Source organism: Pogoniulus pusillus, chromosome 2, assembly GCF_015220805.1.
Source record: "Pogoniulus pusillus isolate bPogPus1 chromosome 2, bPogPus1.pri, whole genome shotgun sequence".
Lineage (NCBI taxonomy): Eukaryota > Metazoa > Chordata > Aves > Piciformes > Lybiidae > Pogoniulus > Pogoniulus pusillus.
In genome coordinates this window covers 10,328,607-10,400,695 of record NC_087265.1, presented here as the reverse complement: position 1 = coordinate 10,400,695, position 72,089 = coordinate 10,328,607, and the positions used below count along the sequence as shown (strand labels likewise).

At 42.3% G+C, this 72,089-nt stretch overlaps 1 protein-coding gene across 2 annotated transcripts; it reads right to left on the bottom strand.

Annotated features, from left to right (window-relative positions):
- Positions 1–40,210: 40,210 nt before the first annotated feature.
- ACTR3 (actin related protein 3) lies at positions 40,211–71,883 on the bottom strand. Of its 2 annotated transcripts, none has more exons than XM_064156250.1 (12): positions 71,717–71,883; positions 54,462–54,517; positions 50,225–50,349; positions 49,643–49,753; positions 48,065–48,160; positions 47,476–47,583; positions 45,537–45,680; positions 44,681–44,854; positions 44,013–44,105; positions 43,443–43,568; positions 41,528–41,611; positions 40,211–41,135 (listed from the first exon to the last, which is right to left on the bottom strand). In XM_064156250.1, exons 1-12 carry the CDS (start codon positions 71,866–71,868, stop codon positions 41,040–41,042), a joined length of 1,365 nt encoding a protein of 454 aa, XP_064012320.1. In that variant the 5' UTR covers positions 71,869–71,883; the 3' UTR covers positions 40,211–41,039. The 2 variants fall into 2 exon arrangements, with proteins under 2 accessions (XP_064012320.1, XP_064012329.1); XM_064156259.1 differs by lacking the exon at positions 71,717–71,883 and adding an exon at positions 71,310–71,534.
- Positions 71,884–72,089: the final 206 nt, after the last annotated feature.

Here is a 72,089-nt window from a genome sequence, read left to right as displayed (position 1 = left end):
GCACCACAGGCTGCAGCTCTGGCACAATTCAAAATGGAGAGGAGCCAGACCAGAGCATGGCAAACCTCTGAGGACCATGTGTCTTGTAGTGCTTCAGGGGCATGAGATGCTTCGCTTCTATCAAAACCCCCAGCAGATTTCTATGGGACTCAGTGCTGTTAAATAATGTGTTTCAGAGATCAGAAGTGAGAAACAGCTCATGCCAGGAACTGGACAAATTTAATCAAAAGCATTCATCAGAAAATAGCTACGGTGGATGGAGGCTGAAATATTTCTCTCTAAATATCTTTAGCTCAGTGGACTTTTGCCGAGTCCTTGGCCTGGCTTACAGAGCAGAGCTGATTTCTTTGCCAGGGTCCATAGATCTAGTGCAGATCTGCCACGAGGCAGATTTTCTATGAAAGGGGATGTTATCTCCAATTTCTGTCAGCCTGTGATGGTTTGGGGGTTACCCCGCCCCCCCACACTTTTTTTATTTGCCCCAGCTAACTCAGACGGACCCTGGGAATATAGATGAAGCAATTTATTTACAGCTAGCAGAATTTACAAGCAGCTATTTACAATATATACAGTTATATACAATTATATACAGAAATATACAAAGGATAAACAATACAAAAGCACAACTCCCCTCCCAGAAACCTGAGTCCCCAGGAGGGGCTCTCAAACCACCCCAACACCTCCCCCCGGCCCTCTCAACCTTACCCCAGTTCTCAGGAAGAAGAGAGGTGCAGCCAAGAGGTTAGGGAGCAAGGTTAGTAGGAGCAGGGTTAATGAGATGTGACCAGGTCTAAGGCAAAAGCAAGAGTGAGAAACAAAATGGAGAAAAAGTCTTTCTTCTTCCCAGAGTTCTCAGCGAGACTGTGAGAGAAGTTGACATCAATTGTTTTTCATTTCACTGCCCGTTATCTAGTTCTGTTACCAAAACATTCTAGCTTGCTTCAAACTAGCACAATCCACCCCTTGTCTACTTCGCTCAGAGTATCGCTGAGAATTATCCAATCTAATCTAAACCAATATTTACACCAAAACAATATATACAAGTTCAGTTCACACTTCAATCAGATGTAGGTGATTCAAAAGCTCAGAACAGGGACTCCCAGGTGATGTTGGGTTCGTGCTCACGTGCTGTAGATTCTATCGTAGATTCTCTCAGTATTGGGCGCCGATGTTACCTAGAACAGAAAACTCCTAACAACTTGAATTTAAACTCTCTCAGCTAAGGTTAAATTTCTCTGTGGAATACACTGGATTTCACCATTCTCCTGCATTACCCAGTAGGTATGACCAGGACCTTCAGCAGAAACCACCCCTCGGACAGGTTTCCCTTCGCCCAAAGGAGAAAATACCCAAACAGTTTTCCCTAACAGATTCTTTTCACGTACAACAGGAACTTTATCACCGTCTACTGTTTGGACCAAATCTGATTGTGCAGGTCCTGCTCTGTTTACTGAACCTCTACTATTTACCAACCAGGTAGCTTCTGCTAAATGTTTGTCCCAGTTTTTTAGAGTTCCACCCCCCATGGCTTTGAGGGTGGTTTTCAGCAAACCATTGTAGCGTTCAATCTTCCCTGAAGCTGGTGCATAGTAGGGTATGTGATAGATCCATTCAATACCATGCTCTTTGGCCCAGTTTTTTACAAGATTATTCTTGAAATGAGTGCCATTGTCTGACTCAATTCTTTCTGGAGTTCCATGTCTCCACAAGATCTGTCTCTCCAAACCAACAATGGTGTTACGTGCAGTAGCATGTGGAACTGGATAGGTTTCCAACCATCCAGTGCTGGCTTCTACCATCGTTAGCACATACTGCTTGCCAGAACGTGATCGAGGTAAAGTGATGTAGTCAATCTGCCAGGCTTCACCATACTTGTACTTTGACCATCTCTCACCATACCATAAGGGCTTGATTCGCTTAGCCTGCTTAATAGCAGCACAAATGTCACAGTCATAGATGACTTGGGTGATAGCGTCCATGGATAAGTCAATTGACCTATCGCGAGCCCATCGGTATGTTCCATCTCTGCCTTGATGTCCAGATGAGTCATGGGCCCACCGAGCTAAGAATAGTTCACCTCGGTGTTTCCAATCAAGGTCAATGTCAAGATCAGAGTTGGTATCAACTTGAGCAATCTTAGCAGCTTGGTCTGCCTTCTGGTTGTGTTGATGCTCCTCAGTGGCTCTGCTCTTGGGCATGTGTGCATCTACGTGCCGCACCTTCACTGGAGTTCTCTCCAGCCGTGCATCAATGTCCTGCCATAGATCAGCACACCAAATAGGCTTTCCTTTCCTCTGCCAACCATTCTTCTTCCAGTCCTTTAGCCAACCCCATAGAGCATTGGCTACCATCCACGAGTCGGTGTAGAGGTAAAGGATAGGCCAGTTTTCACGTTCAGCCACATCAAGAGCAAGTTGAACAGCTTTTACCTCAGCAAACTGACTGGATTCTCCTTCGCCATCTTTCGTTTCGGTAACTCTCCTGGTTGGACTCCAAACCGCTGACTTCCATATTCGCTTGTTCCCAACAAGACGACAGGAACCGTCTGTGAACAAAGCATAGTTCTTTTCCTGATCAGAGAGATCACCATAGGGAGGAGCTTCCTCAGCACGAGTTATTTTCTCCTCTGGAGGTTTAGAACAGTCTTTGCCTTCCGGCCAGTTGGTGATCACCTCCACCAGACCAGGTCGGTCAAGATTACCCATTCGTGCTCGTTGGGTTATCAAAGCCATCCATTTAGACCAGGTTGCATCTGTGGCATGATGTGGTGATGAACCTTTGCCCTTGAACATCCAGTTAAGAACTGGCAGTCTAGGAGCTAAAAGCAATTGTGACTCAGTTCCAATCACTTCAGAAGCTGCTTTCACTCCCTCATAGGCTGCTAGAATCTCTTTCTCAGTTGCAGTGTAATTTGCCTCTGAACCTCTGTAACAACGTCCCCAGAAACCAAGAGGACGACCACGTGTCTCATTTGGAGCTCTCTGCCAAAGACTCCAAGTTGGACCATTGTCACTGGCAGCCGTGTACAGAATGTTTTTAATGTCCGGACCAGATCTCACAGGTCCCAAACCCACTGCATGGACTACTTCTCGTTTGATTTGATCAAAGGCTGCTTGTTGTTCAGGTCCCCACTCGAAATTGTTTCTCTTACGAGTCACATCATGCAGAGGTTTGACAATCTGACTGAAACCAGGAATGTGTAGTCTCCAAAATCCCACCACACCAAGAAAAGAAAGTGTGTCCTTCTTACTGGTGGGAACTGCCATGGTAGAGACTTTGTTAATCACATCCTGAGGAATGTAACGGCGACCATCCTGCCACCGCACTCCCAGAAACTGAATTTCTCTGGCAGGTCCTTTGACCTTGTCTCTCTTAATGGCAAAACCTGCTTGCAGCAGAATGTCAATGATTTTGTTACCTTTCTCGAAGACTTCCTCAGCAGTTTGGCCCCACACAATGATGTCGTCGATGTACTGGATGTGCTCTGGAGCTTTACCTTTCTCCAGTGCATTGTGGATGACTGAGTGACAGATGGTTGAGCTGTGTTTCCACCCCTGAGGCAAACGATTGAACTGATACTGGATTCCTCTCCAGGTGAATGCAAACTGAGGCCTACACTCCTTTGCTATGGGAATAGAGAAGAAAGCATTAGCAATGTCTATGGTTGCATACCACTTAGCCTCCTTCGATTCCAGCTCGTACTGGAGTTCCAGCATGTCCGGCACAGCTGCACTCATGGGTGGCGTCACCTCGTTGAGGGCACGAAAGTCAACTGTCAGTCTCCAGTCGCCCGTAGGTTTGCGCACAGGCCAGATAGGACTATTGAAAGGTGAATGAGCTTTCTCGATGACAGCCTGACTCTCCAGTTGACGAATCAGCTGATGAATGGGCAACAAAGAGTCACGGTTAGTTCTGTACTGCCTATGATGAACAGTTTGGGTTGCAATTGGCACTTCCAGGTCCTCTATGTCATGATGTCCCACAACTGCAGATTCATCAGAAAGTTCAGGTCTAACAGACAATTTCAATTTATCATCCTCAATCTCTACAGATGCTATTCCAAAAGCCCATTTATGACCCTTAGGATCTTTGAAACAACCTTGTCTCAAAAAGTCAATTCCCAAAATGCAAGGCGCATCAGGACCAGTTACAATAGTATGTGTCTTCCACTCTTTACCAGTTAAACTGATCTCAGCCTGTATCTTAGTTAACTCTTGAGATCCACCAGTGATTCCAAAGATAGAAATGGACTCTGTCCCTTTGCAATTTGATGGCAATAAAGTACACTGAGCACCTGTGTCAACTAAAGCCCTGTATTTCCGAACTCTTGAACTGCCAGGCCACCTAATGAATACATTCCAATAGATTCGGTTCTCTCCACTATCCCTTTCCTCCTCCTGGCTGGAGGCAGGGCACCCCTAATGCTGAACATGGCATGTAGGGTGTACACAGTGATTGGTGTTGTTGCGAGAGGAACTGCAACTGTTGGAACAACTGCAGTTGCTCTCGGGAGCTGAAGAAGTGACAGCTACTTTCCTGGCATTATTGCCTCTGTTTCTGCCACTCTGCAGATCCCTGACCCTCTTTGAAAGAGCTGAAGTAGGTTTACCATCCCATTTGTTCATGTTCTCACCATATGTGTCACGCAGAAGTATCCACAGTGACGCACGTGATTGCTGCTGTCTGGGTGGAATTTGTCTCCTCCTGGGCTGGAATTGCCTTGCAGGAGGTGGGCGTCTGTTCCTCACTGCAGAAACATGCACCCATTCAGATGATGCAGGAATGGTATCCTTTACCAGATTGGTAATGTTTTTGAGATCCTCCTTCAGTTCTTTCATGCCATTTCTAATACCATTCTCAATACTATCCTTCATCTCTGTAGTCATAGTCTTAATGGCACAGATTATACCAGAATGTGACAAGCTATCCTCTATCTGCCTGAGCTGATCAGTGAATTCACCAACAGTGAAAGATCTTCCATTATCACTCCTTGCTAGGAATTTGCTGGCCAAGATGTTAGCATAGGATGAAGGAGCAAGCTTAATCAGCTTCTTCATGAGACCTGTTCCCAAAGGAATATCGTCAGGCTCATGAGTGCCATGATCTCCATAAAGCACTTCCTTCACAGCAAACTCCTTCAGAAGCTTAATTCCCTGCTCAATGGTGTTCCACTTCTTGGCAGCCCATGGCAAATCATCTCGGGAAGGATATCTCATAGCCACAGCCAATAGAAGGCGTGTCCACAAGCTAACCCTACCAAGAGGACTTGCTAGGTGTTTGTCCACTCCACTCTCCTTAGTGAGTGGTCCCAGCTGCTTGGCAGACTTGTCTCCTACCTGCAGAGCATTAGCACCAATGCCACGGCATCTCACTAGCCAGCTTAAGATTGGCTCACCTGATTCCCTTGTGTATTCCTTCCTAACTTCCCTGACCTCTCTGAGTGGATCCTTGGAGCCTTGGATGTCATCTTCCTCCTCTTCTTCCTGTTGTTCTGGTGGTGCTGGGCCTAACACAATCTTCCTCATAGCATTCCTAAACTCATTGGAACCATCCTCTCTCCTGGCAGCTAACCTCCCAGTGCTCCTCTCACTTGAGTATTGTTGTCTCAGCACATCTACAAGGTCTCGCAGACTAACTGCCTCCTCCTCCTCCTCTCCTTGCTGATCACCAGAGGTCCCCTCTCTTACATCCTCCTGCGAACCACTCTTTGTCTTAGCTTTTGCCTTAGCAGGTGCCAGAAGGGCCTGAGCAGCAACAGACTTGGATGTGTCTGCTGGAGGATTTGAATCTTTAGGAGTCTGACCTGAAGGGTTTGAATTATTGGAGGTCTGACTTGGAGCTTGTGAGTTCAAATCTGCCTTGCTTTTAACAGGAGGATTTTGATTCTGGTCTGCTGGCTGGGGTTTCAAATTGGCTGAGCTGGTGTCATTAGGATTTGGACTGACTGGGCTAGCGTTACTAGCACCAGTAGTATTATTAACATTAGTGGGATTATTTGCCTGTCCTCCTGGGATGCCTGCCAACCCTGAGGTGTTTTGATTGTTGCTAGGAACATTCTGATTTTGGGTATTTGCCTGTGCTCCTGGGGCTCCTGCTAAACTCTGCGGCTTGTTTTGGTTATCCTTATCATTGTTTACGTTAGTGGCGGGAACACTGGCTGTGTTCCCAGAACCTATAGAGGAGGGTGGAGAGGCTGGCAAGGGGGAAGCCGATAACTGTGTTCCCTTGTTTTGCTGTGAAAGAGACTGCTTCTGAGACACAGAAATTTTCCTAGCTCTTACAGAAGCTGGTTTTGAATTTTTCACCAATAATGCCAAAATTAATATGAATATTAAAATCATGAGGCAAATATTAAAAATTGTGAGAAGAAAAACAGTTTTACAAGAGCATGTGCCTATGCAAACAGTTGGAATTCCTGTCTTAGGCTGAATAACTCTCATTAGTTCTTGTACCAAAACATTCCATTTTTTTTGGTTATCCTTATCATTGTTTACGTTAGTGGCGGGAACACTGGCTGTGTTCCCAGAACCTATAGAGGAGGGTGGAGAGGCTGGCAAGGGGGAAGCCGATAACTGTGTTCCCTTGTTTTGCTGTGAAAGAGACTGCTTCTGAGACACAGAAATTTTCCTAGCTCTTACAGAAGCTGGTTTTGAATTTTTCACCAATAATGCCAAAATTAATATGAATATTAAAATCATGAGGCAAATATTAAAAATTGTGAGAAGAAAAACAGTTTTACAAGAGCATGTGCCTATGCAAACAGTTGGAATTCCTGTCTTAGGCTGAATAACTCTCATTAGAGCCATATTTAAAGCAGAATTTCCATTGATTGTCACATTATTGACCAGAGCTCCTGTAATGTCCTTGGTAATATTCTCAGAGATATTAAAACCAGCATAACCAAGAATGAAATCACCCCAGCTCCAGAACATATCTGAAACCTTAGCTTTAGCCTTATTATAAGCCAGATCAATGAAATAAGCAACAATTTGACCTTTTAACCAACTAAATGCCAAGAAAACAAAACCAGACCAGAGCAATGCACCAACCAAATAGAATAGCTGCTTGATTAGCTTCATCTTAATTCCCAGAGCTAATTTTCCAATCCTTCAAAAATCTCTAGCCCCACGTTGGGCGCCAATTTAAAAATGTGATGGTTTGGGGGTTACCCCGCCCCCCCACACTTTTTTTATTTGCCCCAGCTAACTCAGACGGACCCTGGGAATATAGATGAAGCAATTTATTTACAGCTAGCAGAATTTACAAGCAGCTATTTACAATATATACAGTTATATACAATTATATACAGAAATATACAAAGGATAAACAATACAAAAGCACAACTCCCCTCCCAGAAACCTGAGTCCCCAGGAGGGGCTCTCAAACCACCCCAACACCTCCCCCCGGCCCTCTCAACCTTACCCCAGTTCTCAGGAAGAAGAGAGGTGCAGCCAAGAGGTTAGGGAGCAAGGTTAGTAGGAGCAGGGTTAATGAGATGTGACCAGGTCTAAGGCAAAAGCAAGAGTGAGAAACAAAATGGAGAAAAAGTCTTTCTTCTTCCCAGAGTTCTCAGCGAGACTGTGAGAGAAGTTGACATCAATTGTTTTTCATTTCACTGCCCGTTATCTAGTTCTGTTACCAAAACATTCTAGCTTGCTTCAAACTAGCACACAGCCTTTCCAAGACTTTTTCATTTTTGTCATATGCTTAGGAAAATAGTCTTCCAACTCTACAAGCTAGAAAGCCCCACGAGTATTGAATGGAATTGGGCTCCAACAGCTTCCAAACTCTTGCTGCAAAGGTAGGACTGAGGCTGGAATGGAGCATCCTTTACTTGAGTATCTGAGGTTTGTTGGTAGAAAATTTTGGAAGTTTTCAGGTTTTCTTCACTTGGCATGCATTGAACACACATATATCAAACACACACATGCAGAAAAAAAATCCTGGCAAATATCTCCCTAATCTGTCCTTTAAACCTCAGCGGTGGAAATCCTACAGCCTTTTTCACTGCTGCTCAAATGAAAAAGAGACTTGGAGAAAGAAGAAAATCCTTTCCCCGGATCCCTACACCAAGGGACAGTGACAAATTAACCAGTTGCAAGTCTGAGAAGCATTGATTTAGATTGTATTTTAGCACACCATGATGTATTTCAAGCATCCTGATAGAATGAGAGTGCTAAGCTACCCCAGAAGTTCAAATAACTTCCTAATACCTAAGTCCTCCTTGTTGCGTTGAAGTCCTTTACCTGTCATATCTCTGGAAAGAGATTTTTCTCTTTGCCACATTTTTCTCAGCTATATTTCAGGGCCTAGATCTTCTATCGATCCTCTCTCCTCTACAGGACACAGATGCAGCACCTCAGTTTGCTCATACATCTCACTTTCAGTAGCTCTGAACTCTCTTGGACAGATTCACTTCATATTACTAAGGGTGGCAGTAAGTACACCAGTGAGACCTTCCAGAGTGCTGTGTACAAACTACTTTAAACATTTCAAATGCCACATTTGTCCTTAAATATTGCAGTATTTGCTGTTTTGGAGGAGAGAAGGAGAGGTGCAAGAGTATGATATTTGTGATTTCCCTGACATAGCAGAACAGCTGGAGGGTAAGTCATTGTCACTCAAACACTGTATAAGCATCGTTTATCACCTGCTTTCTACTTTCTATAGCAAGTCCTTTTAAAATTTCAGGTCACTAAAAAGCTCATATTTCAACACCCTACCTCTTCCCCACAACAGGATACTTTTCTCTCAAAGCCCTTGAGGAACAACCAAGCCTCCTGGGTACCTTTTCTCTGTAAACTTGTTTCTCATGAGGAAATCTTACAATTATTGGAGGGAACCAAAGTGTACTGTCATAAATTCATCTTCTTTATTCTTGTCAAGAGTTAGGGCTGGGCTGGCCACCAGATTATTGGCACACCAGATTATTAAGAGACAGGAAGGCAATGATCAGAAGTTCAGTTTTAAGTCTCTGTAACACCTTCTTCATCAGTTATTTTGTTCATCATTTTGACTACATAGAAAACAATTTCACAAATTTTTTTTTTTTGTCATTTCCTGGTTTTACTGGAACAGAATGATCATCCAGACATGGTATGCCAGTTGTTAGCAGTTTTGAATCAGCCAGGGCAATTGACACCAGCTGGCCCACACGTGTATCCCACACCAGAAAAGTCACACTCAGTATGAAGAGGGAAATTTGCTGAGGATGGGCCTTCTCCTGCTCCTTCTTGTCCTTCTTATCCCCATCCTTGGAGTAGCTTGCTTACCATTCTGCTCCTGAGGACTTCCTTCCACTTTAATGTGACCACCATGCATTTACTGGGCCAAGTATAAGTTTGTAGACTTTATATTGGAACTGGTATCAGTTTGGTCATTTCATTAAATTAATTTTAATTTCAGTCCACGGATCTTATCTCCTTTTCCTGATGTCTCTTCCCAGATGGGAAGGAGTAACTGAGTGACAGAACAACTTCTACAGTTTAGCCCTGGATAGGGGCTCAAAGGAGACAGTAATTCAAATCTTTATGCTTCTTCTGTCATCCACTTCCAATACTGTGAACAGAGAAACTCTCCAAAGCTTGTGCCATTGCTGAATCCTTACACACAGTAATGGCTATTTACATCAAATAATGAAAAGCCAATGTCCAGTGTTGCTAATGAGGTTCTGTGTAACTGAGTCTCTCCAGGAGCCTGAGGGAGATGCTCCCCAGCTCTGCAGAGCACTTGCACACAGTCTTTCCAAACTGCTCAGCTGAGGCTGCTGCCGCATCTTGCATGGCTCATTGCAAATGAGCTTGCAAAACTTTCCTTGAAAGTTTCACAAATTACCAAGCTCTGGACAGTTTGCAGGACCAGGATGAGCACTGTAATTGCTGCAGAAGTCAGTCAGGTCCAACTGTTGAGATTGACAGCAGCTGAGAATATCAGAGGATTTTTCTCTCATCGTTCAATTGGAAATATCTCTGCGTATCGCTCAGTAACCGCAGTCATTACCTTGGGGCTTGGCAAACCATCTACATCTTGGCCTAGAACAGAGAACAGAAAGGAAACCCTGGCAAGGACTGCAGGGCAGCATCGCTGCAAGCCACATCCGTGGAGTTAATGAAGTCAAGGAGTGAAGCTCTTAAAGCAATGAAAATCCCCAAATTAATGAAATTTTTCATTTCATTAGGAAGCAAATACCCTTTCCTTTTTATTCAACATCATTGAAACCATAAAGATGGCCCCTGTGGAAAGGGGAGATTCATCTGAAAAACTGATTTCACCTTTATCCATTATCTCTCTAAAAGCAGTATCTCAGTGCCTGTGCTCTGAGAGCTCTCCAGAGAGCCAATGGGCTTTCTTAATGAACTCCGTGCCAGGCTGTGGGAGGATGGTTCTGGCATTTATTTCCTCCCATTACTTCACCCAATGTTATAAATGCTACACTGAAACTGAGGAGAGGTGGAAGTTGTCAGTTATTGCCTTGCATGTGGGAATCACTCTTTTTCAGTACATTTGGGTAGGTTTCCTGCCAGAGAACTCCACTCCAAATTTCTGTGTGATATTTAAAACATTGTTGTGTTTAATAAACCCAGAAAAAAGTGGCAAGCAATATAGCATTGAGGTACAGCCCAGATCTGTTTCCAAACCAGCTCTGGGCTAGCAGATCCAGGCAGCTCTCAAGAGGTGTGACTGAGGATGTGTCAGCAGCATGGGGTGTCACCACGAGCCATGGGACCCTGGCAGGGCTAGAGGCTGCAAGTTCAAGGGTGGCTGGGCAGCCTCTATGCCTGATTCCATCACTGCTGGTCTCAGTGCCAGCCCCCATTCCTGGAGCCCTTGCAGGAACGGGGAGTGCAGCCTGGTCCTGCTTCCCCTAGTCAGCAATACGCTTGGGGAGTGTCAGACTTCAGTGCTGGGATGTAGGAAGGTGAGTGGCTTCACATCCGATTACAGAAATCTACAGGTCCAGCCTGACCACTCATGCTTCCAGTAGTTAAATGCCACTCTTTTACCTCCCTGTTAAGCCAATTACTTTTTGTTTAACCAAAGATGTCAGCTTTGGGCTTAAGACAACTGGTTATGGTTTGAAAGCACTGAGAGACAGTGAAGCAGCTGCTTCACTTGGTAATTTGCTCCCAGTGATTAATCATCCTCACTGCTAAAAACTGTGCTGCATTTTTCTTTTTAATTTATTTGGCTTCAGTTTTCAGCTATTCATTCTTTTTATACCTTTTTTCTCCAAAGCCACTTAACTCTATAGTAACCACTACTTTCCTGTTGATTTTCACCATAATCAAGTTACCTCTCCACCTCCTTTCTCATAATCTAAACAACATAAACTTTGTAAGGCTACCACTTTCAAGTGGAGCTTAAACAATTCTGCAGCCTGAAATTCTGTGTACAGCTTTTTTTCTACATCTCCAGTAGTGTTCTTCAACATCTTTTTTTAAAGTATTCATCTCATTAAATTCATATTAAAATATGTTTTGCCCAAATAAGCCATGCCTGTCAGCTGACCTGCATGACTTTCGTAGGTTTCCCCCTCGGTGTGTTAGTTCTCACTTTGCACCAGCCACAGGTTTATAAATTCTATGTTTATACCTGCTTTGATGAAGTGCAGTAGTGCTGAGGAATGCTCCTGTTTGATGACCCCAGAGCCACTTGGGACAGGTAGCAGTTCTGCATGCCACGTGTCTTTTTCCCAGCCTGATTCTGCAAAACTGTGTCCTCTCTCTCCAGTGACAGAGAGCTGAAAGAGTGTCTGGGGGTTGTACCTCACCTTGCAAAGTACAGCCAGCTGGGCTAGGCAAGCTGCAGCCCCTGCACCCCTCTGGATCAGCTCTAGCTATCTCTGCTGCCTCACAAGAGCCATTAGGTTTGCATAATACAATGGGATTTACACTACTTTTGTCAAGGTATTTTCTATGCTGACAGTATATTAAAGCAAAGCACACAACACAGGTTTTGCTGATAGGTCTGGTATAGACAGAGGTCCAAATACCATTTAGCCTATAAGGAGATGTGAAATGAGCAATTGTAACTCTGAGACCAACTTCAGCTCTTCAACATTTTACAGACATTCTTTTTAGAAACCACTGTAAATGTTGTATTTTCTCATCTTAGGACTTCTGCAGGTACCTCAACTTCCTTTTTATTTTTTTTTCTTTTCAATGGTGTTGGTGTGTCCAGTTTATTTGAGACAAAAAGATCAGAAATAGTTCCCTGATTGATCTTTCTAGCCTAGCTAGAAGTGCTATTTGCAACACAAGAGTGATACCAAGTAAATGAAGGCTGGGAAATGACAGAGAGGTGGCAGTGAAAGAGTTTCTCTCTGCTGCTGCCCTCACTACCTTATGTTATCCTGCTGCTGCACCTGGAGTCATAGGTTTTGCATATCCAGTGCTGGCCATGGCTATAAGCCTGGCTTTCTGGACTTCAACTATGTAAAAGAGGAAGCGTGGACCTTATACCCTCGTGTCACAGGGGCTGCAGACTGTGGTTTGTGTTTATAATTCAATTGAGTTTTGTTTGTCTCTGGGGGAATTAAAGAGTATGGGGTTACTGTAAAAGATCTGTTTGTGTTTTCAGAATGTGCCTTGTGAAACCCTTCCCAAGTTGCCCCTTTTTTTTATTCCTTCAGTCACGAGTGAGTATTGTGATTCATCCTCTACATTTTATGGGATCTGCAGCTGCAGAATTAGAAACCAGAGACAAAACAAATAATAAAAATGAAACAAGTGTCAGAAAGACACTATTGCCATTCTAAGCAAAAGGCAGCTCCTGCAAATGGGAGTGCCAAGCAGAGCCTGCTATGATTCCTCAGCGAAGTAACAAGACAGCATCCTGAAATCATCTGTAAAACAACCTCTGTAGGAACCTCTCTGCAGCAACTTGTTTCTTGTGTTGTCTTAAGTTAGGTCAGCCTTTACTCAAGGACCTGCCATAGCTTGTAATTTGGCAGGTAAAGGACTGTGTGTGCACAGAAGGTGACTGGCAGAGAGGCAGGTACCAGCAAGTGTGAAAATGGACAGCAGTGCTTGTTTCTGCCCATGGACATCCTCCCTTAAGGAGCACTGGGGTCAACACTAGCAAACCCTGACTGAATATTTAGGGGTTTATGGCTAAAGATTGTACAAGAGCCTCAGCTGATCTTCTGAAAGGGAGAGAGCTCATACTTTAGGAATAATTATTTTGGAGGTAAGCTTAATAGAGAAACTTACTAAATGCCAATCTTTCTTCATTGTCTCCTTGTTGGCTGGTGTGATTGCTATGTGGCAAAGGGTTCTTTGCTCCCATTGTGTGAGGAAAGCACTGCTACAGCACTGTAGGGAGCACAATACAGCCAGCTCAGACATCGGAGCAGCAGGCAATTGTAAGGCAGATGGTCTGAAGTGCCATACAGTACTAACACATTTTAACTCTGGTTCTTTCCTACTCTCCCGCTCCAAACACACAGCTGTAATAATTTCACTGTTTGGTTTGCAAATGGAGTCAAAGCAATCGAGAGCAGCAGCTTTAAAGCTCAATGAAACACAGCTTCCTTGGAGAGCTGAGGGTGTGAAGCAGCATGGGAGCATGCTGAAAGTTAGGTCCATTGGTCTGCAAGGTGAGCTTGATGTCTATGGCTAGAAATGTGTGTGCTGACAGATAATACATATTCCTTTTCCCTATCACATTGCAATAAGAATCTACACTGTTTTAGTCTTTCTAATATCAATTAAATATATTTTCTTTACCATTTTGGAAAATTCTTTCTGGTTTTATTCTTTTTCCTGGCCAAAGACTCTTCTGTCTAGTACTTCCTGGAATTGATTTTTAATTCCAGTTACTCCACCTGTAGGCCATCCTGTTGAGAGGTGCAGCGCTTTCAATTCTGCCTTCTCAAGTTTAGAACATATCTTTCATTTTGCAAATACCAAAATTAGCTCTCTGCTAAGAACTGCACATCTTGAGCAGCAGAAAAGCAAAAAGTGCCATTAAGTGAAGCCCTGGCAGAAAGCCTGGGGAGTGCACCAGTGCCCCACTGCTGTGTTTTGGGGCAGCTCAATTATTTGTAGGTAATCAGGCCAAAACTCAGGGAGCTCCCTGGGATGTGGGAAGATGGTTGTAGTGAGGAGAAAACAGGTCTGTAAAAGTGCAGCCACATTGCAGAGACACCAATTTGCTGTGATTTCCCTTTGGATGCAGTATTCAGATCTGTATTTAGATACGTTTGGACAGGTAATTCTACTTCATTTTAATTTATAAGTTTTTTAATCCAGTTCAAGTTTTCCATGAAATTCTGATTTGCATTTGAGATGGAAATTTCCATTTTCCATCAGTTCTGCTGAACTGATAAACTCGGAGTTTCTCCTTTTTCTTTTCTGAATGTGGCCAGAGCACGGCCTCTCCCTGCATGCATTCTCCTTTGTAGCTCCTATTTATTCTACTTCTGTGCATTTTGGTCACTGTTCACAACTGGGAAACTGCTTTAGATGCAAATAAACCTATTTGTGGCTCCACATTGAGGATTTTAAAAGTTACTAGAAAATTCGAAGTGACATATGACAGATCTGAGCTTTTGCTGCTGATTCACATAATTGGTTTTAGGAGGTTTGATTTTCCCATTTTCTTCTTTTATTAACAGGTGCTCTCTTCCATTTTAAAGGGCCTCAAAATGTTAATTGTTTACAATACTGAGCCTGATCACTCTTATCCTCTCTCTGGTTTTCTGCATTTTCTTTCAGCAAGATCACCAATCAGTACACAGCACATTTAATTCACTCTGTAGATCTCAGTAACAGATTAGTAGACTGATTCCTTTTACACAGCATGCTGAGATTTAGAGAAACAGAAGTAAGTGGAAAACATTGGGCTTTAGGGATTCAGACTCAAAACCAAGTTACCCTGGCTTGGAAAGTTTACAAGGAGCAGCTGGGCTGCAGGAACTGTCTATGTCCATGCTTTTAGTGTGAGTCACACAGGAAAATATTGATTTAGTTTTGTCTGTAGCAGAGAAGGCTGATCAAAATCTTATCTTTCCAGTGGGCTTAGACTAGGCACAGCTCAAGCTTCCTCATTTAAGGTGATGCTTTGCTGCCTTTGGGCCCTACATTGCCATTGACTCAGATGGACCATTTTGGATGAGCTGGAGGGCACAAATCCTTAATTGTGCTTCATCATTTGGGCTTCTTGTAGGTTTCTATGCAGGGTAGTCACTTCCAAGATGAAGCCAAATGAGGAGCCCTGAATTTTCACTTGGAGAGTTCTGGCTCCAAAATGTACCTCCAACCACAAGCCCCAGAGCTCTGGAGCGTGGTCTGCCTTGGAGCCATGGACAAGTACTTGTGCCTGAAAGGGTAAATACCTTCCTCTTCCCTCCTCAGCTATGCTTCCCAAACCCGTTCACAAGAGACAGAGCCAGCAGAGAGGCTCCAGAGTGGCAGTTATACAGATATCAGTTTCTTCCTACCTAAAGGTGCTTCTTTAAGCATTCAGAGCATGAAGAAATGCTTTTGGTTGTTGAAAACTGGTGAAGGTGGCCCAGTGAGTAGGCAGCAGCAATGATGATTTGCCCTTGTGTTTCAACACTGCTGCCTTCCCTGCTTCTCAGACAAATCTGTCACTGAAAGCTGGAAAAAATGAAGAGGATTTCCTCACACCCTAGGTATGTTTGTGAGTCTCAAATCAAGGTTTTTCAAGGCTTCCATGGAGAACCCTAGAGAAATTCCACATTCTGTCAGTGCTGGAGCACAGGCTGACTGAGGAGGTGATGCACAGCCCTGGGGCTGCCTCAGGGAAGGGTTTCTTGTGCCCTCATTCCCATCTCTAACCATGTTGTGTCTCCAGCAGAGAGCCCTGGGATAGACATGACTTGGTCCTTTAATAATGCACAGCTTACATCAAGCAAGACAGCAACCTTGTGTGCTGTTTCCATTTCAAACAGAGCTTCTGCTCAATTTTCTTCTTTGAGGTGAGGGGCAGAAGCAGTTTTAACTCTTCCCTGGCTAATAGCAGGAGCAGGGCCAAGCACAAAGGCTTAGCACCCAGTTCTGGGGACAGCCAGAGTGACATCAGAGAGCATTCAGGAAAGTGACACAGACAGTCTTGGACCTACTTTCTTCAGTTCTGCCAGTAATTCACCACTCTTCTTTCACTACAAACAGATTCAGCACACAATGCACTGACATCTTGTCATGTTAGCAGGCTACTCTGTGCAGCAATGATATGAAAGGCCTCTGTCATCTCAGGGGTGATTCAAGGGCATCTGAAATATCTGTAAGTCAGATGTGGCACAGGACCCACAGATACCCACCTAGCTGAAGATGGAGGAGGTTGATGCATTGAGCATCTCAAATGGCACCAGACACCTGTGTTGAAGCAGCTCATCCAAGCAGGCACCTTGTAGACCTGTTGCCCCATTGGACTGTAACACAGGGGCGCAGTTCTCACAAAAGCGCATTTGGTGTCTGAGCAACACTGAAGAAGAGGCTCTCTGGGATATAAATTACAGGCCCAAGTGACAGCCTTGCCTGTCACTATTCCCAGGTAAGATCTTTCAGCTGGGCCAATTAAAGCCTGGTGTGGTTGCTACCTGCAAGTCATTTCTTTTATGCTTTCAGCAACGGGCCTGGCTGCAAAGCGACATTTCTGATCACTGTTTTGTAAGCCGAGGCATGCTCTGATGATCCAACCCACCCTGTGAAGCCATGAGCAGTGATCTCTTCAAAGACACAGCCCTCCTTTTCTCTTGTATGTCATTGCTACTACAACATGATGCATAATTTACTGCTGTTAGTTTTTCTGACACATTATTTAAATAGATTCTTATTCTATCTCTTGAAGATTTTTATTAGCTGGGACCATTTTCACATTTAAGAAAAACTACCTCCTGAATTGTAGGGGTTTCCCCATTCCTGTACTTAGCAGCTAATTTTCACCTGTTCTAGCTCCTTTCCTTTCAAAGTTCAGCTTCTGATTCAACAAGTCTGTTATCTTCTCTTTCCCAAGGATGAGATCAGCTTCATTGAACAAATTCTTCTAACTGTCTTTCACAAACTGTAGACAGGAAACTTTTTCTTGTATCAGGGCTTGCTTCTTTTTGATTTGGAATAGGTGTTTCTATCTGTCTGGAAATAATGGCAGGGTGTGATGGGTATGAATTTCTTTGGTATAAATGTCTGTTGGGGGAAGTATAGGCTGGATGTTAGGAAGAAGTTCTTCACAGAGAGAGTGATTTGCCGTTGGAATGGGCTGCCCAGGGAGGTGGTGGAGTCACCATCCCTGGAGGTGTTCAAGAGAAAACTAGATGAGGCACTTAGTGCCATGGTCTAGTTGAATGGATAGGGCTGGGTGCTACGTTGGACTGGATGCTCTTGGAGGTCTCTTCCAACCTGGTTGATTCTATGATTCTAAATGCATGTCTCTGTTAAATTTTCTGATATCCATTTGCTCTGTATAAATACATGGCACAGATGTCCTGTTGGTTGTTTCCTTTGCTATGCAATACATGCAGCTTCTCTATAATATGAACCACCTCACTTCTTCTGAAATGGTGAAGAGGTATCTGTAGAGGATATGTCTTGAATGACTAAAAACCAAAAGCCTTCACTAGCTGTCTGTAATCATTAGCATTGCACTTGGTCAGTGTAGAGCTGGCAAAGAGGCAAATAATAAAGTGTCCAGAGAAGGGCCACTGGGATGATCAGAGGGATGGAGCACCTCTTCTATGAGGACAGACTGAGGGAGTTCGGACTGTTCAGTCTGGGCAAGAGGAGGCTCTGAGGTGACCTTCTTGCGGCCTTCCAGTATCTGAAGGGGGCCTACAAAAAAGCTGGGGAGGGACTTTTTAGGATATTAGGGAGTGACAGGAGGTGGGGGGAATGGAGCAAAGCTGGAGGTGGGGAGGTTCAGACTGGATGTGAGGAGGAAGTTGTTCAGCATGAGAGTGGTGAGAACCTGGAATGGGTTGCCCAGGGAGGTGGTTGAGGCCCCATGGCTGGAGGTGTTTAAGGCCAGGCTGGCTGAGGCTGTGGACAGCCTGCTCTAGGGTAGGGTGTTCCTGCTCATGGCAGGGAGGATTGGAACCCGATGATCTTTGTGGTCTTTTCCAACCCTGGCTGATTCTATGATTCTATGGTTAAAAAAGGATTTAATCAAGATACGTGGCCCCAGCTGAGGTCATCCTTGAGCAAAGATTTGCCTTTGTGTGTGGCTTTCCAGATCACCTTTCCAAGTAAATGGGAAAAGCCAATGGAAACACCTTTTAAAAACACCCTGGAGGCAGAATAGGAGTTATTAAAAGTGTCACACACATTGCTTATACCTGCACTTGAGCCAGCCCATGCCATGGGCAGTGGTCTCAAATGTTGCAATTACTTCTTGGGATTTTCTGGATGTTGTTGCAGATGGCTGTAGAAAAGGAAGTTCAGAAACAACTTTTCCAAATGCTGGAGATGGCCAAGTGTGAAGTTTGAGTCTGTTTCACCACTGGGAGAGGGTAGAACAATATACAGCTTTCCATATCACCCTGCATAATGTATTTTTTTCTGTCTCATTTTGTCAGCTACAGCATCTCTCTTCATCAGCACTGCAGCACAGCAAATTCTCACTTCAAATCTTTTCCTATCACTCTTCTTTATCTTGTCTACATCAACCTACATGCTGTTGTCTCTTTCAGTTTGCTAGGCAGGACTTCATCATGCCTTACATGGTCCTACACATCTCCTCTCATACTACCCTCTCACTCCATTTCATATCAAGAGGAGGCTCAGGGGTGACCTTATTGCTGTCTACAACTGCCTGAGGGGTGGTTGTGGCCAGGGGGAGGTTGCTCTCTTCTCTCAGGTGGCCAGCTCCAGAACGAGAGGACACAGCCTCAGGCTGTGCCAGGGGAAATTTCGGCTTGAGGTGAGGAGAAAGTTCTTCACTGAGAGAGTCATTGGGCACTGGAATGGGCTGCCCGGGGAGGTGGTGGAGTCGTCGTCCCTGGGGCAGTTCAAGGCAAGGTTGGATGTGGCACTTGGTGCCATGGTCTAGCCTTGGGCACTGTGGTAAAGGGTTGGACTTGATGATCTGTGAGGTCTCTTCCAACCTTGGTGATACTGTGATACTGTGATATCAATTATTTTCTGTCTCCAGACAGTTGTCTGCTAGCCTTGTTGTTTTACATTGTCCTTGGCTGTATTATCGTCCTACCAATTAGTTTTCACCTTCTGCTTTCCTCAGTTGTTATATTTCTCAGCATTTTAATTTATTTTGCTGGCAAAGCTTTGGTGTCAATTCACCAAGTAAATCTTGCTGTCACTGCCTGCTATTAGCATGGGTTAGATGACCTCATATCATTGAGAACCTGAGTCTCAACTTCCATGGGTTTCAAGAGCAACCAAGTATCTTAGGGCTGCTCAGCCAGTTTGAAAGCCCTGATGTCTTCAAATGGTGTCTGGACTGGACTGGCTAGAAGAGGTCTGTAGTATCTTGACTGAGAGAAAGAATGAAAAGAGCAAACGTACCGTGTTTATTACACCACTAACAATATCACAGTCAGTCTGTGTTGCCTCACTCCAGATTTATAGCTGGTATCTGTGAATGCCCCAGGGCTCAGCAGGCAATCCCAAAGACACTCAATTTGCATGTAGTCTACATTCTATAAATAAAAAATGGAAGTGCCAGAGATGCATTTTAAAACACTCTGTTATTAAGCAGTTACCAGCAGATCTTGTGCTTTTCGGTCATTAGTCTCCTACATGCTCTCCCTGTATGTTGTCACAAGCTGTAGACATCCTATCTTTGGTGCCAGACTGAAAATCAAAGCAAAAAGAAAAGGGGAGGGAGGGAAGGATGGAGAAAAAGTTATCTTTACATATGTGTTTCTTAAGATAAAACTTGTCTGCAAACCATCTCAGCTTGGCAGAAGGAGTGATGGCTAAGCCCTGATTTTCTTCTGTGAACAGCCACTTCACTGACAACTTTCAGACATGCAGCCCTATGCACCAAGGGACACATAGTGCATGAAATTTGAGCTTGTATCAATGATACATTTAATTTCCCATCTGTTGCTTCAGTTTCAGATAGACATCATTCATATAGGATGGGTTTTGTAGTGAGCAAAGAGAAAAGAAGCCAAAAAAAGGCCAATTTTTTACCCATCCACTCTTTTACTATTGAGACTCAGGACCTGAGAGATGATTAAAACAACACAAGATTATTACTCGGGCAGAAACTATGAGGATATTTGTTTCTTTTGAAGTGGAAAGCATAGAGAGGCATAGAGACCGCCAAGATTTCTAAGCAAGGCCTCCTCTCAGACCTCTGCCTCCTTTTCAAGCTGTCTACACCCTCTACAGCTCAGCTAGCTCTCACCTCTGCTCAGGAGACATAGGACCATCATTCCTGCAGTATATCTGCTTCCCAAAAGCCTATGCAAGTGGGCTGACAACCAGATCTCCCTCCCTGATCCCCAATATCAGTAAGACTGAAGCTTAATACCCCCTTTCAGCAGGGCTGCCAGCCTAGGTGCAAAAATAAGTGGCCTGGAGGGAGGACCCTGCACACCTACTGATGTCTGCCCACAGTCACTGGTTCACGGTAGCCGAGCACACCTGTCCTCTACTTTGCTGTCCCTTTTCTGGTGATTTCTACTGTATCAGGATAGTTTGATTTCACTTCTGGGCATCACACAGGTTCATGTCGACTAGATCACCCAGGGATGCATAATGTATGTAACCACTACTGTCAGCTCCCTCACTTTTCACTCTCCAGAACATAACTTCTATTTTACTTTTTCTTTTCAGCAGAAGGCAGAGCATTGTTATGCAGTGACCTCTCAGAGATGAATAAGTTTATAGCTCTTCCACCCCTGCAAAGGCAAAAGCAAAAATTTAATTTGCTTTCCTGAGGCAGGACTCTTCCCACTCCATTATGTTAGCACTTACCCACTGTCAGGGCCACACTGCACAGCATGAAGGGAAGAAAAGCAATTCCACAGTCAAAGGAAATAAGATAATTTGTGCTGGAAGGTAGCTCTGCCATTAGGCAATTAATCTGAGTTGGGTTTGTGTTCCGGCTGGAAAAGAGGGGTGAGTCCTTCTCATAATAAATCTGAATGCCAAGTGTCTCAATGCTACAAACACCAAAGTTAAGGTGCTGAAAGGCAGATGGGCATGTAGAAGGAAATTTGCACCCACCAGCAACCTCTCCACTCTATGTTCCATCTCAGAGGGTTTCCATGGTCCACATCTTTATGACATCTCCCTTTGTGAGTAGAACCGTAGCTGCCTGCTATGCCAAGGAGAAGAGTGCACAGGGCTTGTCACCCCAAGGAAAAACAACAGTGCCTGAAAGCCAAGGGCTGGTAAAATCCACCATGCAAACACCTTAGCAAACTAATGCCTTTTCCAAATACACCTGAGACTGGGTAAACATGGCTTGTGAGCCAAACCCCATCTCTAAACCTGATCTGAGCCCTGGGCTTCTGAGAGCAGGCAGTCACCAGGTGGGCAAGGCCACAGGTTCAAAGAGCGATGAATGCCCATTTCCCCAGAGCATGAAAGCAAGACTGCTCTCCATTTAAGCAATTTCAGAAGCCACTTTCTCAGGCAGGCCCACAACCTGCATAGAGAGGAGTGCAGGATCAGTGAGCTGCAGTGAGTGGCAGGTGAGAGGGGAGAAGTTTGCACACTGCCTTTGTGCTTCCTAAACATTTCACACTCTTTTGTTTTTCCCATGTCAGTTCAGGGCCCTAGCACATGTGAAACTACCTGCACCCCCACAGCCATTTCCCTGACTTACTGTTGGGTCATCTCAGCATAAGCAGCACCACAGATGAAGCTGTGAGTTTGAAGATCACTGGCTTAAGCTTTTTTGATTATTTTTCTGTTTCCTCTGTGAGAGATGAGCTGCACTCCCAGCTCTGTGTTCTTTATTTGCAGGTGATTTTTACTTAACTGCACTATTGATCCCAAGATGGATAGGAAGCCTGACAGCTTAAGCCCTGTCCCCGAAGGCGTGAAAGCTTCATTAGATTTATTAAATTCTCCAGGATACACTGAGGCTCTGCAGTCCATCTAGCAAAAAGGCTTTACATTTTCCTCATGCTCCTATGATTTGTATTCCTTGTTGAATTATTCTTCTATTATTCTTCTTGTTTAGACTCAAGATTTTTCCTCTAGCTCAACTACATGTGAAATGCAGTCAATAAATAGATGCAGAAAAGAGCAGCCCACACCCCATGAGTCTCAGATACCCCCTCTCTTAACCTCACTTAGAGCTATAATCTCTTGTTCACATCTATTTGACAGGACAGATTTGGCATTTTCCTCCACAGGAATTAAAGGGGCTTCAGGAGCTCCCATTGTTTTCACCTGGGATAAACAAAAGCATCTTTAGAAGCACTCAGAGAAAAGCAAAAACCAAAGATCTAGAGGTTAATAATGCAAATAAAAGCTGGCATTTCCTTCTGGCAGTGGGAGTATCAGCTGGCAGTGGAGATAGCAAAGCAGCATGCTGCAACCCAGCTTTTCTGAAAAATGCTGTACATGTACTCCAGGGCAGCAGCTCCCCAGCACCCTGCTCCATGTATCTGAGCAGAATGTGAGTTTTAGACCTCAGTTACTTGTTTAAGAGAAGAAAAAGGACCAGCAGGATAAGCATCTTATCCCCATACCCAAAAGGAAAGACTTGCCACTCTCATCCCATCTCCAGTGCCTGCCACATTCTCACAGGGGGCAAGAAAATTCTGGGTTGTTTCAATGCCTCTGATATAATGCAGTAATACTGGCTTAAGTGTTAGTGGGGCACCAAAAGGACCAACATTATTTAAGATGTTCCTTCACCACGTGTCATGGGGAGGTAGTAGCAGATTCATGACATTTGTAGAAGAGACTAAGTCAGATGTTGAGAAGTCTGGAGAGGGTAATGGGGTTAGACAAATATCAGCTAAATAAGAGAGGGAAAAGGCTGCTTTGTGTATATAGGAAACATAATGCAAAATGTGAGACTGTTAGTCAAAAGGTGAAGTTTGTAAAGCATAGCACAGAAGCAGTCCAAGACAAGCACAGACAATAAAGTAAGTCTAAGCAGAAACTGGCAGATGTCACCAAAACATGGAATAGCTGCAGGCTTTGCTGCCCAGCTAGGAATACAGACAGGTGGTAACAGCTCTGAGTGGCTACTCTGGCAGGACTGGGGAGGAGAATGTCAAGGACTGCTGAGGAGCAGCAGGAATGGCTTTGGAGGGACCATGCAGGAGACATGACAGCTACACTCTTGACGATTTAGTGAAATCAGAATATCCAAAGAAATGCCAGCAGGTTTCAGTGTGTGGAGGGACTGTAAAGTAGCCTGCTGGAAGAGCAGGAAAACCTCCCTGACAGGCAGATCGACTTGTCTGTGAAGTCCTGTAGTTTCCAAGAGGTAGGATGGGAGCATCACACACCCATTTTGGACCACTGTGAGATTGGGTGTTCAAGCAGTGTGTGGACCTGGTGCACAGGGACACAGTTTAGTGTTGATCCTTGAGTGCTGGGTTGAAGGTTAGACTGGATGACTGTCGTAGTGTCTTCCAACCAGATGTATTCTGTGATTCTGTCTCCCTATGGATGTTGCCACCCAGGCATACTCACAAACACAGCCCGGCTGCCTCCTCACTGCTGCTGCAGAGATAACCTCCCCCCTCCCAAAGCAAGGCCCTTAGAGCACCAAATATTTTGCTCCCTTCTTTTCTTTCTCCCCCACTCCAAGGCAGCATTTTTCAGGACTCCTGGCATATTTTTAAGGAGACATTTTAAAAGCAATATCTCCGGGTCACAGCAGAATCAGTTTTGCCCAAGCATAGTTTTGACTGTACCTGGTGTACCCTGGAGCAGTCTGGGGTCACAGGATCACAGCCTGGCTGGACCAGTTGTGTGTAAGACTCAGGATTCATGTGTGGCATCACTAGCCCTCAGCAAGCTGCAACCAAGGTACCTGCAAGAACCAAGCCCCTTATCCTCCCTTGCTGCTGCTTCAAGTAGGATGACTCCCTTAGAATCTGATGAGCTGTGTCCTGTTTCTCTGCTTTGGCTGCAAAGGGAGCTGATGTGGAGCAATCCACTGTCTCTGCCCTACTGCAGAGAGTGATACTGGAGCAGTCAAATCTCCCCCACTGCATCCCCTTCAATTCACCCCTATCCTGCTTCACAGTGTGCAAAACTACACAAGTCAATCAGTCCCAACACAGCTTCATCTAACCACCAGTAAACAGCAGCCACACACCAACCTTGAGCGGGCAGTGACTGGGGACGATTCTCCAGGTGGAGAGTTCCTCAAACTCCTCAGACAAAAAACACTATCAGGCACACCAAATGTTATTGTAACCAAAATCCTTTTGATGGAAAACAACTGCAATAGGCAGTCCTGTGCTAAGTGACTACTTTTAAAAGCAAGCCTCCACTTGTGTGATTCTGGCTGACCTTTAGAGAGCTTATGTGCTCTGCTATTAATTTTTGCTGCTCCCTTAGGTGGGCAATTTAGAGACCTTTCACTCACTTTGCACGCTAAGGTTTCAGGGTTGCTGCATCCCAGGCACCATAGCCAAAGAATTGTGCAGGTTTATTTTTTTCCATGCCTATTTTTATACATCCTTGTAATCAAATATTTGGCTGCTGCAAAACTCTTGATTGAGATTGTTCAATGACTGGGTCCTTCTCTTCATTTCACACCCACATCACATCGTTCTTCCCGACCAGAGATGGATGTATACAGCATCTTGTCAGAATCTAATTTGTTATTTCTGTGAATGGCTAGAATTCATTTCTCCCTCTTGAACTAGAACCTGAAACACTGAATTATTTTCCTATAAGGCAGGCTGCCTATATGATTAAACCTGTGACCATGTTGTTTAATTAAATATATTCTTTTCAAAAGCTATTGAAAAAGGCTCACATCTCTTCATGACTGTTTTTCGAGACCCTGCTTTAGTTAAAAGCATAGCCCTCATAAAAACCTCTGAATAAAAACACTAAACATATTTCAAAGCTGTTATATGGGCTGATTTAACAATGCCCATGCATTACAGCTAATCAATGCCAATACTGCAGAGACAAAGAGAGGCCAGGTAGGTTAAAGTCCTGCTTTGGAAAATCACATCTCAAGTAGCAGTTGCTGCCCCAGAAGAGCTCACAGTAATTACAGCCCCACAAGAGGCGTAATGGGACATAATCTAGAGTGGTTTATGAAGTTCAGAGTACACCTGTGGTGCCTCACTATTCTGCAAACAACTGTGGCAAACATACAGCTTTTCTTTGGGGACGAGTGAAAATTAAACACATAGGGACTAGAAATCTATTAAGTTATTCAGCAGGTAATAATTCCTGCCAAATCAGGCAGTTGTGATAGCTGCTTATTAGCTGCATTAGGTTCCCACAGACAGAAGGCATCTGACGTTGTTCTGCAGCACAGCATTAGCCTTTGATTTGTTTCATGCCACTTGTATTTGTCGCCCCCCACCTCAGGACACCACCACCTGAAATAGGTTAGCTGTAGGCTTCCACTCTGTAAATTGATCTTTGTTAATTAAGGGGGTACAAGCTGTGGGCTGAATTATACCCAGCTGTCTGCAGGGTTGTTTTAAGAGAAGATGATACTTTAAACTCGGGTGAGTCAAGGAAGAGTTGAGCAATTTTTTGCTGCTGCAGTACATCATACCCTAAAGGCTTTCTGGTCTTCCCCAAAACAGCGTTGGGCAATAAACACATAAAGATGAACAGCTCAAGTGGTATTAGCATCTTAATCTGACATGAGACTTAACTGGTAAAATAGTCTGTTCTCCTGCAAGGTAAGAGTAGAGAGAAGGTGCATCAGCAGGCATTTTTACAGACACAAAAGTTAGAAATTGGATTTCTCTAGGTTATGTGGCTCCTTGGCCAATTATTATGTAGTAATCTTGGGGAGCAATCTAATTTGAATTTCTGTTTACTGTTACTGATATGTAGCCCCTAAGAACAACAGCAGCCAGCTCCCTCCCCTCCTTTTCTCTTAGTTGACTTCACAGTTTTACTCTGGGGCTTCTTATCTCAAACGCCACCTGAAATTCAGCTGCCCCAGGACTACCTTGGGCTGTTTTAGTACCTTGGGTGAGTTACTCATCTGCTTCATGCCGGGCAGAGAGTGGAATGGCAAGGACAGGGGAGCTCTCCTTTATCCCTAGCACATGTCACTGGCAGAGTTCTCTAGTTTTTTAGTTAATTTTTTCATTGAAAGCCATGATATGAAAGCAGGTGAAGTGCTGGTGTCACTGAAACACCCTTCTTGGACAGAGTTGCTTTGCTAAAGTGTAAACCCGGTTGTGATGCAGCATAATAAATATGTCAGACATTTCAGCAGTGCTGCTAGGAGATAGGAAATTGTGCTACTCTTATCGGAGAAAAAACTGCTGAAGATACACAGCACCACGATCCAACCTCTGCAACGAATTACCGCAAAGTAAAACAAACTAAAAGACTCCTGCCGCTGCTCAGTCCCGGGGCCAGGGCACATACTGAGACACGGAGCAGATAGCTGCTGTCACTCACACATAATGAAACTTCTTTTGATCCACAGGTCCTCATGCAGAGGCAGTGAAGCAACAGATTCCTCAGGCAGATTCTGCTGGAGCCACCTGCTGGGCAAAGGGAGGAGGATGGAGGTATCCAGGAAAGCCTCATAGACCCACAGGTTGTAACCTCTGGAGCTAAGAGCTGGCCACACTGTAGGGTTAGCATGCCTACTTGTGCATAAATAGCTCAGGTATGTAAGTGACAGAAGTAACACTGTCCTCTGTCATATGACTTACTCAAAACCAGACTGGATTTTAGTTACTACTCTGTGCAAGAGAAGACTGAGAGGAGACCTTATCAATGCTTGTAAATATCTGAGGGGTGGGTGTCAAGTGAATAGGACAAATTGCTTTTTGGTGGTCTGTAGCAATAAGACAACGAGCAACAGCTACAAACTGGATCACAGAAGGTTTCACCTCAATATGAGGAGAAACTTCTTTACAGTGAGGGTGACAGAGCACAGGAACAGGCTGCCCAGAGAGGTTGTGAAGTCTCCTTCTCTGGAGACTTTCAAAACCCTCCTGGATGCATTCCTGTGTGGACAACCCTAGGTGATCCTGCTTTAGCACAGGGGTTGGATTGATGATCTCTGGAGGTCCCTTCCAACTTCTAATGTTCTGTGATTCTGTGATATCTAAAATCTCATGGTGGAGAGGTACCATATAAACCACGTAAACAAACACTATGCAACAAGTCATGGAAGACTTGTTCTCACCATGTCAAGACCTGGCTGTTAAATGCTCTTTTCCATCACATCTTATTTTGTTTTCATTTAAAAGGTCAGATCTAGAACTATTTGAAGACACTGTTACCTAAAGTCTAACATACGTTGTTAACCTCATGGTGTGTGATCCAGCCACGAATGAGCCCTTTCACTTCAGTACTACCTGTACAGTCTTGTTTTCATGTCAATATAAAGACAATATTGAAAAGTCAGCTTTGTTTATCCCGTTAACACATGGATTTTATATGCTCACTTAAGCCAGCATGCTACTTCAGAAGCAAGCCAAAGCTCTTATTAAGATGTATACAAATGTTATAGAAAAACTTAATTCCATTTTATTATGTCTTTGCAGTTGCCTCTTTTTTTTTTTTTACTGTCCTGTGTGAAGTGTCAAGTGCCATTCCTCTGCCAAAATACTGACACTTCCAGTGATAGAATCATAGAATCAGTCAGGGTTGGAAGGGACCTCAAGGATCATCTAGTTCCAACCCTCCCTGCCATGGGCAGGGACACCTAGCACTAGATCAGGCTGTCTAGAGCCTCACCCAGCTTGGCCTTAAACACCTCCAGGTAAGGGGTGTCAGCCACCTTCCTGAGCAGCCCATTCCAGGGTCTCACCATTCTCGTGATAACCTCACTGCAGTGGAAAATACAAAAGCCCCAAGAGGATGCCTCTGGATCTTGCTATCAAAGCACTGGACAAGAGGCTGGAGGATGATGGAAGTCACTGAGCTGGGCTCATGGTGCTACAGTAAAGTGCTGTTCAAATCTGAGGCATGTGTTCTGAAGTAGGTTTCCCAGCCATGCAATCCCCTGCCTTCAGAGAATCATAGAATGCCAGGGGCTGGAAGGAACCTTTGAAGCTCATTTAGTCCTACCCCCCTACAGAGCAAGATCACCTATACCAAATCACACAGGAATGCTTCCAGACAGGTCTTGAATATCTCTAGAGAAGGAGAATCCACAATCTCCCTGGGGAGCCAGTTACAGTGCTCCATCACTCTCAAGGTGAAACAAATGTTTCTGCCTTCTGCTTCTTCAGTTGCTATTGACTGTTTCTCAGGTATTGGAAAAATGCCTTTCTTGATCTACCATTCCAATACAGTGAGCAGGAGCCCCTGTACCATTATTACCTCACTCTTTATGTCTGATCATTTGTTTTTCTGTCTGAGGACGGCCTCTAAGAATTTCCAGTCCCCATCTTTGCAGCCACTCAAACATACCAAACCCAAAATATGTGAAGTTTCCCAAAAGCAAGAGAAGTGAAACAATCTCAGGGACTCCCATCCACTGCCAAAGGAAAAGGATGCTGTCTCTGGTTCGGATCAGGGGATATCACAGTATCACCAAGGTTGGAAGAGACCTCATAGATCATCAAGTCCAACCCTTTACCACAGAGCTCAAGTGCCACATCCAATCCTGCCTTGAACAGCTCCAGGGACGGCGACTCCACCACCTCCCCAGGCAGCCCATTCCAGTGTCCAATGACTCTCTCAGTGAAGAACTTTCTCCTCACCTCCAGCCTAAATTTCCCCTGGCGTAGCCTGAGGCTGTGTCCTCTTGTTCTGGTTCTGGCTACCTGAGAGAAGAGAGCAACCTCCTCCTGGCCACAACCACCCCTCAGGTAGTTGTAGACAGCAATAAGGTCACCCCTGAGCCTCCTCTTCTCCAGGCTAAACAATCCCAGCTCCCTCAGCCTCTCCTCGTAGGGCTGTGCTCAAGGCCTCTCACCAGCCTCGTTGCCCTTCTCTGGACACGCTCAAGCATCTCAACGTCCCTCCTAAACTGGGGGGCCCAGAACTGAACACAGTACTCAAGGTGTGGTCTAACCAGTGCAGAGTACAGGGGCAGAATGACCTCCCTGCTCCTGCTGGCCACACCATTCCTGATGCAGGCCAGGATGCCACTGGCTCTCTTGGCCACCTGGGCACACTGCTGTCTCATGTTCAGGCGGGGATCAATCAGCACCCCCAGATCCCTCTCTCTCTGGCTGCTCTCCAGCCACTCCGACCCCAGCCTGTATCTCTGCATGGGGTTGTTGTGGCCAAAGTGCAGCACCCTGCACTTGGAGCTATTGAATGCCATCCCATTGGACTCTGCCCATCTGTCCAGGCAGTCAAGGGCCCACTGCAGAGCCCTTCTGCCCTCCAACCCAGCCACATCTGCCCCCAGCTTGGTGTCATAAGTCACCTACAGAGAGCCTCCAGCTCCTGGTGCATGCTGCTGCCCCTCCATCCAGTTGAGCTGATTGCTCAACTGACATCTTTAAAATTGTTTTGAGTGCCTCTTGCAGTTTGCACAGACAACACCTTTAGAAAGCCATGCAGCAGGTACATGCACATGTACAAGCCTTGCTCCCAAAGAAGGGAATTCTGCAGTTTCAAACATTATCCATCCCTTAAAAAAAAAAAAAAAAGAGTTTTCACAATGAAGGAAAATAAACCCTGCAGTTTCATTCATTCCTTTGAAGTTTTTCAACTATAGAATATTTTTTCCTTGAGGAAAGGAGAGCAAAGAAAGCAGCAAAGTGACTTGCATTACTCTCACCTTAGCTTCACTGGCAGGTAGCAGGGGTCACGCTTACAAGGAGGCTCAGAGGACTCACAGCAGCCATACAGCCCTGCAGCAGCAGCACCTCATCTGCCTGGGTCAGGGTTAAGTCTGCCAGGAGAAGCCAGTGCAGCCCACCAGAGATGATCAGACAAGTGTGAATGTTTTCTGCTAATAACATTTCATGTTTTCAGTATGTTTTGAATGAAACTTTCAACATTTGTTCCTGGTGAATATTTCCTCTGGTTTTCACTTAAACTACTCCAATTCACATGAGTTCCTAACACCAACCTGGTCCCTAAAGGCCAAGAAATGCATGAAAATTAATGTAGTGTTACTCAGCTATGTGTTTAGAAAAATTAAACTCCACTCCTGAGGACCAACAGCCTATGAGAAAGGATGTATCTGGTGATGTGATGAAAGCTGTCAGGCAAGATGCTGGGATGGGCTCAGGAGTGAGCAGGTAAAGCTGCCCCTTCTTCCCTGGCTGGCCCTGCACTGGATTCAGCCCCATGTAATCACGCTGTGCAAATCCTTAACCTTGATCTGACTTCCAGAGCCAAACAGATTTCTCGTTTAAAGGATAATTATCCTTTGGTATGAAAGCCAGGCTGCAAACTATGGGAACCCTCGGATGCTACACTGAAATGGGGAGTGCTGGAGCCATGCAGCTATCAATTCCAAGCCCACTGTACTATGTATTGACCTTCCTATGTACACGAGCTTTGGGTTTATTTTCTCTGTCTTTATGTTACACCCTTTTGTAATTCCTTTAAATTTCCAGGGCATTGAAAAATGCCATGTGATGATTCTTCTGCCTTTGGGAGGCTGGAAAAGCCTCCTCAGGGTTTCTCAGCAGGGCTGATCTAGGTCACAGCATGTAGTCTCTGAAGGCCACTACCTACAGAAAGTATTTATAGATAGCCCTGCTCTCCAGACAGGTTTTCAGTCAGGGTAGAAGGCAGGGAGCAAGCATGTCAATGTGCTTTGCCCGTGACCACAGCCTGGACCTCACCACAAATGGTACCAAGCTCGCAGGCCACAGCCCTATCTCCAGTTTCTCAGTGTAATGCTCAGCTCTGATGACACTGGCACAGCAAACCCACCCTGCTCATTAAGGACAAAAGGAAAAAGAAAAACATGGAAGAAGGCATTTGTAGAGCACTACAAAATGAGACATCAACCCCACAGGTTGTGGATCATTGTCCCTTGCCATCCTTTCAATCATTAATTTTTACCTATTTAGCTCTGTAGGGCAAAGATAATAAACAAGGAAGTTTTTCCTTAAGTACATTAGGAGAAAAGAAGTGAGGGACCACAGATGTTTAAGAGCAATGTTTATGCCAGCAGAGAGCTACCTTAGTTTCTCAGTGCAAAAGCTCCAAACCAGCCTGGCTATGGCTCAGCTCCCCAAAAGAGGGCTGCAGGGTGAGGACTGTCTTGGCATGTGGCTCTTGAAAGCCATCCCCTGCAACTCCAGTGCCTGTGCTCCAGGTCTCTCTCCATAGGGCTGCTCTCCAGTAGATCACCTCCCAACCTGTACTGGTACAGTCTATTATTCCTTCCCAGGTGCAGGATTCTGCACTTGTCCTTGTTGAACCCCATTTGGTTCCTCTGTGCCCAGCTCTCCAGTCTGTCCACATGCCTAATTCTTCCTTTTAGCAGCAACTTATGCACTGCCATTTGAGAATCATAGAATCAAGGAATCATGGAAACATCATGCTGATAATCAACTCTGGAAAAAAACCCAAACATTCTCCTTTTACAAACTAAATCAGGCAAAAGCATGCTTTGCTCAGACAGGCCTAACAAGCTGCACCACAACAATACTGTGAAATTTGTGTGGTTAAGTATCAGCACATCTGGGCAACACTATCATTATCTACAACTTGTGCATGACAAGTACACAATGTCAGTGTCAGCTGCTTACAACAGGTCTCTATCCAGACTCTGATAAAGCCCAGGCCAGCAGAGCTCTGCTCTATCTCTGCTTGTGAGTGCATCCTGTCTTACAAGACAGCAGCATTGCCCCAGGTTGTCTCCTAGACACTCCCATATGTACAAGGAAAGGTTGAATTCATTCAGAAGTGAATTGCCATAGGTGCACAAAACCCTCCTCATAGTTACCTTCTGAAGTGGCTTCACGTACTGCATTACGTGTCCACATCTACTGATTCTTCCCCAATGCATCTCTGATACCCTTTGCACTAAGGGACACAGTCCAGCTCAGCATTCAAAGCTGACCTCACACCACTTCCGTTTGCTAAAGCATCTTAAAGAGTTCTGAGCACTCAAATCTGCTGGGAGACACTGATTTATTGGCTCCAAACAGGAGACAAGGCTCTAATCCTCCTCATTTTGCTGTGACTAGAAGACATCTGCCCTTCCATGAAGGTTTGCCAGCAGATGCTTTCAGTTAGATGCTTTTTTTCCCCAGGTAGTTTGTGCCAAGGGCTTTTCCAGGCTGCAGCAATGAAGGATTTCTTGTGGGAAAGTGCCATCCCGTGGCAAAGTGTGAAACTGAAAGTGAAACCCTGGCTGCGTCGTCCCTACGAACACACCAGGCAAAGCCTCCTCCGACAACTCTAATGTAATCCAGGGGGACCTGGACAGGATGGAGATGTGGGCACAAGCCAGCCTCGTGAGATTCAACAAGAAGTGCAAGGTCCTGCAGCTGGGTCGAGGCAATCCCAAACACAAATACAGGCTGGGCAGTGGCTGGCTGGAGAGCAGCCCTGAGCAGAGGGACTTCGGGGTGCTGCTGAACGAGAAGCTCAACGTGAGCCAGCAGTGTGCACTTGCAGCCCAGAAAGCCAACCAGATCTTGGGCTACATGAGGAGAAGTGTGGCCAGCAAGTCGAGTGAGGTGATTCTCCTCCTCTACTCCACCCTGGTGAGACCCCATCTGGAGTACTGCAGCCAGTTCTGGAGCCCTGCAGAGGGATGTGAAGATGCTGGAGAGTGTCTAGAGAAGAGTCACGAGGATGCTCAGAGAGCTGGAGCAGCTCTCCTGTGAGGACAGACTGAGGGAGTTGGGGCTGCTCAGTCTGGAGAAAAGGAGGCTCTGAGGTGACCTACTTGTGGCCTTCCAGTATCTGAAGGGGGCCTACAAAAAAGCTGGGGAGGGACTTTTTAGGCTAGCAGGGAGTGAGAAGACTAAGGGGAATGGAGCAAAGCTGGAGGTGGGGAGGTTCAGATTGGACTTGAGGAGGAAGTTGTTCAGCATGAGAGTGGTGAGAGCCTGGAATGGGTTGCCCAGGGAGGTGGTTGATGCCCCATGGCTGGAGGTGTTTAAGGCCAGGCCGGCTGAGGCTGTGGACAGCCTGCTCTAGGGTAGGGTGTCCCTGCCCATGGCAGCGGGGTTGGATCTAGATGATCCTTGTCGTCCCTTCCAACCCTGACTGGTTCTGTGGTTCTAGTCAGTAAATAAGTATTTAAGCACAGCCATGCTGCAATAGGGCCAGCTGCCCACCTCCCATCCCCCAGGTGTGTCAGCAGCAAATCTGTGTTACGACAGACTCTTCTATCTTCCCTATTTTCTGGCTTCCTTGGATTTTTATCAGATCCTTTGTATTTGTTATCTGTTAGTTACTACTCTTTGGGGCAAGACTCTTGTTATTTTTAACCATTAACATTGTCTGGCTAAATCTCAGATTTAAGTTGAAGAAAACAATAAAACCAAACTAATCAGCACCCTTCCACATGGGAGGTTTCAGAGGTTTTCACCTCAGACCAGAACCACTGCTGACAGACTCTTTGCTGCATCGTGGGCAGCAGCACCCAGCCTCAGGGATCTGCTGAAAAGGGAGGTGTGGGGATACTTTGGGTATGTCTGCCCAGGTCCACAAAGCTAGACACCTGGCACATTCTTGCCTTCACAACTTAAGCCAGTTTAGAAACTTCTCTTCCCATGGGTGCCAGGCACAGCTTCAGAAAAGCCAGACTGTCATTGCCTTGAATAACTAAACTCGAGATCAGTACACCAAAATGCCTCCCATACAACACAATAGAGAGTATTGAGCCTGTGTCTACAGGATTTCTATCTGAAAGGAGATGGGAGGACAATGTAATCTGATCTCCATGTTTACTTAAACCTTGAACCCAATTAGGCTTGGAAGATTTCAACAAACAAAAAGCACTAAACTGGGACAACCAACAGCACAGCCATGCCAAAGGTTTGGGACAGTTTCCACCAGAGGTTGGCAAGGCTTGCTATAATGATGAATTTGCAGGAACTCTGTACAGGAGCAAGAGGTGGCACCTACCCTTTGTGACTCAGAGGGTGAAGGTGAATTAGAAGAGGGCAGAAGATGGAGAACCCATCTGTGCAAGCAGGAGGCGACCTGCATGGGGCTCTGTAGACCAGGGGTGGGAGTTCAGGCTGAAGTACCAGCAGTGGATGTAAAAAGGGCTGCAAAGCTGTTCCTACCGTCCATAGATGTCACACCTCAGAGTGACAGCAACAGTGAACAGAGTAGCTATGACTTGTTGCTGCTCTTGTGCCCTGGAGTCTTTAGATTCTACCCTGCAGGGGAAATTTGGGTCCCCAAGGACCTGCCCAGGTTCATCCACCCACATGCAGTGCTGAGGCCTCCAAAGGCTGCTGACTCCAGCCAGCCAGGGAGGGCAGAAGTAAGAGCCAGTCCCTCAATTCAGCAGTGAAAGGACATAAATCACCAAAACCAAAGGAGATGCAAACCTGGCCTCCAAATCACGAGCTGTAAACTTTCACCCAGGATTGGTCACCCAAACAAGATGACCAGGAAGATGACCTACCATACAGCTTAGGAGCCAGGGCACTTTAGCTGGAAAGGAGAGATACATTTAAACCCCTGCTCCAGTTAATGTTCCCTTACAAAGGCTGCAACAACTTTGACAAGATGTTAAATTTATTTTGTCCTGGATGTCCACAAAGCTGGACTAGCTCTGAGCTTTTGAGAAGTAAAAATGACTGCTTCTATATTAGTCTTTCCTTCCCTGATCATTATTTTAACTCAAGAAAAAGAACAAAACCAAAAAACCCCAAACTAACAACAAAAAAAACCCACAAAACCAAAAAACAACCCACAACAACTTTTCCCAACCTTATCAGTGTTCCATGCTCCCTATCAAGCACTACATCAGTGCCTACAGTACAACAGCAAGAGTTTATCCGGGCATCTCTCCAGCATTAAATGCAAGTTTGGGAAAAAGCCTGCAGGCTGATGTGAATCAAGGCAGATAAGGCAGCCTTCTGTCAATGGAAAAACCCAAATCTTGAACCTCCATCCAAAACATTATACTCACAGGTCACCCTCTGTCATTTAATTTCAGGAATAGTGCAGAAAGGTGTTTGCCAGTTGGAGTAGCACCACTCATGAAAGACATTTGAAAAATGCACACTACCATTACCAGAAAATTTACACAACCTATGTGATAGAGAGCAGCAAAAGATGAATTCCAGAAACTGCCATCTACCCATTATGAGGATCACAAGGGAGTGCTACGTCCAAACACAGGGCATTGTTTCTTGCATGGGTGAGGCACACTTACAGCTAGCACAAGTCAGGCTGTGCCTTCCTTTTTGTCATCAAGTTTTTGACACGCATTATTAAGAGGAGAAAGAGCCACATGAATGTCCACACGAGCTGGGCAGCAATGTGATGTTTGAAACTGGAAACTCAAATGCTTAGGCCAGCACAAGAAAAGTGACCAGCACTGGGAGGTGATTATTATTCCAGTGCTTGCTTCTACAGAGGAAAAAAAATCACAACAAATAAAGTAAGCAATGGTAACAGCTAATATATTTATCTTCATTTTACTGCCATGGAACTTTTGAAAGAAAATAATTCATCCTGCCCAGAAAGTGACATGGTTACAGGTGGTGAACTTGGACAATGCCACCCTGCCAGCTGGCAGCAGGAGCACACACAGCTCAGCAGTTGCCTGTCGTCAGCTTTTCAAGTAATAACTCATTCATCCCCTTAATGTTTGGTCACAAATGTTTTCACAAAATGAAAAGATGAGCTTAAACTGACTTGGCAGTGACCTTTGATTTATTTTAAGTGCAGCAGCAGGGAAATACAAGCTTTGAACTACAGAGCCAATTAAACCTCCAGTCCTGCTTTGTCTTGTGGAATAAAAATCAAACTCCTGGAGACCAGAAAAGTGAGCCAAGTTCAGGCAGGCCACTCTGAGACATTTTAGTGCTCTCTGCAATGTTCTGTGCAGAAATAGCACTGCCTCAGGTCTCCTGCCAGTCACCAGGACAATAGACATACAAGTTTCCTTTATGCTATTTCATAACATCAGTCCCATTAACTCCTCCATCACAGAGCAAGCACAGTGACCTCATGGTGCTTTAGATGACTAAGAAGAAACACCAGTGTAGGCTTTTTCTGCCTCACATTTCTGCCCATGCATTTTAGATACCTCAAGCTGTCACCCACTGCATCCCACCACCACAGCTCTGCCCCCAGCTGCACCCAGCTCAGCACTGGAAGGAGGTGATACAGCTGCATGCTGCATCCATTCCTTGCCAGGTTGTCCACTTGCATTCAAAGAAATGTGAAAAGATTAAGTACAGGATTTTGTGTATTTTTGGTATGCTAATGATGAACACAACAGGATTTTGAAACCAAGAGGGGAAAAAAAAACCCCAGATTTGTACACAGGTGCAAACTGTAATCTCCACAGTAACAAGCCTTAGGCAGAGAAAACATTTAATTCTACCTTTTTTTCCATTTAAACATTTGCCTTTGCAATTAACTTTTATAGATGGTTCAAACCCACCCAGCACAGAATAACAATGATAGGTACAAGCTTAAGGAGAGCAGAGGGTTTTTCTGAAATTGCCCTTTACTCACAGATCAGTGTCTGTCTTAGATGACCCCTAGGATGACCTACCCACAGACAGCCTTTTCCATCACCTCACCAGCAACATCAGCTCAGATTCGGATGCAGTGTTACAGGTGCAGAACCATTCCTAAAGAATTGATCCTAGCACACAGGACTGCAATTATTATCTGGTGTCTTTAAGTATTGATGACTCTCCACTCAGTCCAAGTCATTAATAAGAGTTGGTTGTAGATTTATAGTTTCCCAACAACCCAAAATTCAGCAATAGCTGTGCATCTTTTCAGATTTTTTCTCTACAACATAAAATTATCACAAAACCTTCCCTCTTATTCCATTCTAGAAGTCTAACATTTTAATTTACAGCTACAAGTAAAGTTCTGGTTCTAATCTTTCTCTTCCACACACATTACTAACAGAAGCTTAAAGCAACTTTCTTATAGCCACAGGGAGATCACAGAATGATCTGGGTTGGAAAAGACCTCCATAGGTCATCTAGTCCAACCTCCTCTGCAGTAAGGAGGGACATCCTCAACTAGATCAGGTTGCCCAGAGCCCTGTTCAGCCTCACCTTTACTATCTCCACAGATGGGGCCTCAACCACCTCAACACCTGTTCCAGTGTTCCATTATCCTCATGGAAAAGAACTTGCTCCTAACATCCAAGCTAAATCTACTCTTCTCAAGTTTGACACCACCGCCCCTCATCTTATCACTACAGGCCTTTGTGAACACATACTGAAGGAACAAGTGTAACAGACATATTACAAAATCAGGCACGTAGGAGCTTTTTATGTAGGTAGATAGATAACATAGCTGGTCCACAGAGCACCAGAGCAAGCTCAGCAGCACTCGGGACACACATGCCACCTCTGAGTGCTGAGGTGAACAACACAACTTTTCTTCAGAGCATCAGATTTCTAGTTTTGTATACGGAATCAAGTTTGATGCAGAAGGTGATAAAACCACACTGCCCTCAGCTGCTCATCTGCTATTCAGTTTGGCAGCAGATATCTTTCACAAGTGGTGGTGAGGGGGAATCTTCTGGCCTTAGTACTGAAGATTACAAATTAATAATGAAAACTGCTAGTACCTGCTCTTCCCCCCCACTGAATACAGCTGGAATGCCAAATCTTATTTTACACTTGGCAGCAACTCCTGCTCTCAGTATGACAGCTTTCATGCTCAGATGTTAACTTTTCCTCCCATCAAAGAGCTTGTTTATGAGCTGACTTGTTTCCCTGACACACCAGCTAGTTGCTAATCCAGTTGTGACTGTGCCAGACAGAGAGTAGCTGTAGAGGACTCCCAGCACCAGGTAGTGCCAATTTTGGTAAAATACCAACCTCACAGACCTGCCTGAAGAAGCAAGTCCACCAGACACCATCCGCTCCTAGTGCAGCCTGGTTTTCTCCTGTCCTCCCTCTTCTGTCCTGCAAGAGACCAGCTGCTGAAACACAGTACATGATAATCACCTGGCTCTTGTTACCCACCCACATACCCAACAACAGCCAAATTCTGAGTATTTCAGTGCCACCACTAAGCAAGACTGCTGTGTGCAGAGCAGCTCCACGCAAGCCCAGGGCATCTCAACTTACAGCCTGTAAGGGAACCATACAAAACCAGATTTGCATGAAGAGTCTCACTCATAAGTATTTCTGAGCCTCCTCAAATCATTCACGACTACTCCCTCAGCTCCTGCTACCCCACTCTCATTCCCTGGACTCTTTGCACATCAACTGAATTCTCTGCTGGCTTTTCACTTACTGCCACAGCTCCTTCAAGATCATAGATCATTAAGGTCAAAAAAGACCTTTAAGATCATCGAGTCCAACTATAACCCAACTACCACATCCACTAAACTATCCTGAAGTGCCACATCTATAGGCTTCTTGAACACCTCCGCCATGGTGACACCACCACCTTCCTGGTCAGCCTGCTCCAGTGCCTCGTCACTCTCTCAGTAAAAATGTTTTTCCTGGTGACCAATCGAAATCCTCTCCAGTACAATTTTAGGCCACATACCCCCATCCTATTGCTAGTTACCTGGGAGAAGAGACCAACATCAGCCTCACTACAACCTCCTTTCAGGTAATTGTAGAGAGCAGTAAGATCTTCCCTTAGCCTTCTCTTCTCCAGCCTAAACAACCCTACTCCCTCAGCTGCTCTTCCCAACCCCTCAACACCCTCACTGAGGTCCTAGAGCATGTCCAGAGAAGAGCAACGTCTTGTTTCTACTGCAGCATCCAGAACTGAATACAGTACTCAAGCTGTGGCCTCAACAGAGGTCTGAACATGACAGCAGAAGGAAATAATGGCACATGTTCAGTCTGGGTTCCTAAAGCACAGTTATTGTACATCTAGGGCTAGCTGCTGTACAACTTTCAGCTAATACAAACGAGGCTCATCCCTCAGCTAAGAGAGTTATCTCCACCCCTACCCATTCCGTGTGTCTCTGCACATAATCCTAAAGCTCTACATGTGGCTGTTGAGTGCCAGAAGCATTTCATCACGATGCTACGCATTTATGCTTCAAGAATTACTGAGGTTTTAATGTGTTTTTCTTTAAAGATACTACTTTCTGGAGGGGAAAAAACACACAACCTTGCCTTATCTTTGGGCTGTTGCAGTGTACCAAAAAATTCAGTCACTAGAGCATGATGCAGCTACAGAACCAGAGGACTGTTAGAAAAGCACAGCTTAAATGAACATCTTTATTTTGCACACATTTGCCTATTGGTCTTTCTTACCACAGTCAGCAGTTATGACTCAGTCACTCTTTGAAAAACTCTAGAATCTATACCTTCAATAGGGAGACTTTAATAATCAGAGTTTTGTGATACAATTATTTAACATTTTCTTGTTTGTGCCAAGGTTCTGTTTGATTCTAGCATGTGAAGCTTTATAACGTCTACTGTAAAAATGCATTCCCATATTTATCCTTGTTCTGGAGTCTCATTCATCATGTTTTGAATCAACTGACTTCAAAGCCCAGGCAACTGAAAAATTTCTCTGACAAAAACATCTGAGGCATCTTTAGATCTCAGAAGGAATCAAGAGATCTCCCTCTTGTGGTCTCCTACATAAACAACCTTAACTACATTTGTCTAACGAAGAGTTTTCTTTCGTCAGTAAACAGAAATTGTAAATCATTCCATCCAACACATGAAGCATTCTTCCTAGAAAGAATGAGAAAGAGATTGTTTTCATTTTATTTTTTATCTACATGGTATTTTCTTGCAGAAAAACCACAGAGACTGAAAATGCAGTGTTGTCTCCTGTATACCGTCACTTGAGAGAGCGTGGGGGAGAAAAGAGTTACAGAACAAAGTAGATGAACAAACCTAACAACAGGGGAGGTGTCAGGTTTGCATAGGTAAGTGCTATCTAGATGAACACATAAACCGCAGTTCTAAGTTGCTCACACTTCAGTTTACACAATGCACACAATGACCTCTACCTCACAGACCGACCTTACTGTTCAAAAACCACAGCGGATACGTAGGAACCCATGCTCACAAACTTCCCACGGAATGAGATTAACAAGTCTGACACAAACATAAAAAGAAATTTTGTGCCTTTATTGGAATGGTGTTAGGCTTTAAATACACCAATTTTGATAACCTGATTATTTGGTTTAATTAGAAATGACACTACAGAACTGCAATACTGGTCCAACAGTCTTGTCTTTACTTTTTTTTTTCCTTTCCTTTTTCTTTTAAAGCAAGAGATAGTATGAAAATGCACCAAGTAATCAGAAAGCACTAGCAGGCATCGGTTAATCCAAGATACTAGCTTCTTAGTTCCAAAAGCACTCGCATTGGATGGAACCCAGGATTTAGACTGGTCATGATTTGCAAGAAGTAGTTGCATGAGTCATGACTTTTTTCTTTTTCAATTTACTTTCAAGTTGGTCACTGGCAAATGTCTTCTTTTTTTTTTTTTGTCAAATATTACAGTTTAATTCATATTTTTCCTCAAAGTATAAAAAAGTATGAAATATAAACAAGCTCCTGCGCTGCACCCGTGAAAGGGTACAACGGAAGCATTAGAGAGCTGACTATCTACACACCATCAAATCCCATCAAATCTTGGATAATCCATTAATATACAAAATATCAGGGCACAGAAAGAACTAAAATCCACTTTTTTTTTGTTTGTTTTGTTACGCACAGGTTCAAATAATCAATCTAAAGAAAAAAAAAACGTGATCATTTTGGCTTTCCACTACATCCGCATGTTGAGACACTTATTAAAATAATCCTGCTTGTGTTTGGTCTTTTTCTTATTGTCAAGTCATGTTATCTTAATACCAGCCATCAGACAAACAAGTAATCAGAAAGACTCCTCCTCCCCATCTCCCTATCCCTGACCCCTCCGAGGTCAGCTCTAAGACATGACTCCGAACACAGGGTTGTGACGACAGATGCTAGGACCAATCTCTTCATAGTCTTTTTTGGTATGGCATACTTGGTAGAATTCAGGCTGTAAAAGGAAGGAGGAAAACGGAAGTTATTCCTTGCTAGGTACACCTCATTGTAACAATATTGACATTTATACAGCAAATTGACCAACCAAAACAAAACAAAAACATGATGAACAAATAAAGGCAAGTTGGAAGTCCTGAAAGGAGCAGTATATCACACAAGGCTAAGATATTTTGCACTATTTAGCAACTCACACAAAGTTGTAATTCAGCTTTCATTTCCCTTTTCAAATCTTTAATGCTAAAACTTCAAGGGGGACAGAGAGGGTCTATTTGCTACCCACAGCCAATTTGAAATCCCATCACTGCATTTGGCATGAGCCGGAGGAGATGAAATCCCAAAACATAGCCAAAACGACTGAAAACACCCTCAGCCTTCTGGCTGACTTACTGTGGAAGCCAGCATCGATCCTCCAAACCAAACAGCGTATCTTTGCATATGGTGTGTAATGACTTGTACATCGATGGGCTTAGGCTATGAAAAGGAAGAAAAAGGAATCATTAGAAGTCACTTTTGCTGGTAAAAAATAGTCCTTCTACAAAGGAGTGTCTATTTCAAGCTTACTTTTCACAAATTAGTATTTTCTTAAGTGCTGGGTATGTAAATTTATAATTATAGCATCAGACTGGCTATTGAACACTCCAGACTAAGAAATAGCTCTTGCTTGTAAATTGCCAGTTGCCTGCTTTACCAGGCTTGTAAGATACTTTTATTCAGATCAATTTTCTCCCAAGTGCCCCACTACTGTGTTCTGTTCTAATTATCCACATTCTTTTTCCTGATTAATTTCTTGAGGCACTGTTCATTTATGCAGTTCTAAGAACAGATCCACACTACTTGGCCCTTACCAAAAGAAAAAAAAACAACCACCACAAAACACTTTAGAAAGCTAACTTGTAAGTTTAATGAACAAATCCAAGCAATTTGAAAGAGCACCTAAAGATCACTGGTAATAGGTGCAATATTCATAGAATCATAGAATCAGTCATGGTTGGAAGGAACCACAAGGATCATCTAGTTCCAACTCCCCTGCCATGGGACACATCTTATATCAGTTTAGCATCTCACCTGAAAATTTAGCATCTCAAGACAGTAATTCCATCAGAAGTAGTTATTCATGGTTTATCCAGCTGAAACTCAGAAAGCTCCAAGGACAGAGACTGCACAGCCTCTCTGAGTGCTGGTTGCAATGCCTGATTATCTCCACAATGAATAAACTTCTCCTTTTATCCAAGCTGAATCTTTTTTGTTTCAATTTATACCTGTGGCCTCTCATGCACCCACCACTCACCACCATCAGGTGTTTCTTTCTAATCTTCCCACATATATCATCAAGGAGCAGCTAGCAGGTGTCCCAAAGCCTTCTCTTCTCTTAAGAAGCCAGTTCACTCAGCCTTTCTTCAAGGACAAGTGCTCCAGCACTCCAACTACTCTGGTGGCTCAACAATGAGCTTATTCTATCTCTCTTATTAAATTCAATAGGAATTGCAACTGATGGATAAACACCAAGAACAAAAAAATGCTGGGAGTTGCCCATCTTCCTTTACAAAGCAGGCAGAAGTCCCATTCTTTCGTTAGATGAGACTGATTCACTCAATTAATAATGGACAGGCAGCACAAGTGCATGCCTGTAGAAACAGTACTGTAGCTTCCTACAATGAAAGGATTATGCAAGTATTTCCCAATACCAGTCTAGGATTCACTATAATATGCCAAACTCTGAAAACCTTCTGTAAGAACTGTAAGCGAGAATAAAGACATTTCCGCAAACAAGAGCATCACTCCAGTACATTCCAGAGAAGGGCCATGAGGCTGGTGCACCTCTCCTACAGAGACAAACTGAGAGAGCTAGGGCTGTTCAGTCTGGAGAAGAGAAGGCTCCGAGGAGACCTTATTGTGGCCTTTCAGTATCCGAAGAGGGCCTACAAGAAAGCTGGTGGCATACTTTAGGATGTTAGGTAATGACAGTACTAGAGGGAATGGATCCAGGCTAGAGGACAGTAGATTCAGATTGGATGTCAGAAAGAAGTTCTTCGCCATGAGGGTGATGAGACACTGGAATAGGCTGCCCAGGGAGGTGGTGAAAGCCCCACGCCTGAAATTTTTAAGGCCAGGCTGGATGGGGCTCTGAGCAGCCTGGTCTAGTGTGAGGTGTCCCTTTCCATGGCATGAAGGTTGAAACAGGATGATCTTTGAGGTCTTTTTCAATGCTGACAACTTTGTGACTCCATGATTGTTTTGGCATGTTCCAGGTATAGAAGGGAGGGAAAGATGCTTACTAAACACATCAGGTGCAAGAACTAACCTTCAGTCTGCCACCACTAAGTTCTTCACTAAGTTTCAGTCTGGCATCAACAGTCCTTTTCAAGTCTCGCTGTAAACGACGACCAAAGTCCCTGAACATGGTTGAGCCTCCAGAGAGGACAATATTCTGTTGTGAGTAACAAAAATCATTAACTGCTTCTGAAAACGTAAGTCCCCAACTTTATCCAATTTTAGATACTAAATATAGTTTTTAGAACTACAGTTAGCAAGTATGCTTTTAAAGTTTAAATTATCTAACACTTAAGCATGACAGAATATGAATGCACTTAGAGGCTGTCATGTGAGAATTGCCTGTGCTTTAAAACTGATTTATGTCTTAGTACATCTCACTTTTTTCACTCAGTGAAAAAAAGGTTGAATCATGAAACATCACATCCGAAAAAGTCCAGTTGAAGAGCATAAAGCTTGCTGCACCTTGGAGTCATTTCTAGAAAAGGGTTCCTTTAGTTGCTGGATGGGTTTTAAATAGAGTTTCAAACAGCTAATTCAATATAAAGCACAATCCTTCTGAAATAAGTACTTAAAAAAAACAGTCATAATCACTACTGACCTTATACAAAGGACGTCTAACATCAATGGGACAATTCTGAATAACTTCATCTACTACTTCTGAGATAGGTTGTGTAAAGTCAGGATTAGCAAACTACAATCAAGAATAAAATCCAGATGAGTCAATGTGTAGGATCACATACTGCAAAGGGAAGGGGATAAAACAGGAAAAAACCCTATCCAGTTATACAAGAGACACCAGGAAAACTAATAATGGAAATAATTCTGTTAGCTCTTTATGCTGCCACTTATACAAGAGTTGAAAGAACAGCAAGCCTACATCATCCATTCTGCCAGCTCCTCTCTTACATAGCTTTTATCAGCCATAACAGGTCAAAGGATACTGGCCCTTCTCAGATACTGAGCACCAGAGCAAAACTGTGCAACATGAAAAAAGCTGCAAGAGAAGAACACAGGAGGACTGGGGGTGTGGGGGGTGTGGTGTGGAAAAAGCTTTATTCCATTCTAATTGTTCTCAACATTGGAAGAGGGACTGAGCTTATAAAGGCAAGAAGGCAGAACATTTAGAAACTTGACTTTTCAGACATGGCACAATGCACCAAGCCATGAACACTCTATTAAAAATTGCAAGATTAAGATATTTACTTACTACATTGTTTACTAAATGACACCTAGATCAAAAAGCATGGACAATTCACATCAGCTTACCTCAGGATGGAAGAAAATCTCTGGCCCCAGGAATCTCTCATAGCCAACATCAATGGTAAACTCTTTCTTTGAGATAGCATTAATTCCAGTATACTGCTTAATCCACTTTGTACCATCTGTGTCATACTTGTTAAATTCTTTTACTAAGTCAGGGCAAACATAACTAAAGCGTTCCTGAAAATTAATATGTACAGTTAGAAATATCTTCTTAGGTGTAGCAGAGAAGATACTATGAACTTTAAAATGAAAGTGTAGTAATTTAAAAGTTTTAGACTGGCAAATAGAGAGGGGGCCTCGAAAATGGCTGAGCTGACATTTACTGTATCCAGTCAGGTAATAGCATTGCTACTACGAATCATTCCTGTGCAGCGCTGAAAGCAGCACATCGTGCTGAGCTAAATTACTTCTATTTTTCCTCTAAACTTCTGTGATTGTGATAAATGAGTTCTAAAGTATATTGAAGAATTGGCATAGAAACAAGGTTTAAGTGTACTTTAAGCTGCATATCTTTGTACTACAAAAAAAAGAACATATCAACATTCAGAAAGAAGTAATTACAGCTCTTTATGTTCCACCAAGAACATTTCCTACTGTGTGTTAGGATAATAATAAGGGAAGGGAGGTGAAAGAGGAGACTACAGGTGAAAAGTGAAATTCTAGGCCTGACTGAGTACAACCCAAGTGTATACCTTAAGTCCAAGATATTTCATGTTATTATGTCATTTAGACACTCCTACACGATTTAGAAACAGAGCCCTATTACTTGGAGGGACAATGATTTTAAGAGATGATCACACTTTAAAAATAGATACCAAATTACCCAAAATAACCTTCATGCCTGCAACGTTCACATTACCTTCACTGCTTTAGCTGTTTCCAAGGATTGTTCAGGAGGAATTCCTACTTCTCGCTCCCTCAGCAGCTGCTGAATGAAGTATGTGATATCACGCCCAGCGATTGGAATGTGTTTGATACAGCTGCCGATGACATAGCCTTCAGCCTGTAAATAAAATTGAGAGAAAGAGACTGACAAACAAAACTCAGGAGGGAAAGACACAGAATGCAAACTAACTGCAACTGTGATACTGAAGCCCTCTAAGACCAGCTAATTTAATTACCAGAAATGCAATTTTTCAGGAGCTTTATTTTACTTGCAAAGTGTTTGCATTGGTTCATAATTCTTACAAGGTTAGGAGGAACAGAAAGGTCACCAGTATAGAAGGCAGACAAATAGCTATACTCACTATTCCTTGGCCTTTATTTTCTCTTCAAAATGAGGTTACTCTAACCAAAAAGGTCAAGGAACCTTGTATCATGAAATATTATTTTAGAATAAATGATGTGGCTCTGCAATCACAGCCACTGAGGCAAGGCGTTACAATCCACATGAACCAAAATTAATTTTCTGAAAGCAGGGAGAAAATGCATCATTTCAGCACAGTAATTGAGACTGCTTAGAACATCAGACTGGGCCACACTCATCCATCTGTCTACCATTGTAAATCATACTTGTCCCAAGGGCCAGTTATCAGGGTATTAAAAATATCTGGTCTAAATGCAGAAGCAATCGCTCAGGACTGGCCTTCAACCTCACCAGACCTGCTACATCCAAACAGATGAATCCAGACATCACACTTAGATTAAATGTTTGAAACTTCCTATATATACACATCTCACATGCCTATAAAAAAAGTTATCTCAAACACAGAAAATAGTAATGTAATAAAAAGTGTACCACTGCTGCTAACTTCACTAGATATAAGTGGTTAATTCCTCTTTATTATAGAAGTGTTATTAATTGCTGTCGATTTGTTCAACATGTTCACAAATTCCAGAAAAACAAATGCCATTTTGGATGAACAGTCTGAACAGAGATTTAGCCACTACATTCTGCCAAGATTCAGAAGAAACAGTTACATTAGAGCATCTGCTTGACCAGCACCAATGGTATTTGGTATAACAAATCATTTTTAAATTGAATTTACTGTGGCATGAAAAAAAATCCTTGTATAGATTTTAATCTTTAAAAGTGCAATCTAACTTCATTTTGAAAAGGATGTGTCTGGTGTGCAGGCATGCATTTAACTTTCCAAGGAAAGATGGGCAGACATACTGTCAGCTACTTGAAATAGAATAACACTATTCAATACTCCAATTATAGAATTCCAAGTATGTAGCTTTGTAAAAGGAAATACATACCTACAGCAAAACCAATTGGACACTTAAGAAGCTGCAGCTGTAAAGGTTAATTATTTACTGAAACATCATGCTAGTTTTGCTTTTAGCAACTTGATATATTGGAACAGATACTGAACATTAATTAACCTTTGGGGCTGTGGGTTTTTTCAATCAGGTAGGAACTCTTTGCTAGAACTGCTGATGCATGACACTGGGTAACAGATGAAGAAAAACTGAAACACTACATCTGCCCTCAAACAGGTTGTATGATTTCTATTTTATATGCAAATTGACTGAAGTAAACAAGAAGTTTTCAAACTTTCTGGACTGATTAAGATTATATTCACTCTTATGAGCAAAACAAACTGGAAATATCAATTTCATTGATCACTTACCATGGCCTTGGCAAATCATCTTCTAAAGTAAGTCACTAAAAAGAGAACGCGTCCTAACAGACTCAGTGTACAGAGTTCTTTCAGAGATTGTGCACTACAAACCAAACAAAACCCCACACCTACAACCCTGGAAATTATCTGCCTAATTCTAAACTTCAGAGAAGTTACAGAACAAACTGCTCTCCAGTGAAATGTTCTCTATAGTTTTTGAAGCATACTTACCACAGGAATAACATGAGTGACACCATCACCACTGTCTATGACTGTGCCAGTCAGTGTTCGTTCTCCTACTTGTCTTGACGTCCAAGATGCAGCTAAGGCAAGGACAGCCTGGTAAAACAACACACACAAAAAACAAATCTTAATGAAAGCACTGCATTGCTGATCCCACTTTCCAACACCCCTCCCTACAACACCCAGACTGACATCCACACAGTGACTTACAGCACGGAAAGAGAGGCTGCATAAATGCAGGGTTTGACTCCTGCTTGATGTTTTCCTTAGGCACGTTCAGACATCTTTTTGCTACTTCCTATTAGCCCAAGAATTGAACCACTCTCAATACCATCAATTATGCTGTGGCTTGTTGGATTTTTTTTTTAATGACACAACAGATACTGTACTGCTTAGAGGCCACCTTCCATACAGGTAGCTAGCTAACAGATCACAAAATGAATGCAGATCAAGGATGTGCTGGTGAAACTGGAAGTACATAAAAGTATTGCAACACAACTGGTAGTTTTCATAATGAAACTGGCTTTAGTTCAAGCAGAAATACTTTAGCTCTAACTTCTAGCAGTCCTGCACTTACCTGAACAGCAATATATAGCCCTGGAACATTGAAAGACTCGAACATGATTTCAGCAGTATATTCTCTATTTTCTGGTGTATTTAAAGGAGGCTCAGTCTGTGAGACAAAAGAAACCCCAAGTTTCACTTACATTGGATCAAACACTTTAAAAAGAAAAAACCATCAAACCTTAATTTTGAAAGATGAGTCATTCATGAACAATAGGATGTAAAAATACTCACATGTGAAGAGTGCTTTTAAAGGCAATGGTGGGGTTAAGAAAAATCTAGAAACTCTTCTGATAATAACAGAATTTACATAGATTGTATTGTAAAAATGTGATGATTTGAGTGAAAAATAAAAGAACAGAAGCTGAACAAAAACTTTATAGTAATTACTGCTTAACAATTTACATCAAAGACCCCATCTGTGTGTGGGTTAGCTCATTACTACTTGTTAACTTCACTTGAAAGAATCAAAGGCTATCGATCTAAATGAGCCAAAAGACACAGACTTTAGCATGCTTCAAGAATCCAACTATTTTCAAAATTCCTCAGTGATTTATTAAAGAAAAAAAGCTGTCTCTCTTCAGAAGGCAATCACTATAAAACAAATTGATATGATCAGCTGCAGACATGATAGCATGCTATGATTTTCATTAAAATTCTTAACACCTAGTATTGTCTCTCCTCTGAATGAGCATTTTGGATAATGCTACAGAATATTTAACAAAAGAAAAATAAAATAAAGCAGTCCCTCATTGCATCAACTATGCAATAGAAGGGTTAGAAGAGGATAAAGCCAGACACGAAAATGATAGGACAAGGTCCCATGGAGACAAACTGCAACAGAGAAATCCTAAGTAGCCCAAAAAAGAAAAAAAAGTAATGTGGGGTGATCAAATATTAGAAAAATGAGTTTGGAGTTATGGCACCTTAATCATTGGAGACATTCAAAGCTTGGCTGGATGCAGCCTTAAGCAAATGAACCCAATTAGATCTGCTGCAAGACGATGGTTGCATTACTTATTCTTTAACGAACACCTCTAATTCCAAACTTGCTCTATAAATATCATACTAAAATTATCTATTTCAATGGTCTTACCTAAAATACTAAAGAATAGCAAATACTTTAGAGTAACAGTGACTTTAATTCGTATCTAATCTGCTCAAACTTAAGAATCAAGCCTTCTGATTTCACTAAAGAAACAAAGCCACATAAAAAAAATCCAAACTCATACCATCCAGGTGGCAGTATTGTAAAACCAAAATGAGCACAGGAAGTCTTTCACCTCAAAAGATGTAAATTTGGTGACTGAATTCAGTGCATAAATAACAGGAGGGCAAAAAAACGTTATAAAAGAGAGTTTGGAGGGAAACGAGAAGAGAAAAAAAAACAACTGTGGAGTTCAGACAGTGACACTTTCAGATAACTCAAGAACCTGGATAGGATAAGCTAGGTCACGAAAGTTCCAAGCAGCTTTTACTCACTTTAGTTACCAAGATGTGAACATGCCTATTTAAGAATTATAACACATACTAGCACAAGAATTCTCATTTATCATATGCAATTTCACAAGACAGACATGCTGGCACCTACCAAAAGAAAATAATGATCTTCAGGTTCTGCCCTTAGATACTTAAAAATTACTTGCTCCATAAACCTCTCCATCAAGTCCCAGTCTTCAACTATACCATGGCGGATGGGCCACTGTTGCAGAAGAAACCAACATATAAATTGAAACAACATTAAAGAAAAAAAAATGAAAGCCTGTGTTTTCAACCATACTAAAAGCATATGATCTATACATGCAAGAAACCTTGCACTAGATTTCCCCTCCTGCTGTTTGATACTTATTCAAAATTCAGACTCCAGCCCTGTATCCCGACTCTTGACGTTGCTGATGGAAGATGCCAAGGAACATGAAAGCACATGGTATTTTTGCTTAACTTTCCCAGTCTCTCTTCACTTCAAAAGGACTCTATATTGACATACTGTGTTGCAAATTCCCACAGGCTCCTGAATGTCAACAAAACCAATACCAAGCCTTATTTTCCGTTAAAACAGAGCTATATGAAAACACGATTAAAGCTAACCAAACCAGCATTCTCAGAAGCAGCTTACTGCAGAGCTGATACTCTGTAAAGAGCACTGGAAAATTTTAAATGCTTCTTTTAATACCTTGGTTGCATAAGTTGGTTTTTCTATTGCTTCATCCCCGATAAAGAAGTCTAAATCATCGACACCTTTCAAAACCCTCCTTTGTGCTTGATCGACCACTTTTGCCGATTCTTTGATAGCAATACCTGTAACAGAGAGCAAACAATACTGCAGATTACATATCATATGCCAAAAAAAGAAAATTCCAACATTTGAAAACAGAAACTCACTCTAATTGTATCCATCCTTTGTCTCAGGCATAAGCACAGCAAAGCTAAATAAAACAGGTATTTGGAATTCTAATTATAGGCAAACAGAATTAGGGTTTATAAAGTAACACAATACAGATCTAAATGCAGACTTAATTCTTAGGCACTCAACATGCATTCAGGGAGATAAAAATATAGAAAGAATTACTAAGACAGGGAATCCCTACTGCCCTCATTTTATTCAGCATTTCAGCACACTTATCTAGTAATAATGTTTCAGGTTTTTTTAAGAACGCAGTCACAGAAAGTTGTGTAAATAGCAAGAAAGAAAATATGTTGCCATTATATAAATGGATGTTTTCACTTGCACTGATTTGACTTCTGGACATATTATCACAGTGAGATATGGCATACAAGAAGGGATTGAACAGCAATTAACTAACAAAAAAAATTTGTGACAAGCAGCAGCAGAAGAAAACATAAGGCATACAGAAAAAGTAAACTGCAAAGAAATAGAAGTAGCATTTGTAGGACAGAAATTTGTATTGCCACATGGTACAGCTTTAGATACTTTAAAAGAGATTTCAAACTATGTTTAATTTCTCCCTTTAAATCATACTCTTATTGTTAAAAATAGGGCGAAGAATTTCATTTAACCAGGCTGTAACATTCTCCTTCACTTCAAGGAATAACTGGGAAAAGTTATGAGGTTTTCTCTTGGCAATTTATTCCTTCCAGGATAGTTATTCACCATAAATAAAGAAAAAAAGCTTTTAATGAGAAAATTCCTGGCTATGGCTAAACACAGAATCTTGGAAAGATGGATCAGTGATGTCACAGAGACAGAGATTTCTCTTTTTTCATCTTCTTTATAAGCCTCCTGGCTACCAGGGCTACAGTGCCAGCAAAAACTGCTGTATTTTTTCAAGTCTTACTAATTTCCTTAAACACTGTCTTTTACACAGATGAGGAAATTCATATATCTAAGCAGCATTATTATCAGCCTCAATTACTGAAAGGTTGGGAACCAAAAAGTCTTTCAAGGGCAGAATTATTTTGCCAATTCTCACCTTTACTAAGAAGTTCTGTTTGCTCACAACTAAATTAGGAAACATTAAAACAGCTGCTGCAGCCCCAAGCCCAGCAGACAGAGAGCTGCACAGCTACAGGGTCTGGAAGTCAATACCACACTGGGGTAAAGGACCACTAGTCACTGATGCTCCCCATCTTTCTCCCTTCTCTTTCCATTATGAGCAACAAAAGCAGTTTTTTTAGTTTCTCTGGCTGCACAGCTCTGTTGTGAAAGACTGAACAGAATAAAACAGAAGATATTTTGAGCTCTTCAGGAAGAAAACTGAATCATACTGCAACTTCTGTAGTTCACAGCAGAGCAGAGAGGAAGCAAAAGGCTGAAGGAAGTTGAATAGCAGGGAGGGTAGATAGGAAGCAGAAGCTGCAATAGTGGTGAGGATGTTGAAAGGCCAGCTACTTTGCTCCAAGTGAAAAGAAACTTGTCAAATATTTTTCAGGTCATCATTACAGAGCTCACACATTTGGGGAAGTTTTTCTGTACAGATGTATGTTATCTTCAAGAATTTCCAAGTAAAATACCATTGCTTGCCATGGGATTATAGGAACTTCTAAGTCAAAATGGTTTTGTCCTGTTATCAGACTAATAATACAGGATGCAAGGTCTCAGTATTTTGCTGACTTCAATGCTAGCCTGTCCAGTTCTGGTTTTGGCAGTCAGTTTCTGGTCAGAAATGAGACAGAAACAACCTGAATCAAGAAATTATCCTGAATCAAGAATTATCCTGAAAACAAATCTTGCTGAAACCAGAGCCAGTTTGCTGTGATGTCTGAAAATGGGCAGCATTCCAGTGAGAACTCAGACCATTTGCCTTTGGTTTGCCTGGCATAAGAATTAAAAGCTTCTGGAAAAACACGGAGGACATATTTGCATCAAATCAGTTTTTGTACTTAGCCACTATTCAAATATTTTTTTTTAGAGGTAAAGAAAGGCCCATCTAATATGTAAGCTATCATAAATAAACTGAAATAGAGGATAAATCAAGGGATCTACTGGGTAGTGAAGAGAAGTTGACTCCTATTTTAACATACAGCAGGAAAAAAAATAAGTGAACAAAAATCAAGCAAAAATTAATGAACTGAAAGATCTAAAAAGCATCCACGGAAGAAATCAGTGAACCCAAGCTTCTTCACAAATTGCCCCAATATAATCTCATTTACTTCACTTTTTCAGCAAGCATTTATCATCTCCACAGAAGCGTATTCAGAATTAAATCAAGACCATAAGGAGATAAACATTTCTTAACAGTAAGATAAGCAGCAAGTGAACAAGGCAGAAGGAATGGTTCTCAAACCTGTCTAACAGCAAACATTTTCTAGAGAATCAAATTGATAAAATGCAATCACCATTGCTGGCAGTCAAAGGAGAAACCAAACCCTTTCTCCACTGGGGAGAATATTAAGGAAATTAAAGACATCAAAGTACTTTGAAAAGATCCAGATTTTATTTTGAATCTAGGTGCTGCTCTACACTGTTTCTAATGTGGACACCACTGCTATTTCATGTGAGGAGAGAACAGTGTAAAACGATGCTGTCAGTATAATTATCTAACTTGGATTAGAGTACAAATGAGAAAAATGCCTTTTTCATTAAGAGAAAAGCAGTCAAGGACTATTTCAGCTGTAAGAGCATCTAGACTGGAGCCTTTTTTATAAATTACATCACACTGTATCAAAAAGCTGTCAAAAAATCCCATTTCTCTCCTTTCTCTTCTACTTTAATAGCATCCCTATTGTATAAATTTCTCTGCTTAATGATCTGACAGGTCATTTCATTCCCAGAATTTGTTGGAAGTGTCATGACAGCTTTTTTTTTTCTGGAACAAGAAAGTAATTTTACAATTAAATAAAACAAACCTAAAGACAAAAAAAAAGTGAACTATTTATTTCAAATTCAATAATCATTTGTTCAGTTTTAAAGACTGCTATGAAGAATCACAATCAATGTAGTTTTTTTCCAAGGGTTAAGTAACTCCTTTAATCTAATGTTAAAAGCAGTTTGTGTGTGATAAAATAGTGGAGTATATTTTATATGCCACTTTGATAAACCAAGCTAATTTGGAAAAACAAACATATTTAGAAGTATATATCAGAACCAGTAGAGAAGAGATCGAAAGGATTCTCTCATTGGTATAACAGAAGAAGGCATTAAGGGAATTAATCTCAGCATTCCATGAAAATTGCTTTTCTGAAGGATGTTTCCTAGAAAAACTAATAAAAAGCTCGAAGTACCAAGCTCCATGTTGCTGTGACTGCACTTATGTATTATTAGTTCAAGCTCTTTTCCTGTTGCATTTACAAGGAAAACTGGGTGTACTAATTATTCCTTTTTACCAGGATGTAATATGTGATTACTTTGGCACAGATGAACAATGACAAAATGCCAAGTGGTGTAAGAGGTCGAAAGGTGAAGCATTTCAAAGAGGAAGCTGACTGAGTTACACTCCCTAGAACAGAGCTGTATCATTTCAAGTGAGAAGACAGGGAGCAAATAAATAAGCAATTTCACATGTGGAAAAAAAATAATAGGTTTATTATTCTATTTGCAAAACAGAGTAAATTAAGATAGCTGCAATACCAAAAAGTATCTGGCAAGCAAAGACATTAAACCATCCAATCTTCCACCCCCCGTCAGAATTAACTTCTCTTTTACCTGATGAATTATTAACAGAGGAAGAACCTTCTAAAACAAAAAGAGTAAATACAGCCATGCTGCTGTATTTTAATGTGATTCTGATTCTGATGTCCAACAAATTGACTTCAAATATTAGTATACTATTTTAATGAATATAACTTCGTAAGCTGAGCATCCACAGCAAAACAGAGCAGAGCCATGCTACCACTCTGTGGCATCTCTCATGAGGTCTTCCCAAATCACTCATTTTTAACTGCCCTTTTTACATAACATTTTACAGAAATTAAGTAACTGCAACAGTCATACACAAGTACTAAATACTTACATGAAGGAATAATGAACTGGGGTTCAGTATTACCGGCATATCCGAGCTTCGTATACCTATTGAGGAAAAAAAAGTTACAGTATTGAGTACCACAAATACCAAAAACACCTCCTTTTTTTTCTCATTAAGGTATCCCTCTGCCCATACCAAAAAGACCAACTGACTTCCCTTTTAAAAAAACTCAAGCAAACAAACAAAAACTGCAAACAAAATAAATTAATAATCAGACAAAAAACCCCACCAAACAAATGCTCTACAACAAATCAAACATCACTGCAAACTTCTGGAGTAAAATTTTACTGGTGTAGAACACAAAGCAATTAAATTTATCAACACTTGAGAGCACGGCAGGGGGGTTGGAACTAGAGGATCTTTGTGGTCCCTTCCAACCCTGACTGATTCTATAATTCAGCATCAGAGTAGTTCTTTCCTGCTCATCAGTCAACATTTATATACAAATATTTTCATATAATACATGTTAGTGGTAGAAATGTTTTAGTAACTGCTGACTCTAGAGGAAAAAAATCCCTTGCCCATGGACTGACAGATGGGCATGTGCTTAGGTTGGACATTGTTATGTCGCAAGCAGTTCCCAACATGTACTGTAATAGGTGGCAAATACTGACAGCTGATACTGACAGTGGTAACAAAAGAAATTCATCTTTGAAATATGTCTAATGAGACTAAGGAAAGCAAGAGGAAGAGAACTACACGCTTTCACCCATCCAACTTCCAGAAAGTGCTGTGGCTATATACATCACTGTCATTATGTAACGAAACTTAAGAAATAACCCATGAAACCATGAAAAATAATTACAAAACTCAGTACCAGAACCATCCAGCTGCTACAGATGTTGTTACATTAACTTAACAGCACAGGCAAATCTTGTAACATGCCAATTAAAATGCATGCATTTTAATTCAAGAGTTTCAGCCTACACACAGGCTTCTAACACAGATGAGACCAAGTTCTCACTTTCTTTACATGGCCAGACAGCTGCACTGAGTTAGCACTGCCAGCAAAAGCACCAAACTCTGTAGTAGCACCTCTACAATCTTCAGCACTCAGATATAAATCTGTGAGTTCTTGGGCAGTATAAGGCGGCACTGCATTCATAAACTTAAGTCAATAATGCAGCAAACACCTGGCAACAAATACCGTGAGATAGTTGCTTTCACAGGCCAGAAGAGGATGCTCCAGCAAGAGGCTTTGCTGTGATGATGCTACTGACCTAGCAGCTCACAACGTGCTCATGTCCTCTAAGACACAATCTCTATCACTGACATTAATTGCTCACATCAGTGCTGGGCCAAGAGAAGGGTTATCTCCAGAGGCCCCTTCCAACCCCTAACATCCTGTGATCCTGCATCCTCAAAAGGAAGGTGTATTTCCCTCTAAACAACAACGTGGTTAGCACATGACCTCATCTAGTACTGAAAATGCTTTGCAGTAGAAGTATTTCTGGGGCTATAAACCTGATCTTGTCCATAATACACTATAACAGTTGGGAGTAACAATGCAAAAAACCTTGACTCCATATGGACTGCAGGCACATTCACTGAAAAAAGCAAGCCCCACATGCAAAACAAGATACACAATGGCAGGAAAAAAGCAAAGTAAGTGTCAAAAAGAAATTCACGTTTCCTGAAGAGATTAGCATTATGCAGTGTGTGTGCTTGTACCCAGAACATGCAAGGCAGTCTCTGGAAACTCAAGATACAAGGAGTTTTCTTCATTTGCTTCTTCTATAGTGCCTAAAATATCACAGCTCTCACAAACTGAGGCTTCTGTAACTTCCTACGCAAAACAGAACTGTTCACTGCACATATATTGTTTTAAAAGACTTCGAGTGACACAAAACTACTAAGAAAATCAGCAAATACTGACTCACTCTACCATCCCCTGCAAATCAGGACCTGTGGCACCTGAGATTCCACAGCTACATGAACACAGTAACTTTGGAGCCTGAGGCTACATAAACCTACAACTGGATCTGGTGCCTTAACAAGCAAAACTCTTAAAACTCGTTGATTATTAAACTCAGTACGTCACACAAACAAAAAGCTAAACTGTTACAGGCTGCATAGCTGCTTGTGGTGTGGGAGAGTGCCCAGCACACACACACCGCCAGCAGACTTAAAAACAGTCGAATGAAACGATGTGTTCTGCATAAAGAGACAGTATTCAGACAAAATCAGCACGTCTAAAAATACTATGGCCTACTAAGCAAGAAGTCTCCTGACTCAATAGAAGTTGTCACATTTTTAGACTCTCTCTTTTTTTTTTTTATTAAAGGAGGGGACACACACAGACAATCTTCATGGGTTCTGGTCTCTGCTGACTATTAAAGCATTATGTCAGCAAGACTTCAGTGCAAAGCTTCACGTCTCTAGTGTGCCAAAACTTCCTCACCACAATCTCCCCTCAGCACCAAGAATGCCATCACTGTTCATTCATGGGTCAGGGAAGAGACTCAATGGTAACTTCTGCTCCTCAGACCTGCCCTTCCAACCCCACGATCAGGATTTTTCAGATGGTGAGTGGCACTATAGGGCTCTGGACAGTCACTAGGGCTGCCAGGGTCTATGGCAAAACACATAATAAATAGTAGGCTTGATTTTCACAACATAGAGCTATACTTGAGTTAAAATAGGGGTTTAAAATGTGATAGATAAGACCAAAAAAAAAAATGTTGGGGAAAAAAAAAAATCACTGAGGTTGACAAAACTCTTTAGTTCTCCAAATGCATAGCCTACTAACTGTTTTTTTTTAAAACCAACTGTTGCAAAGAGGAGGCTTTATTTAGACTAATCAGACCTGTCCCACCACTGTTACTTGGTGGAAATACTTAAATCACATTTAAAAAAGGGCAAGCCAGATTTCATGTGGCTACAGTTTCCACAAGCAGTTCATATAGGGCAAAGTGTGCCTGACTAATGTATGATTCACAGGGCAATGAGGCACACCCGGTCTTCTTCAGAGCAGCTACCATTGCCACTACAGAAAAAAAATCCTGATATTAAAGAAATCATAAGGCACTTCCAATACTAGATCACAGTTTTCCAGTAAATTACAGATTGTCTTGCTTACTACTTAGCTCTGAAGAGCAGTAGAACTTTCCTGAATAAAGGCAGGCACATGTCATTTAATGAGACGTGGACTCAGCTCTCTCATATTGAATTTGGGGCAGTCAGCAAGAAGACAGCAAGGGACTATACAGATGAGAATAAAAGCATAAGTAGATTTCTATTAAAATCTGCAGCACAGAACTGATTTACAAAATCCCAAAGGTGAAAACCCAAATTCAACCTTGATCATTTCCTTTATTTCTCCAAATTCAGCAACCTGAAGTGTTTCAGTGGGCCTATATTAGCTAAGTAGAAAAAGGAGGGGGAAAGAAACAAATAAACTAAACGTGGTGAAAACGTTTGTTGGAAAAGGAGGCTGGATGAGGCACTTAGTGCCATGGTTTAGTTAATTAGAAGGATTAAGTGATAGGTTGGACTCAATGATCTTAGAGGTCTCTTCCAACATGGTTAATTCTGTGATAATCAATCTTCCAATTTACTTGGGAAGATAAGTTACCAAGTATCCAAAAGCAGTCCACAAAGTCTTGGTACGTGTCTATGTATATTGACACACCATGCAGACACACCCCCATACTACCTGTCCATACACATATATATGATGCTGATATGCCCCAGTGACTTTCTTGCAACCTCTTCTCCAAAAAGCAATGGATATCTATTACACACCACCCTTTGGTCTGTGCAGATAGATTTTGTTTGTCACATCTTTTTTTTAAATAGGAGACACTCATGCCACAAATGGAGTGAAGGTAGCTCCTTTTAAATAATTCTAAGTTCCTTTTACTAATCTACATCTCAATTATCAGTATCTTTAGAGTCACATCCATCTCAAAATTCACACCCTCACATTACAAAGTAGCTCTGTACTAATCTGTCTGACAGATTTCTGCAAGGGCAGCCAAAAAGCTCTCCACAATGTTCTCAATTGCACTGATGGGGTTTCTTGCATGTTATCTCGCCTACAAGAAAGGTTTCTGAAGCTATGTCACCTGAAGGTTATGCATGTATTAGTCATGCAGACAATTTTAAGGCCAAAAGGAAACAGCACTTGGGGTAAGAACTTTTAATGAGACTGTCATTAACATAACTTCCTTATGCAAACCACAAACCTTGACCACATACCTTCGCTCGACTTCTTTACTGTCCACCACAAAAGTCATTCTGTACATATTCTCCCAGGTTAAACACCCTAGCTCTAGCCAAACTGCAGTTTTAACAAGGGTGAAGAATGAAGGAACAACCACTTCATGGGCAATGCATTTCTGTAGCTGCTCAGAAGTACAAGAGAATTTAAGTGGCCCAACAACAAACTGGATCCTTGTCATTTTGCCAGCAGCAGCATGGAAAGACAGGAATTAGCCAGGTACAAGTCAAAAAGAGCTTCACAGTACAAATGTCACCTGATCTTCAACTTCTCTAGAGCAAATGCGAGTTACAGCCTAACCTTCAGATACTTCTAATGACCTTAACTAAAAGCAATTTCATGCATATGACTCTCAGGTTTTTTTTTGTTTGGGTTTGGTTTTTGGTGGTGGTGTTGTTTGGGGTTTTTGTTTTTAATGCATACACAAACAGGATTAAGGAATAAGATTTAACTCTCATGCTGGCCCACGGGAAAGATGTAATGCAACTTTAAAGACAGGACAGAAAAAAAGAACCACTTTCCTGTGGAGAGGGGAGTAATGGGAGCAAGAGCAACAAATCTGAAACTCTGGAAAGTAAAGACTAGGCTGAAGTCAAAATTGTCTTCCTCATTTACCTTCAAGGTGTGTAAAGTTAGAAAAGTTTTTATTGTTTCTGTGCATCTTGCTGCCTCTTCATGACAGTTCTGAATTAGTGCCCAACTTCTGAGAGCACAGCAGCTCTTCTGTGCAAGCTCTCACTCAAAATGCAGCACATGAATTACACTGTATCTTATCTTGCAGATGCAATGGGCTTCTCAAGTAACCTGTACAGTATACGTGGTTAGATTCTGTGTGCAAGTCCTCAGACTCTGCTTTGGTGTGTACCACAGCCTCTGCACTAAGCCCAGCACAGTCTCCAACTAAACACAGCTTTTCAAAGTCCTAAGCAGAATGTGTGCACAGGGTCATTCTCCAAGCAGGTCAGTGCTGGGATTAGGCTTTATACAAAGTTAAACTGCATTTATTCTTAAAAGTAAGGTGATGCCATCTTTTTGCCAGGTGCCACACTTGCTCAGGCAGCAGGAGATCCATACTCTGTATTTTCTTCTATCCAAACAGGTTCAGAGCAAATCTTGCATTTCCCATAAGAGCCTCTTGCAATTTTGCTTATAAACTCTTCTTCAGCAGGAGTGCTTTCAATTTCTTTCCTCAAATCATATGGAAAAGACTCCAAGAAATAAATACTGAAGACAGAAAGTAAGATGATTGCCCCAAAACCAGAACACACAAGTTTTGATCCCTACTCCCAAATCTACTTACCTAATTTATTCTGGATGATATAGGCATGGATATGGATAGGTAAGAGACATGTTAGGTACTTCCTGGAAGAAATTTGAAGTTTTTCAAGTGACATTGTGCTAACAGAAGTCAAAAATCACTACTACAGCATACTGTCCATTTAAAAGAAGTAGTATCAGATGAGCAGTTTAAAAGAAATATGCCCTAGTCATTTCTGAATGCCATACTGATACTCCTGATGCCCACAAGTTTCAGGCCTGGGAATCATTATTTGATTAAACTGTTTTCCTGCAGTTTGAAATCAGATGCCTGTGACCTGGAAATGTTAAAGGCACCCTGGCATTTCTGTTGTCCTGCTTAGAAAATTCCAATTTACATGTTCAAGTCCTGCACTGAGCACCCAAACATGCCAAGCTGGATTTTACTCCATAGCTTCCTGGAGCTCCTTCACAGATCTGGCCCAACAAATTCAACCTGAAAAGGGACTGCATAGGGCCATTTCTTTGGGTCAACCAAGAGGCAAGGAGAAACTCCAAACAGAGAGGTCTCAAATACATAAAACATGGGAGAGTGAAGAATCTTAACAAGCCCATTGTCTCTGCATGTGAACTTTCCTCATCACGACTTAAATCTAATCTCATAACCTCAACTTCCCTCAAGGTGCTACAGCAGTAAACTCTGCATACATACTGCTTTAACACCACCAATGGCCATTAGAATACTCGCAGGTGAATCTGCTTGCTGGAACAAGTTTGTGCAGATGTCCACCACCATAGCTTGACCCTTTTCTGCACAACAAATTTTACAGAGACACAGTTACAATAATTTCACAAAAGAATACTTCTCTTTAATATTTCAATTAATGACATTTCAAGCATCGTTATTTATTTAATAGTAATTTAAAAATGAGCATTATTTAAAGACTGGCCCAAGAAAAGAGATATAAAACAAACAAAAAAAAAATTTATTTTAGGATTCACAATTTTGTAACTTCTCAGCAGGCCACTGTGTGAAGGCAAGTAAGACAGAAAACTTAAGTTACATCTGCACTGAAGCACGCAGGCGTACACAGAGCCGCAAAATTTTTCACTGGGTAACTTACCTTAACTTTAGGAAAATTGTAATTCAGTGAGCAGGTCACTGAAGGCACTACAGAAAACCTCAGTAAGTGGGGAGATTCTAAGGAGAAGACATCAGAGGTACTATAGTTAAAAGAGCACGAAATAAATCAAAAGCAAAACCTCCCAAGTTTTCAAACAGAATGGAAAGACTGCTTTTCAATTCCCAGGTCCTTACAGATGGTCTGTCCAGCAAAGACTTCATCAAAAAGGGTTTAATAACCTTTCTTGTTTTAACTGGACAAATTCTACACAGAATTTAAACTGTTTTCTACAGTCTGGTGTGTTTTAGTAAAAAAATCTGCTTTTAAAATAAATGGAAATCTTCTCAAATACAGATGAGCCCCTAGACTTCATTTATAGAGCCTCTTGTTACTAAAATCCCTGCACAAGACTTTATGCTTTTATTTGTTGCTTTTCTTTATCATCCTTTTCACGGACACTGAAAAGCCTTGGAAGTACCTACTTTTAAATCACTATTAGGAGAAACAAAGCAAAAATGGTGGTGAAAGAGGACAGCCATTATGTCCCTTTTTTAAGAAGTCCCAGCTTTAGCAGCAGGTGCTAATTGGTTAAGTAGCAGCAGATCAGAAGTCCCTGAAGGAACTGATTTATTAGGAAAATAGGACTTGTGTTAGTTTACTATTTGTTCTCAAATGTTCTTGAGAAACCTCAAGATAGCAAAAGACTTTTAAGTAAGTTATGCTTTTCCTATCATTATATCTTTAGCTATTTATATATATATATATATATATATATCCTTTCACACATCACTAGTTGGCATTTTTAAATAGCAACTGCTTTTATGACGTTTTAAAACACTTGTTGATCAAAATGCTTTCAGTAATCAATTGCAAAAGCCAAAGAATTAGTTCTATAAATAGGAAAAAAAGCACACAAGATTAGAAGTGCTCTCAGATGAAAAACCTTGTGCATTGTAAATGAGACACGTAGAAGGATGGTAACATTGATAATTCCAAAGACAAAAGGACTCCTAGACACCAGAGACGTTACAAATCTGGCAATCTGCAACCCCGGCCTTGGAATTAACTGCATTAGTGTGAGGCTGAAATTATTTTCTTACAGTATTTCTCCTGAAAAATATCAGTCCACTTGAACAAGAACTTTCACCTTGACAATGAATACGTCTTGGCCACATACCATAGCTGTCACAGTAAAACAAACCATAAGCAGATTGAAGTTCTGTGCCACTTGAAAACTGAGCTGAAAAGCAGCTTGGAAGGTAAATGCTTTTTAAAAAACATTTATTTCCTAAATAGGAAAAAAGCCACCTCTAAAAAGGGTTAGCTTACAACTGTATCTTTGTCCAGAATATTCATTCAGTGCTGCTTTTTATCAGCAGCTACATATACAACCCAAAGCACAGATAAGAGTGTAATGCTTGCTAGTAAACCTAGTTAAAACGAGTAGCAAAACCCTAAAAAGGGTTAGCTTACAACTGTATCTTTGTCCAGAATATACATTCAGTGCTGCTTTTTATCAGCAGCTACATATACAACCCAAAGCACAGTCAGGAGTGTAATGCTTGCTAGTAAACCTAGTTAAAACGAGCAGCAAAACCCACAAAGTCACAGCCGCAAACGGCCAGATAAGAACACTCCAGGTGCATGACTAAGAGGAAGGTGGAAGCAAATGTAGCCTGTGCTACACAGCACTCGAGAGTAAATGCACTAAGTCTCCAGGTGAGAGTTTTTACACCAGTCTGAAGAATAGAAGGAGCTACCACATTGTGTTGCTTCTAATTTTACTAATACTTTGGAGAAGAAGAAAATCAACTTTCAAATTTGCTCTACGTTTACTTGCATCAAGGCTCAAAAAAAACCCCAAACACACAAAGCAGCCCCCACCAAATAACATCATTGATAACTTGAAAGCTTTCTCCTAGAAGTAAACCAGAAGATAAGATGTATTTATTACCACAAGACCCTACCTCACAATCGAGTCATGAAAAGCATCCAGGAAAACCAGCCTGTTGTGCTAGTTTGAAGCAAGCTAGAATGTTTTTAAGACTGAGAAAACCAAAGCACAGGTATCCAGATGAGACTGCCATCTAAATTTAGAATCCCAGTCAGTTTTACTTAGACTTGTAAAATCCATTTCCAATATTTAATGCTGACATGTACTTCAACAGAAAATAAAGTTAGCTTTCCTTCGATGACATATTCCTCAAAGTAAGAAGAGTAAATGGCTTTGGATATTATCTTTGTATAATTAAAGTAGTTTGTGTTGGCAGTAGAATGCTCTCATTTTACTTACTGCTTCCTTTGAGACTTCCCGACTAATTCATTTTAACAAATGTCTTAATAGTGCTTCTGTGTTACACCACACCCACACAATACAACCTATACCAACAGGTTTTTCCATACATTTGTTTCAGTTTTACACAAGTTTCCAGAGCATTTTCCACAGTCCATGTGATATTTCCAAATAATGAGACAAGAATGCCCCAAAAGGTTGGAAGTCTGCATGATTAATTCCTTAATAGCATAAATTACTTATTACGAGGTGAAGATTAATTTGGCAACATTATACATCATTTCCCAAAATAAACTAGCAGTGCAAAGTCATTCATCAGGAAGAAAAGAAAACACTCAAGAGTGCAGATTAACTATACATAATTATCAGCAGAAAAAACAAGGGAGGGATAACTGAATTAACAAACACATAATTTCCAAGTAAACAAAATCTCACGCTTGAGGAAATTAAATAGGCAAAACCTAAGACATACAATACAGAGCTATAGCCAAGAGAAACCTGACCAAACCTCCAAATGCAATACAGTGACTAAAATCATGAAGTCATTCCATATAAAAAAGCAGAGTGTACGTGCTTGCTATTTGCAGTTTCGGCACCTGAGAGCTCCAGCTTTGAACCACTAGGTACCATACTATCATCCCAACCTCACCAATCTGAGCAGAGGGTAAAATGAAACCAGAGAGCACAGACAGGAGAAAAGCAGAACATTGTAAGGACTGCCTCAGCACACTTCCAACCTGCCCAGCTCACTGGCTACCACTTGACCATTTCAGTATGTAACCAAATGTTTTCCATCAAGAAACAGAAAAAAATCACTTCACATTATTTACTATGTTACCCCATGCTTATACTAAAAAACAGCTTCCAACTAGAAACAGGTGTCTCACAGAAAGGATACCCCACTAAACTGTGGACAAAAACATACCACTGGATTTTCTTTAATACAAAAAAAGCAGGTCTTATTTAACAAGACCAGAGAGATTCTGAAGTCTGACTGCAAATATGCAACTAGTCATTGTGAAAGTTCTTGCAGAGGAACAGCACAATACATCTAAGACAAAGAAAATGTCATTATGGGAAATAAAACAAACAAACCAACCAAAACAGGTAAGAGATCATCAACTGAAGAATCAGAAATTTGGATTCATTCATTAATAGTAGGGTACAAACAAAATAAAGTATCAACAGACAGTTTGCATCTTGCTCACTACAGACCGAGCATGTCAAAACACATCCTGTGAACAGCTGCAAACACTTGCAATGACCACAAGAGAATAATAAAGAGAAAAAGGAAATCCCAGGGAAAAAAAAAAAAGGAAGAAAAATCTAAATTTATCTAGAGTTTTTTCCAAGCCTAGTCTTAAAATTGCAAACTCACGATCAGAATAAAAAAAAAAAAAAGAAAAATCAATTAAAATCAATTATACCCTGCATTACACCAGTGGATGAAGCAATGACTTTTTCAGTTTTGGACTTACTCCTTCTTGATAGCTGATTTTTACCAAAAAAATGTGTGCTCTATCACCACTAGAACTTGGAAAGGTCAGATGGTTAAAATAACCCGGCTATGAACACTAACCAGCTTGTAAACAAAACAGTATTTTTAAGCATCTACTGAAAGATTATTTTTGTTAGACTGGTGCATCTAATTATATTCTATTGTCTAAAACAAATCAAAAATTAAAACAGTAGAAATTCCTTTTCCTGTGCATGGCAGAAAGAGAACTCGTGAATTTAATTACAGACTGAGATAAGTTTTTTGTTATTTTACCATTGAATTTAGCATTTCCCTGTAGTCTTAAATGAAAAATGTTTATCCAAAAATTAAAGGTAAAACTAAGTTTTCTTGAGATTGTCTAAGCCTTTTTGCATTTCCCAAAGAAAGTCTACAGTCATGAAACTAAATGTTGAAACATTATCTTGAAACCTCTAAACATGAACTAAAAAAGCAGCTGCAAATTTTTGTATATGTGCCTATAAAATAACAGGGGATGATTACAACTTGAAGCTTGAACAGTACTTCTGAACTACTAGAAACTATCTGCAACTAATTTAGACAAGCAAATATCCATCAGACTCCTGCAATCAACATGCTTCCTGGGCAGAACGTTCAAGCTAGGTACGAAACCATGAAACAGGGGGACCTGCCCTGTTCCATCCACAACCCTATCCTTGCCTCCAACATTTCTTCACAATCCAGACCCTATTCTGCTCTCATTAAGTCAGTACAAGTTTTGCTGTACATAGGAGACTCATTTATCATTAACTTTACAGATGAAGCCCACATATCCAAGTGAATTTGCCCTCCACTCTGGAGTGCTGGCCCCTCCTCTCCCTTTTCAAATATACATACATATATATAATCTGTCAAGCATAAGTATGATGCAAGAGAAAAGAAAAGCAAAAACAGGATGACTGTAAAGTGCTATACATCTTGGATGGCTTCTGACACATTTGAATGCTACAAAAAACAATTCCTACAATAGAATTCAGTTAATAAATGTGTGTGTAGGAATATACATATTCATAACATAATTCCTGTTACTACTAACGATGTTGTACGTTCTTTGCACTGTTACAACACAGGCTGTGATGTATTAGAGTCATTAAAAAACCACCAGAGGACATCATGGGTCTTCAGAATCCATTTGCACTTACGTTTTAAAAAATGTATTACACTACAATTCTCAATTTAGATCAACTCCTTTTTCAAAGTCAAAGATGAAGCATTTCCCCTTCCCTCTCTAACCACTTTGACTAGTGACAAGCAAAAGCCACTGCAGGACTGGAAGAGTATTTTTTCTCCACATTCCATTAATAAATTATTTTGTTCATGCTTTCCATACTGACAATTTACTTCTGCAATGACACAACATCCCAAAAGAGAACATTTTCATGAACACTGTAAACCACAGAAGGTCATGACAAGATATCCCGTTGAAATATTAACTGCCACAACATCACAGTGCTGAAATATTTATACTAAACACAAGTTATGATTTGAAAATTCGTGGAAATAATCCGTCTGGAACATTAGGGAAGAAAAAACATTTCAAGGTGCAGTATAAGATACTAAAAAAAGTTGCAGAGCAAACAAATACAGGCTGCTACTTCCCCTTACCTTGCTTTATGGAACTGGATTTCTCATCTCATGTCTTTGCTGTCTACTGAGTATTATTAGCTCTTCATGGATCTTGTACTTATTTACTCTATCAGGTCAAAACCCAGAAGAGAAAGAGGATGTAATCCTGTCATAACTTCTCACATCAGAAGACAGTTCATAAATACTTCAGTCTACTTAAGAACATGATGCCATACAAGTGTTGTATGAAAATTAACTAGAGAAGCCAAACTATTGAATTTGTAGAGAGGTCACTCAGTGCAAAGCTCACTCCACTGTGCACACCATCTGAGTATCAGCCAACTTCAGCTTCATGTCCTAAATTTTATCCTTCATTCACAGCAAACTAGTTAAATAAACTGAACATCCAGGAAACTCCCAGAGATATCTGTCTCATTCCAAAGAACAGCTTGCAAATTCACACTGAGAAAGCTTGGAAATCCTGAGCAGCCATAGTCATAACTTTCTAGGTTCTCAGCTCGGAGGAACTTCAAATTCCCTTGCCACATTGCCTCTTGTGCTCCACTTATGAATGGAGAGGCTTTCTTCAGTCAACCCCAAAAACCTTTGATTCTTCCCTGCCATTCAAGAAAGAAGGAGGAAAAAAAAAACCACCACAACAAAACACCAAATACCCATTTTTGTAACCTGTGAAAGGGAAGTGAAAAAGGGGGCTAGCTTGGCATAAGAGAGGAAATCTAAGAACACAGGATGCAAAAAAAGATACCTTTCTTCCCCCACAGATTTACTCAAGAGAAGGCTAACACACTCAATACTGGCCACCAGCAACACTTTTGAGTATTGAATGGACCTACCTGACAGCCACAAAAAAACTGAACACAGGCCTATAGAAGCCAGAAAGTTTAGGTATAGAAAATACAGTTTCCTTTAAATCACTTTATTGCTAAAATTAAGTTATTATTTTAGAACTGTACTAGGTCACACAGCCATTTACTTTAGCTCAGCTCAAGAGTCATTAATCTGAACACTTGGAATTATCTGCCATCCCAAATGAGCTAATTCAGTGTTACACAAGTTTTTAGTAAGAGGGGAAAAAAATGCATTCACACAGAAGGACTCAGCTAAAATCTACTTGTCAATGTAATCAAGCTAAATTCTGAAGTGGCGTAGGAAGAGCTTTTAATCATGACTTGCAGGCTGTGCACTGTTTGCCTGTAGAACAGGCAGTAAGGACTGTTCAATTACCCAAAAGGCACAGAGCAAAAGATTGCAGCCTACTGAGATCACAAAATGAGTAAGAGCCTTTTTCTTTCTTCAATATATTGTTCATAGACTTCATGGAAATAATTCCACATTATTTTTCCCTTTTGATATTTTTATCTTACAATGTGCGTGATCCTTAGATACACCACAGTCTGAAATAACTCTCACAGCATCATAGCAGGTTAGTGAACATCATAAAAACCTACCAGTGTTTGATGGATATGAAGCATACAAGTGCTTCTTCACAGGTCATTGCTGAGGGACCTGGTGCTCATATTTTGTGGAAAGAAAGGGGCTCACAGCAGCTGAGTGAAATCGAATTCAGCATTCACGTGGACAAAGACTTCCTCACAGTGAAGTCCACAATGTTGTTTTCTAAGTTTCCTAACAAGATAGCAACCTACTTAAACCTAAAGCAGATGATGCTGTCGATTACAGAAATAATTCTGCGTTTAATGACTGTGCTAAACTAACTAAGCTCCTCAGATTTCTCATTTCCATGCCTGCAACTTTGTTGTGTAAAAAAAGACGCTGCTTCGGGCAAGCAGCTTTTTAAACCCACAATTAAGCATTTACCTACTCTTACTAGGTATCAATTACCCTATCTTCTAGGTATCAGGTTTGCTTAAGCAAAGAATGCAAATTTCATGATAACAAATATAACACTGGAAGAATTTTTACTGCACCCACAATCTGACTACCATGTCACTGACTCCACTCATTTGGCAGCTCCAGCATTATGGCATGCTGTTTTACAATCCCTAAAGAGTTTGACTAACCTGTTAAAATCTCAAATGACAGAAATTATCTTATCTTCCCAATCTCTTCTGTGCTTTGGATTCCTTATGCTTTAAAAGGGTTCTTAAAATGTGCCTCATCTGTGCATGTTGACACTGACACCATTCTTATTCTATTCTTACTCAAGTCTATCCCTTCAATATTAGCTGACAAGAATGAACATATAAAAACAATAAAAAACCACCACTCAGATCAACAAACTGAACCTATAGCTAACAAGCACAAGACGTAGTAGGACACCCTTAACACCTCTTCTACATTTGCCCTTCTGCTGATTCCCTTCTCCTTGGGCTGTAAATGATTATCCCCTCCCTCTAAAAGAAAACCCTACTTATTGGAAGATTCGTGCACTTTTAAAGCCTTACCTGTCCTAAACAACGCAGTTTCTGTCTGATATGGTTGTACTTTCAAAACCTCTTCTGTTTTCAGAGGCTTATCTTTAATTTCTCTTGCTTTCTTTCATTTTGGCAGACAAGACTAACCTAGGTGAGACCTCAGCTGACCTGCACAGAGCACAAAGCTGGCATAATTTATGTGGTGTTCTCACTTACACAAAACGAGTTGGGAGTGCTGCACCAATTAAACCCAAAGCTCTAAGCATGGTTATGCTATCACATCCCACTGCACTACTACCCACCTGTTCCTTATTTATCTTGAGTTTGTGTCTTCTCTCTGCAAAGTCACCACTTTATACATTTCTCTACTGAAATCAACTAATTCCATCAACTCAAACGCTCTGTAACGTTTACAGCGCTAAAAATCTTTGCCTCCAATTTCCTGAAGCAGAAATTCAAGAAAAAAAAAACTTGGACTAGAAAACATACCAGAAAGGAAACGCTTAGAAAGAAGAAAAGGCTTTGGTCCTGTTATTTTTTAATGCAGCCCAATAAACCACTATGTGAAGAATATCCTTTGAAGACTGGAGGGAAACAAAGAAAATAGGAGTGAGACTTGCTTAACATCATATTCAAGCATGTTACAGAGTACATCCCATACATATACATACATTTAGGCCGATTAATGGAGTACTTAGAGATCTTCCTCAGGAACATTTATTTTAACACACAGGTCCCTCAGTATACCTCTCACATTAAAAACAGTGATTTCTTATGCAGTTATATGCTAGCATACTGTTCCTGCTTAGGATCTATGAAAGCTGTAAGTGAATTTGTTTACATCGGTGGTTACAACCTACACTTTGCAAAGCTATAAAGACATAATTACTGACTTTAAGGGGGCTACTTGCAATGCAAAAACAGGTGGGATGGGGAAAAAAAATCTTTAAAGTGCACTACAGCACAGTACATTACAGATCTTTTGTTTTGAAAGAGAAATAGTGCATGTACAAAGGACGTTCAGCTCACATATACATCCATCACACTTAGCTACGCATTCCTGGTGTGCTACCCTTCCTTCGCTCCAGAGAAGTTAAAGCTTTAGCACTTGCTTTAACTACAGATATGACTTCATACAAGTGTCAAACGTGCAGACTCTATAAACACATACATATCCCATTCTTCTTACAGACCAACTACAGACTCTTGAAAGAAAGATGAGCCTGTGCTTGCTTCCAAAAAACAAGTGCCTGAATTTCAGAGTACTGTAAGTTCCTGTACTTACTACAGTCTGAGAAATGTTACTATGTTCAGCAAGACAGATGAGAAGCTAAAGGACAAGTTAAACAGTCACCATGCCATCAGTGCTTGCTGAAGAGCTTTGAAAATATACCAGTACTTAGGCACAACGCCTAAAATTAAGCATTTAGTCTTTAAAATCACCCGACAGATAGCAGATCACAGAGCAGTTTTTACTTCCTGAGCGTACTCCTGCAAGCTGTACCACATAACCCTTCCAGGTCGGTTTCCTAGACGCGTCTAAGGGCTTGCTCCCCCATCTAAAGCCTCCAGGAGCCACGCCACGGTGTAAAAGTCAGCCTGAATCCCAAGGGGCTTCTCTTGAATCGCTTTTTATGCTATGTATCACTGGCACCACATTCTCTTCATCATCTAGTAGATGTTAAATAAAAAGAAGAGTTTCTAAAACGGATTTGGTTCAGGTTTGACACTGAAAACTGCCTTATAAGGTATAAAAGCCCGAAAGCAGGAAGAGGCTTTGACAAAACTAAGGAAGTTCCTCTGCGCTTGCTCAATGGAGGGGGAGGGTTCTTTCTTCCACAGAGAGAAGTAACACAGAATAAATTACATTATCCACATATTAAAACCAAAAAATCAAATACAGGAAAGCCCCTAGTCAGCAACCAGCAGAGAGGTGTCCACTCTCAGCGAGGGTGTTTCAGAAGCTTGCAGGCAACCTTACGATCCTTTTACCCGCTCGCCGCCCCTGGCTCCAGCAGCCGCACACAGGGTCCCCTGCACCCCGGCAGCCACCGGCCGAGAACCCGCAGGCGGCTGCTCTGAGCAGCCTCGTCCGGCGGGCGGCCGGAGGGCTCCGCGGGAGCGAGGGAATGAGTGGGGGGCGCGGTCAGCGCGGCCCTCGTACTCCGCGGCTGCCGGAGGCGCCGACTGACGGCGAGGAAGCAGGGCCGGCCCGGGACACCCGTCCCCACCGGGTGGCTGTGAAGGGCCCAACAGAGAGAAAGAGGGGAGAGGAAGGCAGCCGGCTGCTTCCCCCAACGCGGCCCGGCCCTCCCGTTACCGGTACCGCAGACGGTTCGGGCGCGGCTGCCCGGCCCAGCCGCGGGCAGCGCGACCCCCGCCGCCATCTGCAGCAACGGAACCCGCCCGGCCCCGCCCCGGGCGGCACCGAGCTGTCAGCGGCCGCGCCGGCCGTCGCTCACCCCGTGCCGCAGTCCACCACACAGGCCGGAAGCCGCCCTGCCATGCTCCTCGGTAGCGGCGGTGCTGGGGACGGCGGGCAGCCCTGGGCGCGCTCCGGCGGGGCTCGGCGGGGCTGGGCTCGGCGGCGGGGAGTGAGGGCACTTCCGCAAGGCGGGCGCTCCCTCCCCCGCCCGCGCTCTGGCAGGCACGGCCCGGCGAGCCCAAGATGGCTGACCCGCCCCTCCCTGCGCGCCGCGGCGGGGCGGGCGCCGCCGCCCCGGCCCCGGTGACGTCGGATCTGGCGGCCTCGCCCATGCCAGGCGCTGCGAGGCGGAGCGGGCTGGCGAGTCCTGCCCATCCGGTGCCGGCTTCCTCAGAGGCGGTGAGCGAAAGCGGCAGCTCGAGATAGTGTTGTAGTGCGGCATACCTGAGAGAAGACGGAGCGAGGGATTGTGCTGTGTGAGAAGGGCGCTGGAAATTACGGGGGGACGACTTCCCGCAGGCCCTGCTGCTGAGAGGTGAAAGCCCTCCGGGGCAATGTGCCGCTGAAGGGCAAGTGCAGGAGGCCCCGCACGTCATGGTCGTTGTTGGCACTGCCAGGCACGCAGCTAGGCTAGCAAATTAGGCACCCGCTGGGGAAAGCACCACATTCCCCACGGCCCCAGCCCAGGGCAGCATGCTCTCCTGACAACCTGATTCCGCCTAGCTGTATTCAAAGGAAATCTCAAGACCTTGTAACCCATACACCTCCACGGGAGGACCAAACTCATCTCTCATCCTCTCCATCCTTTAAAAGCCTG

Excerpts from the sequence above, each read along its gene's own strand:
- ACTR3 (XM_064156250.1), bottom strand. The coding sequence starts at position 71,868 with ATGACGTGCGGGGCCTCCTGCACTTGCCCTTCAGCGGCACATTGCCCC. Across the intron at positions 45,681-47,475 it reads TCACTCATGTTATTCCTGTG|GCTGAAGGCTATGTCATCGG; the intron begins GTAAGTATGCTT and ends TTTTATTTACAG. Across the intron at positions 44,855-45,536 it reads AAACAGCTAAAGCAGTGAAG|GAACGCTTTAGTTATGTTTG; the intron begins GTAATGTGAACG and ends ATTAATTTTCAG.